The 72,089-nt window shown below is 47.8% G+C and overlaps 2 protein-coding genes and 1 long non-coding RNA gene across 3 annotated transcripts; 2 read left to right on the top strand and 1 right to left on the bottom strand.

Annotated features, from left to right (window-relative positions):
- Positions 1–4,875: 4,875 nt before the first annotated feature.
- Positions 4,876–5,837, top strand: LOC135810828 (uncharacterized). Its single transcript, XR_010552411.1, has 4 exons — positions 4,876–5,074; positions 5,160–5,300; positions 5,448–5,514; positions 5,797–5,837. It is a non-coding gene; the product is annotated as an uncharacterized LOC135810828 (long non-coding RNA).
- A 15,374-nt stretch (positions 5,838–21,211) lies between these two features.
- Positions 21,212–39,021, top strand: LOC135809685 (UBX domain-containing protein 4-like). The gene is made up of 11 exons (XM_065323094.1): positions 21,212–21,408; positions 22,997–23,096; positions 24,506–24,534; positions 24,812–24,933; positions 25,645–25,808; positions 26,202–26,256; positions 26,521–26,810; positions 27,028–27,130; positions 27,672–27,809; positions 37,941–38,209; positions 38,653–39,021. The coding sequence occupies exons 1-11, from the start codon at positions 21,327–21,329 to the stop codon at positions 38,765–38,767; spliced, it is 1,467 nt and encodes a 488-aa protein (XP_065179166.1). The 5' UTR covers positions 21,212–21,326; the 3' UTR covers positions 38,768–39,021.
- A 2,390-nt stretch (positions 39,022–41,411) lies between these two features.
- On the bottom strand, positions 41,412–69,774 carry LOC135809684 (disks large 1 tumor suppressor protein-like). The gene is made up of 21 exons (XM_065323093.1): positions 69,579–69,774; positions 69,221–69,355; positions 59,251–59,438; positions 58,739–58,858; positions 57,867–58,054; positions 57,042–57,144; positions 56,182–56,371; positions 55,663–55,799; positions 55,268–55,417; positions 54,824–54,855; positions 52,497–52,653; positions 52,102–52,204; positions 50,395–50,503; positions 49,733–49,918; positions 49,300–49,384; positions 48,838–48,949; positions 48,154–48,303; positions 44,569–44,741; positions 43,929–44,041; positions 43,455–43,546; positions 41,412–42,410 (listed from the first exon to the last, which is right to left on the bottom strand). The coding sequence occupies exons 1-21, from the start codon at positions 69,595–69,597 to the stop codon at positions 42,307–42,309; spliced, it is 2,646 nt and encodes an 881-aa protein (XP_065179165.1). The 5' UTR covers positions 69,598–69,774; the 3' UTR covers positions 41,412–42,306.
- Between the last annotated feature and the right edge of the window lie 2,315 nt (positions 69,775–72,089).

Genomic DNA, 72,089 nt, shown 5'->3' with positions numbered 1-72,089 from the left:
TCACTAAAGTGGCTTTATTATGTAAGGAATCTTTAAGATGAGATATTATTTGGTGGGCATGCCGCTGACTGGACAAAATGTTTTTGGCGAGTTTGATGCTGGTTGGTCAAATGTTTTTTGGCGGGCTCAATGCTGATTGGGCAAATGTTTGTGTCGGGCTTGATGGTGATTGGTTGATCTAGCTGACACATATTTTTAACATTTCAATCCGCCCCCGTCTCTGACTTGTATAAATACAGATGGTTGTCCTGTAGTTGAGTCATTCGTTCATCGAATACAGTGCTGATGAGTTGTTCTGCCTTCGCTTCCTGGAAGATGGATTCCCTATACGAGCGACGGGTGAGGAAGAATTCCGCTCTTCCTGCTGACCCTCCTCAAGTTGTGCTCTCTTCGAACGCAGTACCGGCTAAGCGTCGCTATGTGCCACCTGCTCCTACCAAGCTCCACAAAGAGATTGTGGTGGATGGGTTTCAGGAGGACATGCAACTGTCCTACAAGTCATCAGGTAGATCCTTCTACAAGCCTGGTTATAAGATGTACTTCCCTTCAGGAGCTCTACCAGCCTGTGGTAGTACGGCAACAGCTCGCAAAGATGCTCAAGGACAGGTTTACATCGAACTGAATGAGTCCACTGAGTTCATCATTACGAACTTGATCAAGACTTGTCCATCGCTCCGTGACACTCTCCGAAGAGGACGTGTGGAGAAGATCAAGACCAACTTCTACCCATCACGCTCGTCCTACGGTCAGTGTCGGGTGTACATCAACGGTGAAAGCAAGCTACAGTCCATTCAGAAAAAAATGAACTTCTAGCTTTTGGCCATAAATGGGTCAAACGTTGAGTTTTTTTAGAATTTTTTTCTGCAATCCCATATGGAATCCTCTTCCAATTATGTTTCTGAAGTTTTTTTTGTCCAAAAAGCAAGCCATAGCAAGAATAGGATTTCGGCCAGGTTTTGCCCCAATAGCACTGAATTGGGAAAAACCATCAAAATCCAGGCCGTTTGACCCCGCCTGCAACAGTGCATTCTGCGGTTCGAACCCCAGTTCAGGCACCCTTTTTGGACCCTTTTTCAAATTTCAAAGTTCGCAGCACTGCACTGTGTACGATGAAATCACGAAAAATCGCCAAATACGGGAGCTCGCCAGAGCCAGGACCCATTTTTTTATGAATGGACTGTAGTCCCGACCAGCTCGTTCGAACTGGATGTGGAACAAGATGTTTTCATCTACCCCGGGGCAGTCTCCCTCGACATTGACGAGCAGGCGTTGAAGGTACGTCTTACTGTTGCTCCAATCGTCTGCATCCACGTGGAGCCCAGATGTTTTCATCCTGCTCTGGACGCGCACATGACACTTTCTACCACGGAACTGAAACAGCTAACTGAGAGCTTCATATCATTATGCAGTGTCGCCGTCCAACAAGACGATCAGCTGGTAGAGAGCTTCCAATAAGTCTTTAATGAACTGCATTCTTTATCAGACAGCTGATCATTCATTCTTATCCTATCCTATTTGACTATATACTACTTCCTACTGCAATATATCATTATAGTCAAAACTTCTAGAAAACAAGTATGGGTGGTGTTGTGTCGAGTAATACATCCACGGAAGAGTGCTGCCTTGCCTCTTCTGATTCTAGCCCCCCCCCCCCCCCACTGATACTAGTAGGGTATGTGTTGCAGGATGTTAAAAGAATGGAATTGGAAAAGATGGGGCAGGGTGATTTCATGTGCGCACCATCAAGGAATGCGTCAATCATGACAAGGTTCCATCATGAATGTGAAGACTTCAAGACTCGTCATGCCTTTGACATGGACCATTTATTCGTTCCAGATTCACTTTTGTTTCACGAGTGGACATCTGCTAAAAATGTCGCAATGAAAAAAAAAATGAAAAAATAAAAAATAAAAAAAATGAAAAAATCCAAGCGCGTTTTGTATGGTCATACCTCAAAAAGAAGAAGATTAAGTTCCAGTACGAAGCTACCAAGTCCGATTTGAACAAGGTTGCGGGGCTCGAGTCTCTCAGGTGCCGGTGGCAATTCATGTTATTATTATTATATTTATTTTACTAAGGTGTTTCCCACAGACCATGTGTTTGGTTAAGCTGCACAAGCAGCGCATTACTTTATCCCTTCCACTAATTGTTATCGGCCAATCAGCATACTCTCACCACCTCACATCCAATCAGCATACCCCACGTCACACTAACGTTACACAAACTTGTCTCAAATATGCGAAAAAATGGTACTGTATCATAGCAACATCCTCCTGGATAATGAACAAAATAACGATTAAAACACAACAACCGACAACAACCGACAACAACCCACAACAACCAACAACAATCAACAACCAACAACAACAACAGCCAACAACCGACAACAACCGACAACAACCGACAACAACCAACAACAATCAACAACCAACAACAACAACAGCCAACAACCGACAACAACCGACAACAACCGACAACAACCAACAACAACCAACAGCAACCAACAATCGCCAACAACAACCAACATCAACAAACAACAACCGACAACAACCGACAACAACCGACAACAACATCCAACAACCAACAACAACCGATAACAACCAACTACAACCAACAACAACCAACAACAACAACAACCAACCAACAACCGACACCAACCGACAACAACAACCAACAACAACCAACAACAGTCAACAACAACCAACAACAACCAACAACAACCAACAACAACCAACAACAACAACCGACAACAACGGACAACAACCGACAAGAACCAAGAACAACCAACACCAACCAACAACAACACCCAACAACCGACAACAACACCCAACAACCGACAACAACCGGCAACAACAACCAACAACAGCAAACAACACCTGACAACACCTGACAACAACCGACAACAACCAACAACAACACCCAACAACACACAACAACAACAACCAACAACAACCAACAATAACCAACAACAACCGACAACAACCGACAACAACCGACAACAAACAACAACAACCGACAACAACCAACTACAACCAACAACAACAACCAGCAACCGACAACAACCGACAACAACATCCAACAACAACCAACAACAGCCAACAACAACAACCAACAACAACCAACAACCGACAACAACCAACAACAACCAACAACAACCAACAAGAACACCCAACAACCGACAACAACACCCAACAACCGACAACAACCGACAACAACAACCAACAACAGCCAACAACACCTGACAACAACCGACAACAACCAACAACAACCAACAATTACACCCAACAACAACCAACAACAACCAACAATAACCAACAACAACCAACAACAAACAACGACAACAACCGACAACAACCGACAACAACAGCCACCAACAAAATCAACAACGACGACGATAACGACGACAACAACCCACAACAACAACATCAACAACGACGACGATAACGACGACACCCACAACAGTGTCCGGTAATGTGTGGTAGAGAATGGCAGTCAGCCAGACTGAGTACAGTTGAACATGTATAATAATAATAACACATTTCGCGTAGTTGAGCACTAAATAAAGAAATTCAGTGTTTTTCCCACTTCTGTCTTGTGAGCATCATCAGCAAGGTGTAGTAGCTGCTGATACTGATTTGTCCTCGAGTGTCGAGCTGCACAGTTTCTTCCAGTCTGTCTTGTCCTCTGCTTGTTGCCGGCACCTGGAAAGGTCTTCCATGGTCTTCATGGGCACACCCAGCTTATTCAACTGAGCGAGCAGACTTGTGGCTAGTGTCAACCTTGGCCGCCCACGGGGTGCTTTGTTGCCCTTGTCCAAAGAGCCGCTCATGGCTACTTAGGGTGGCGTGTCCGTGTCCGTCTGTAGCACATGACTGGTCATTCGTAGTCGCCTACATGCAGCTGTGTCATGTATTACTACAAGAACTCAACCAAGTCCTCAGCAGTCATGGAGTAGCGGCAGGTTAGGCAAGTAGGGCTGGGGGCAGAACTGATCCACTCCTTGATACAGTGGAAGTGAAATTCATGACCACACTCCAACTTGGATAGAGGACGATCCAGGGCATCCTGACAAATCACACAACTGGACTCATGACTTATTGCTGACGAGTCTACCTTAGTAGGCACTACATTGATGTACTGCAGCTCCATGGGGTGTATTGCCTGGTCTTGATGGTGGTCACCGTAATACACCCCGTTGAGGTACCACTGATAGACACCCTCCTCCTCCTGAGAGATGAAAGCAGGTCCATCTTCCCTATGCCGAAGGTTGTATCGGTACCACTCCCGTACACGATTGTTACCTTCCCTGTATATAACCGCTGGCGCATTCTCCCTGTGGAGCCTTCCTTGGTGATACCACCGTAGAATACAGCATGTGGCGTCACAATAACTGGCTGCAGGACCGCCGGCTCTAGGCGCCGTTGAGGTAGTACTCGATGCTACCCCGTCCTATCCAAGCCCGTTCATTAACGCGATGAAGGCGACCTTCATAGCACCAGGCGGACACTCCCCTACTATCAACAAGAGCTGGTCCGTCCTCCCGATGGAGTCTACCATCGACGTGCCAAATTTCTTGCTGCGCGTTTTGATCTGCCACCTCCACAACAGTTCTTATTGGCGTCCGCCTTTCTATTAGTAAAGGACCCGTGGTGAGAGACCACGACCGGTCGTCCACGTCTACACCGAATGTATCAGCCATATCTATTTACTGAGAATAATGTAACAACTCCTCCACAAACGCTTCTACATCTGACGTCTTCTTCATCCTGGTTTTTTCCTCTTGGTGGTTTTGGATAAGAGTTGAAAAGTCCAAAAGGTCAACTGATGACCTTTGCGTTACTTGGTATGATTGGGTTTTAGCGGATGATGTCGGTATGCAGCTGGGGAGCGAATTCGACAGGAAGAAGGTAAAGGTCTTGCTTTGCGGTTCACACCTTCACTTCAGTATCATTACAGTCCAAATGGCTTTCACTTGTCACTGTAGCGTTCGAATGTCAGGGGTAATACCCCTATTCCAGCACCTGAGGCGGTGCGTCAAGCGCCGCCTCTTTCTCATCATATATTGTGACAAATGGTAAGTGTGCAGTGCTCCTAGCTCTCTCCCCCAACAAAAGAGCTCTATGACACTGTGCTTTCTGCGGTTTCTTTCGTTTTTACAGTGGAGAAAGGCTGGTGGGAGGCCCAGCCGTGGCCGCACACCTGGCGGGTGCGGCCCATCTAACCCGTTACTGGGAGGGCCGGCAGGTCGGGCTGCTGTTGCAGTTCGACTACCGGGACGCCGTGGAGCGTATTAGGACCCTGTAAGTAAGCACTGCTCTGTCTACATGTATACTTATCCCCCTCGTTATAGCGATGCTTACTTGTTTCGTATCCTCTTGTCTTTAATACCCTGCTTCCGTATTCGTGACACTAATAGTGTTTGTGTGCGCTCATGCTTGGTTTTACAGATGATGATGATGTATGAAGGTCTGGACCTGCCGTCTTCGGGATGTGCCATTTGTTTCAAAATTATTTGTAAGTACTTGTAACAGGCGTAGTGTAGTAACTGTGTGTGTAGTGTAGTAACAGTGCAGTCGTAATGTGTTTTGTGATGGTCCTGTGCAGTCGTAATGTGTTGGGCTACTGAAGTACACTGCATGAAGGGGTATGTGTGGGTGCTTCGACACATTCTCGTGCTTCCTAAACCCTAGATATGTGTATAGCACTATAACCTAGATGTGTGTGTGTGTGTGTGTGTGTGTGTGTGTGTGTGCCCGCGCATGCATGCGTGTGCGTGCATTGTGTTCTCTTCTACAGACTCATCCAAGTCCATTTAAATAAAAGTGCATTATAGTAAACAGTATTGTGTTTTGTTACAGTGAATATGTGGGGAATGGTGGATATGCCTTAGTGTGACTGGATACGTGCGGGTTGTGACTCTTTGCTGGTCACTCTGGATTCTCCAGTATAGATTCGGTGCAGTGCAGAGGGGATTTGCGGTGCGTAGCAACACTGCTTCACTGTGACACCCCTTCAATAATTGTTTTGATGCATGATACTCCGGGCGTAGCCGGTTGATTCTTACTGTATCCCGATCAAAATAGAAATATGCATCTAATGCACCTGCATGGATAGTAGGCATTTCCCAAATCGGCCGGCCGAAAAATTCGCCGAAGAAAGTGGTTTTGAAGAAATCACCCATCTTTTCGCCGAATTTTCAAATTTCGCTTGTTGAATTCGCCGAAAACCGATGTTTCAGTGCTTCAACAGAGTGTGTGTAAATGTACATGACGTAATGGGAACGGTGACTTCAAGTACTACGTTGAGCCGAGTTCTGATCTTGGGGCTCATAATATGGCCGAATTTGAACATTCTCTTAACCGATCGAAAAGCCGATTAGGCATGCTCTGCATGGGCAACTTGTCAATCAGTGCACATCTACGATGTGCAAATAAAACGAATGCACGGAACGTGAGCTTGTTTGCTGCACATCTACGAAGTGCGAATCAGGGAGTAGTATAATGACACGTGTACTAGTACACCTTGTGTTGCACTGCGTCTTTTCCACACGCATAGGACCACTGAAGGTCACACGCTCCGCGTGCGTATGCACGCATGCGCAATATGTCATTCACTGCATGCAATGCACATCTACGATGTGCAAATCAGGGGATAGTACGTATTTTACTACTCCCCGGTGCGAATGCACCGAACGTGCACAAGTGCACGTTCGCCATCTATGGCGAAAAGAACCTTAAAGGGGAAGTATACCCTAAAATCAAATTTTGACCAGTTGTAGTCTTCGGGGTGCTGAGTCGAATGGTCTTGGTCCGAGGAAGCTGAGACGCTCCCTTCCTACTTGAATCCCAATCGAACTCGCGCACTTCCACCGAAACTGGGTGACTGCGCCCTACTAGATGGGGATTTGTATGCAAAATGTCACTAAAAGCGCCATTGCGTTCTTATAAAAGCAAGGATGACCGCGATTGGCCCATATGTTGTAGTCTTTTGGACGCTGAGTCGACTGGTTTTGGTCCGAAAAGGCTGCGATGTAGCGTTCCTCCTTTATTCCCAATCGAACATGGTTGAACAAGCGGTCACGTGCTCCTGCGTACACCAGTCACCTGGTCACCGTGCCTGCAGGGTAGGCAAAGCCCGATTTTGCCAGTGAAGCTTCGATATTTTGCCGCAAAATTATGCTGGCTCATCGTCGATATTTTGCTTTCATTTTGCCAGTCCACTCGATATTTTGCTCCCTTTTTGCTCCAAAATTTGTGTCACGTGTGGGAAAACTGACCGAAAGTGGGTCACGTGTTGGCAAAATGAGAAAAAGTGAGTCACCTGTTGGTAAAACTGTGCGAAAATGAGTCACATGTTCCGTATAAGTGAAAAATCTCCCAAATTCCAGCGAACACACCGATATTTTGCTCCGTTTTGCCAGCAAATTCCCTTTCAAAATTCTTCGATATTTTGCTAGCAGAATTGCTAGCAAAATCGGGCTATGCCTACTGCAGGGTACAACTTACTAGCCTGTTTGACCTTTTTTGGGTGCACTCCTGTCACTCGAGTTGAACTCGAGTTGAACCTTGGTGTGAAATTTGTCGCCTGCTGGCGTGGTGACCAGGTGATTTGGGCACCCAGGAGCACGTGACCGCTTGTTCAACCATGTTCGATTGGGAATAAAGGAGGAACGCTGCATCGCAGCCTTTTCGGACCAAAACCAGTCGACTCAGCGTCCAAAAGACTACAACATATGGGCCAATCGCGGTCATCCGTGCTTTTATAAGAACGAAACGGCGCTTTTAGTGACATTTTGCATACAAATCCCCATCTAGTAGGGCGCAGTCACCCAGTTTCGGTGGAAGTGCGCGAGTTCGATTGGGATTCAAGTAGGAAGGGAGCGTCGCAGCTTCCTCGGACCAAGACCATTCGACTCAGCACCCAGACGACTACAACTGGTGAAAATTTGATTTTAGGGTATACTTCCCCTTTAAGAATGACATTTATGGCATGCCAGGGGTCAAAGGTCAAACTCTGGGGGATCCCGGGGCCAGACCCAGCACGACCGACACAGTGTGCCTTATTTGGACCAAAGGTCAAAGGTCAAAAAGTGTGCCAGAACCTGCCCCGCACTTACTACTCAAGAGTCCATAATCCCGTATCCCCTCTTGGCAGTCTTGCCTTGGTACGGCGTGAGTGATAACATAAGTTCAGACATGGCACGTGCTTGTTGCCAGGAGACGGCCAATGAGCGGCCAGAATAAGCAGTCAAGATCAGTCGATCTTGACCGCTTAGCCGGTCAAGAACAGCATGCAGTCGTACAGCATCGCGCCGCACATGCGCATTTACCATTTTTCGAAGTCCTTGCCTTGGGCAACATCTCCGACGAGGACTAAAAATGTGTCTCCCTTCTCCAAAATTATTATATACTCACTACTGTCTTGAACGTCTGCAGGGAGACCAGAAACGCCAACCGACCTTGCAGCCGGTCCTGTTTCTCGCGGCGAAACGTACACAAGGGAAGCAGACCTCCACAAGTACATTTTGTACCTGCCCTAAGGCTGCAGCTTCTCAGCACTCGCATTTGAACCTTACTCTGGCAATCATCTAACTCGAAGAACGGGTTTATTCCGAATCCGTCATATTACTGGTACTAACGTTACTACTGCCTTCACTGTACTTGAATACTTTCATCTCAAAACTGGAAAGTCCCGACCAAACAAATAGCTGTTTGTGATGGTCACTGCACACAATGTGACATCAACTCATTTGCCGTCAAGGCTTTCTTTCTGTTTGAATCTCTCTACTGTACGAGCTCGTACTGGGCCTTGTTGTTTGTGAGGTGGGCCTTGTCTGAAGCGCAATCCTACACAGTTGCGTCGGGCATGCCGCTCTGATCAGGCCCTCGGTCATGTGAGTGATCTTGCCCTCGGTCGCGACGCCCTCGGGGCTACGCCCCTTGGGCGTCGCGACCTCGGGCAAGATCACTCACAGACCTCGGGCCTGATCAGAGCATCATGCCCTCGCAACTGTGTAGGATTATGTATTTAATTACTGTACCAGGGCTGTTTCACTGGGATTTCAAGAGGTCCGGCCAAATGGAGTACTTGTACCAAGCTGAGAGTACATACCCCCCCCCCCCCGAAATGCACCATCTTGCCAGTACCAAGAGTACTCAATCTGCGGACAGAACTGTTTCGTCCTTCAAGTGTACCCTTCAAGAACAGTATACTGAATACTCTCTGCTCTTGCTAGTACTTGCCGGACGGGGTGCTACGGCCCTTAGACGCTGTCACCTGGTGCTGCCACAATGAAGGCGTGAAGGCAGGCGAGAAATGAGCGAGTATGCAATTATTTGTCCGACATGTATATGTAGTTCGTGACTTGACCTTTTGACCCCACATGCCATGGGGCCGGGGCCAAGGTTGCGGAATAGTTGCGAAATAGTTCGCAAAAATGAAGAAAGTTGCGAAAGTTGCGATTTCTTCCAAAACAACGAAAAGTTGCGAAAAAAGTGGCGAGCATCTTTGGTAGTTTGGCTTGGGGAACTTTGGGAAAGGGCTACAGTGAGTACAATTGTAGGCTTGTCCACAAAATGTTTTCAATTATTTCTGATTTTTGGTTGGATTTTCGCACTTTAAATTCTTTTTGAATTTATTTTGGTCTCATCAGGATTGAATTTTGGCCGTTTCTGGAGAACGACAGTGCTGTCACATCTGGAGAGTACATGTGCTGCTCAATAATCCCCAGTTTGACATGTGAAAACAGTACTTTCAAATACACACACCTTTGACCTCTGACCTTTTGACACCCATCCACCGAATTTGGAAGCACACAGCAGTACACAGACACACATGATAAGCAGTTTGCAATTTGTGGTTTTATTTATTTATTTTTTCCATTTTTTGGAAATGTTGGGTAGTAGTAGTAGTAGTAGTAGTAGAATTTATTATTTAGAAAAGCGATCCTGTCAGCTTTTCTATTATTGTGTTCACATGGCAAGAAAAACGACACCGCTATGCTACGTAAGTTTCTACGTAAGGTGCTCGGTATTTCACTTAGGCTACGTAAGTCTCTACGTAAGGTGCTCGGTATTAGATCTACCAACGGGTGGTAGCCGCGTGCTGTGCACGTGCACGGCAGACATTGTGTTGCATGCTGTGCAGTCCGTTTTCGGATGTGCATGCGCGAGGAACTTCCTTCTTTGGAACTGCTTCTTGCATGAGCTGTTTCGGATATTTCGTGTCCTGGCTTATTTCGCTTCGGCTCTGCTGAGACCTCTTTTCACGGAATATTACTCAATGACAGGTGAGTTGACCAGTTCCCTTTGATTCATTTGCTTGTGTTCACTCTTTCATTTACGAAAAGTGTGCTGATTTTGGGCGGAATGCAATAAATATTGGAAAAGCTGACAGGATCTCTTTTCTAAATTTAGCTTTTCCGCTGCCGAGGCCTCCTTTTACTGAATACTCGATGACAGGTGATCTCTGAGTTGACCGGTTTCCTTCGATTCATTTTCTTATGCTCACCCTTTCATTTACGGAAACGTGTGCTGATTTTATTCGGATTTAGATCCATTTGTATCTCTTTGCCCTTGTCTACAGTGTACGAAGAACGCGAGTTCACCTTCTTGACGGTAAGGCTTTTGTCGAAATACTCATATTCATTGTACATTGGTACGTTACAAGTAAGGCACTGGTCAGTGACATACTATCGTTGGCAGTTCCCAATCTGGAGGGAAAGGTTCAAGGACCCATTGACCGAGTTTGCAAAATAAATTCGCATATCAGGGAAAATCTCCATTGTGGAGAGGTTAAGTAAACTTGTTTGCTTCATACGAAACAAGTCAAAGGGTGCAGTCTCGTCTCGTGAAGATCTCGTACTTGTATGATTGGGTTTGTTTACTCAAGTCTGGGCTTTTGATTTATTATTTGTGAGTACCGCCGGGATTGCACTGCCCCAAATAAAGTTTCGTGCCGCCAAAGCAAGAATTACGATCTGCAATCTGTTTGTAGTACCTGCAAGAATGTGCTGTACATGTATCGTACTTTTTTTCGTTGCTGTTTCAGTTGCCGTCATGTTGCTAAAGAAACGTTCAGTAGAGAGGTTCTGCAAAACGAAAATTCGAACGAAGTTTCGCGACAGTCCTTGCGAAAATGTGTACGAATTTTTGCACGAACTTTGTGTTCTGCACATTTTCGTAGTTTGCGCGGGCCAAGTGCACGTACGCCATGACCCGATCTCACGAAATGTCCTACGACAGTTCATTTCGCGTTCCCTGCAAGTTTCGCGTCCAAAGTTGCGAAAGTTCGTGCGAAGTTTTGCACTTCATGACAATGAACGAACGTTTGTACGCATTTTCGTTTTGCAGAACCTCTCTAGTGACTCATTTGTTTCATACGAGACAAGTCAATGAGTTGGTGTGGCTTAGAATCTTTCGCTGTAGAAGAAATCTATTTGTATGTCTATTGGAGAAATAATTGTATTCACTGGTTATAAAATAGGTTAAGACAAACTCACAGAATAAATACCATTGGTAGCTTGGTGTTCGTCCTAAAGAGGATATCATTCATACTCACCAAAATATGTGTAAGATTTTATTATTATGGAGTGCCTTGTTTATCTCTCAGTACCTCCAACCATAGCCTTGCCCCTTTTATCCTCAGGATCAGTGTAGTTGTTGGAACCAGGTGTCGGACTGAGCAATGTATTTGTTTACATTTTTATACATGTTTATTGTTTCTCCTTTGCTGTGTTGTTTTAGAAAATCGTGGACTACCAGTTTGAAGTCTTTGAACGACATTGTACTTCCAAAAGTTGTATCGACATCAACAGGATTACGATTTCAGTGCAATATGATGCAGGATGACCTTATCACGATAACCCATGATTATAAACCATTATAAACACAGAATCAACAAAAACATCTGCGACACGCACCTGGTTACATTTCTCAAATAAATCTGATCGAGGGTGGGGAAATCTGAAATATCTGAAAGGCAAGACAATTTTATGACAGAGTCATGAAATTCTGCTACAGCAACATGCACAGATTGACCTCCGTATAAAAAAAGTATCACCACGGTCCACCACTACTCACATGTATCCCTGCAGAAGAACATGCTAGTGCCATTTTCTGCAAGACAAGGCTTGCACATCATTGCGTATGATACGGTGTAATTGATATGATGTGAAGGCCATCATTTACATATTGATATAAGGCATTCCATTGATTGGTGACAGAAAAAACAAAAGAAATTATAGCAATAAAAACTGCTTTATGGCAGTTTTCTAAAAAAAGTTATTGTGTTCTAGTCCATGGACCCCGTCTAAAAAGTAAGAAATTAACGAAATGTGATAGCCGAAAATTAAAATTTCACACAAAACCTCACAATAATCACATACAGAATGAAAGGCTACATGCAGAAGTAGAATAGTAGTAGTAGAATTTATTATTTTGATAGGGAAGGCCCTACAGACGTTGCCGTCTTGTTACAGGGAACCCTAAGTGCTCTTTACAGAGCGAAACAAAAACGGATAGATGCTCAACCTGACGACACGAGACAGGCAGAGAATTCCACCTATCAGCGCCAAGGAAAGAAGACCTGTAAAAAGGCCCTAGGCCTGTGGGACAGCCCTATTCAAAATTTAATAATAATAATAATAAGACCTTTTCCCCTCGTGATCCTCTTTCCTATGCATGCATGACATGCATGTTGCCAATTGTTGTGCAGTACAAGTTTAGTGTTGAAAGCAGCATTTCAAGTGTTGTGATTATTGTGAGGTTTTGTGTGAAATTTTAATTTTCGGCTATCACATTTCGTTAATTTCTTACTTTTTAGACGGGGTCCATGGACTAGAACACAATAACTTTTTTTAGAAAACTGCCATAAAGCAGTTTTTATTGCTATAATTTTGATAGGGAAGGCCCTACAGACGTTGCCGTCTTGTTACAGGGAACCCTAAGTGCTCTTTACAGAGCGGGTACGAGTACATGTACTGTAAAAACCATGGCATGGCAGCGGATCGAATTTTTTCTGCATTTTGGGGGATTTTCTGAATTTTCTTAAACATTTTGACCGTTTTTTTCGCTTTTTGAATTTCAATTTTGGACAAAATAATTCGCATGATGTGGCCACCCTAGCAGTAAGGGTGGCCACATCATGCGAATTTGCAATTCTGCCCACACTAAAGCTGGTTTTTCTCGTCTTGGCTACATAGGTTCTGATCGGTGGAATATGCTGCCTTCCACTGTTCGCTCTTGTACAGATTATCGCCCATTTGTTCGTTCATGCTTAAAGGGGAAGTTAAGGCAAAAAATAAAATTTCACCAGTTGTAGTCTTCGGGGTGCTGAGTCGAATGGTCTTGGTCCGAGGAAGCTGAGACGCTCCCTTCCTACTTGAATCCCAATCGAACTCGCGCACTTCCACCGAAACTGGGTGACTGCGCCCTACGAGATGGGGATTTGTATGCAAAATGTCACTAAAAGCGCCATTTCGTTCTTATAAAAGCACGGATGACCGCGATTGGCCCATATGTTGTAGTCTTTTGGACGCTGAGTCGACTGGTTTTGGTCCGAAAAGGCTGCGATGCAGCGTTCCTCCTTTATTCCCAATCGAACATGCTTGAACAAGCGGTCACGTGCTAGGCTCCGGCGGATTATGCTCGCGATATGGAATTATGCTTTCATGGATTCTCGCAATATGCTCACAAAATCCTCATAATTATTATACTTGGGCACGCGGGGATACATATTCACTTTGTTGTACTTCAAAAACTTATGGAGCCTCAAAGTTCGGAAAATTAGGCCTTTTTTGTACTTGCAAGTGGCCATAAGTACAACAAAATGTTACATGAGTATCCCCATATCAAGGTGTCCATGCATGCTAGAGATCAACATGGAAAAGGGAAAACATTACTTCTTCTATTCATTCGTTGACTTCGTTTGTAAAAAGATTTTTCATTGCCAAATTAGTTCGAGTTACCTTTGAAAATTATCATGTTCAACAACTGTCTTCGTAATCGTCATACTCGTCCAACCCATCTCACCCTCACCCTGCGAATAATCAGCTCATCTCTCCCGTAGCTCCACCTCTTCTTCCATCATGACCGAACATCAACTATACCTCTATTTTTTTAAATTATCAGTAGAGCAATATCAAGAGTGAATAAACTGTTTCATGATGGACTCTTGGCAATATCCATAACCTGCACAGTCATGGCTGCTAAAATCCAGCGGTCATATGAGACTTCGTAACATGCATAATGTACAAGTACGCGGAGTTTTGCGGACTACCCGTCACTATCCCGTCCGCCCCAGGATACCTCATAAAGGCCGATTCGCTCTCATCTTCTGCTACATCTACTGTATCAGTGTGAGAAAGAATTTTGAAGAAGACGAGTTCGAGCTTACAATATTGTATTGCCATGATTTCCACCCTGCTTTTCATTGAAAACTGTATCTGCATGACCTCCGAATCCTTTGCCACGCAGACCACCAGCACTGATCAGGTACATTGTTCACAATTATATAGCCTACATACTAGAACTGTGGTACAATTATGTAGTTATGCTCCTACCTCCGAAGGGATGCCAAATTATGCTCCAAATTTTCAACCACCAATTTATGCCAATAATTATGCCAGCATAATCCGCCGGTGCCTATCACGTGCTCCTGGGTGCCCAAATCACCTGGTCACCACGCCAGCAGGCGACAAATTTCACACCAAGGTTCAACTCGAGTGACAGGAGTGCATCCAAAAAAGGTCAAACAGGCTAGTAAGTTGTACCCTGCAGGCACGGTGACCAGGTGACTGGTGTACGCAGGAGCACGTGACCGCTTGTTCAACCATGTTCGATTGGGAATAAAGGAGGAACGCTGCATCGCAGCCTTTTCGGACCAAAACCAGTCGACTCAGCGTCCAAAAGACTACAACATATGGGCCAATCGCGGTCATCCGTGCTTTTATAAGAACGAAATGGCGCTTTTAGTGACATTTTGCATACAAATCCCCATCTCGTAGGGCGCAGTCACCCAGTTTCGGTGGAAGTGCGCGAGTTCGATTGGGATTCAAGTAGGAAGGGAGCGTCTCAGCTTCCTCGGACCAAGACCATTCGACTCAGCACCCCGAAGACTACAACTGGTGAAATTTTAATTTTTGCCTTAACTTCCCCTTTAACCTTTCTAGGGGCTCCCGTAAGAAGACCATAGGTCTGTGGGAAACACCCTAGTAAAATAAATAAAATAATAATAATAATAATTATTATTTTGTCCAAAATTGAAATTCAAAAAGCGAAAAAAACGGTCAAAATGTTTTAAGAAAATTCAAAAAATCCCCCAAAATGCAGAAAAAATTCGATCCGTTGTCAAGAATTTTTTGCGTCGGGTATCCCCCCCTCATGCGGGTCGTGAGAGGGTGGGAACCCCTACTGGGAGCCCTAACATGGTATCCCCAACACCCGTCCAAGAGATGGGCCGAAGAGCTGGCCGCAAGGCCAAACCGGCAAGCCCAGCGGAGAGCTTGATGCTTTCTGGGTCGGAAGCTGAGGAGCTGAGTCGCACCACCACTGTCAGGCCGATCGCCATTCCAAAATCGGCTCGCCTACCTGGCACAGACAGGCCCGTAACTGGCGTAAGTCCTAATGAATCAGTCCCTCTGGACAAAGTAATGTACCTACTAAAGACATTTGCCTCGGAGTTCCGAGAGGACTTGGCGAGAAATATGAGGGAACTGATGTCGCCTTTTGACGAGAGATTGGCTAACGTGGAAAAGAAAGTGGCAGGAGCGGAGAGCGACCTGCAGGAGCTCCGTTCCGCGAACGAGAAATTGACGACTGAAGTGGCACGGCTTGCGTCTGCTACATGCATTAGTGATTCTCCAGGCAATGGCGGGAAATCCGCCATTACTGGGCTCCGGCAGGAGGTAGACAGGCTGGCGACTAGACTGGGGGAGGTTGCACAATCCACCCCAAATATGGCACAAACTTACTTTGAGGAGCAGGCTGAGCAGATAGCACGTTCCAATAACGTAGTCCTGCGGGGAGTTCCTGAAGCTGTAGAGGAGGGTGCATTGGTGCAGACAGTTCGTGAACTGATCCCGGGCGGGGTCAGATCGTCTGACATATTTAGTGCAGAACGACTGGGGAGGCGTAACACAGCAAACGGATCCGGCACAGCTCCCAGCAAGCCCCGTCCTGTACGTGTATGCCTCTCCAAAAGTGGAAAGGAACTCCTCATGAAAAAGAAGCAAGAAGCAGTTACAGGTGGCAACCCTGTTTACGTGTCCCATGATCTCACTCGTACTGAACAATCTAAGCGAAATGACGTCTGGCCTACATTTCGGAAACTGCGACAGAATGGCATCCGATGTACTCTGCCTAGATGCGTGATCATGTTGAAGGGCAAAGCCATGACAGACGAAGAAATCGCCATGCATCTCTCAAAGACCACCTAGGGGTGCGAAAGTGGAATGGCAGCTGCTGGCATGGACTCCAGTCAATCCGATACCCCAACAACGCACTGGCATTCTAAATTAAATATTTGTCACATAAATATATGTAGTATCAGGAACAAGTTATTGTATATACAGGATTTAATTATTACTCATACATTGGACATACTATGCATTACCGAAACTTGGCTAGACACTTCAATTGCAGATTCGTTTATTGCATTGCAAGGCTACGACCACATTCGACGAGACAGAGGCGGAGGGAAAGGCGGAGGTGGTGTGCTAATATATGTTCGTAGCACTATACCGATGACGTACATGCATATCAATTTGAGTCCGTGTGACAGTGAACTAGAAGCAGTGAGTGCGCTGCTTGAATTTCGCAGCTCTGGACACGTCACTTGGCGTTTACCACTGATATGTGTTTACCGACCCCCTTCATCAGGGGTAGGATTCTGGGATATATTCACCGCCTACATAGACAACGTAACACGAAGCGTGAAGCACAGCTCATTATGCATTCTCGGCGACCTTAATGTCAATTGCTTGTCTGATCAAGCTCCCGCTCACTTCCGAAACATGTGTGCAACCCACTGTGTTCATAACGTTGTAACAGAGCCAACCAGATTCCGCTCCGATTCATGTTTGGACCCTATTTGTATCACTGGCGACCTTGTAGCTGTTGATGTCAGTGTAATGCCTGATCCAATTAGTGATCACTTTGCCGTGAAAGCTAGTCTAGACCTTGAATGCAACCTTGACAGACCAGGTCACCTCCGAGTTAGGACTAGAAAGAAACCGCTTTCCACCCTGGACTTTGATGATCTGTCTGACAGGATTGGTTCGGCCCTCACTGAGACAGGACGGCATGTCACTGCTAGCACTGGCGTTGATGAACTCGTGGATAAATGGCACGGTAGCATTGGAGGTGTCCTTGATGACCTCGATCCATATGTGGTCAAGAACATAAAGCTACACAAGAAATCGCCTAAGCCATGGATCACTCCAGAGCTACGTTTTCTATTGGCACGTCGACAGTACCTCCATCGCCGAGCATGTAAGAAAGCGAGTGACCCAGCAGCTTTAGAAGAATATCGTCGAGTTCGGCGCGAGGGAACTTTAATGAACAGGCGTCTCCGCTCCCAGTACTATCAACATCAATTCATGTCCGTCCGTAAACAGCCCAGGGGCCAATGGCAGTTACTCAATGGCCTGCTTCACAGACATACCAAGGACACTTTAGGAGGGACTGATCACATTGGTATCTCCCGCACATTTGCACAAACTGTTTCAGACCCCATTCGGACACACCTTCACTGCCCATCTGGTCCCCATCGCCAGACTTCTATGTTGGCTATCTCGCAGCCTACGGTCACCGACGTTGTAAAGATCCTTCGTAATCTCAATGCACATAAAGCTCCCGGAGCAGACGGGTTGCCTCCGATCCTTTTCAAGAAATGTCATGAAGTGATGGCAGGTTCCCTGTGTGCTCTTCTCAGGGCATCTATTGAGGAGAGTAAGTTTCCTGCGCTTTTCAAGCATGCATCCGTGAGAGCACTTTTCAAGGGCGGGGACCGCTCTGAACCGCGAAACTACCGACCTGTTTCACTTTTGCCGATCGCTAGCAAAGTCCTCGAGAAGCACGTGTACAACCAATTAAGCCTTCTTCTGAGAGAGAATCCCGACATTATTCCACCCCAGCAATTTGCATACAGACGATATCACTCGTGTGAGGAGGCCCTGGCTGTTGCAATTGATAGCTGGATGAAAGATTTGGATAATGGGAAAGTTGTTGGCGTAGTGCTCGCTGATGTCAGGAAAGCGTTTGACAGCGTCAATCACCAGTTGCTGTTGAATGAGTTATTTGATTGTGGGATTGGTGACTCGGCTCTGGCATGGTTTAAAAGCTACCTGAGTGATCGAACGCAGCAGCTCATTGCACCAGAGGGCCTGCCACGCGTGCCATGTACGCAGGGTGTTCCGCAGGGGTCTGTTTTGGGACCTATCCTATTCAGCCTCTATGTCCGTGGTCTTCCCTCATGCGTCAACAGTTCCACAGTTCTGCAGTTTGCGGATGATGTTAATATGTATGCAGCTGGTGACTCTGCTGAGGAAGTCATCGGAGCTTTGAACGGAGATCTGGCCAAGCTGTCTGTCTACCTGGAAGAGAAGCGCATGACGCTGAACCCAGCAAAGACGAAGTTCCTCCTCCTTCACAGAAAGACAACAGCAGTGTCTGGTTCCGCCAGTGTCGTCATTGACGGCGTCCATGTTCTTCGAGCGCAGTCCGCACGCTATCTTGGCATTGTCATTGACGAGCACCTGACTTTTGGGCCACAAATTGACGGTTTGATTGGGTCTGTCAACAGGAAACTCGGCGCCTACCGCATGTCAAGACATCTCTTGCCATTCCACGCACGGCGTAGCTTTTACCTTAGTGTTATTCAGTCGTCATTGGAGTATGCAAGTAGCGCATACGTCCACACCCTCAGTTCTTACTATTTCGATAAGTATGTCCGGCTATTTAACAGGTGTCTAAGAATAGTTTTTGGTTTCGATAACTTTACCAGTGCCTCTCATATTCTTAGCCTATACAATCTCTCTCACATTTCTGTCCGAGTCAATTTGAAGCTTTTTATTCTTGTATTTCGCTCTGTCCATAGCGGCACATGTAGCTCCCTCCTAAAAGAAATTTTCCATACCCGCTCCTCCAGTGCACATACTACTTCCGTCACTAGGTAGTAGTAGTAGTAGTAGTAGATTTTATTATTTTACTAGGGGAGTCCCAACAGGCGTTGCCTTTTTACTGGGAACCCTAGGTGAATTTTTACCATGTTTACATACAGAGTAAGAGACGGGGCCTGACGGCAGTCAGTGGGAAGAGCATTCCATCTGTCTGCCGCCAGGAAAGAAATAGAACGCATGCCATATTGCGTAGAAACAGGCGGAAGAACTAATGCGCGCTGTGCCTGGCCGCGCGTGCGAGCCTGGTGTCCGGGCACAGCAGCCCTAAGCTGGAACAAGGATTGGAGAAGGGGACTAGCAAGATGTGGGGTCAAGCAGCGGTACACGAAAACATAGAGTTTAAGATTTGTGCGCTGTTCAAAAGAATAGAGATGATATTTGCGGAGAACAATTTCAGTAGACATCATACGGTCAAACCCAAAAACTTTCTTCATTGCTATGTGACTGACCGTCACGATTTTATTGAACAGGGTGGCGCTGAGACAGTGCAGATAAGCGTTACTGGCATAGTCGAGAGTCGATTGCACAATGGATAAATAGAACGTCCTCTTCGCTTCAGGTGTTAGGTTTTTTCGGCCATGTCTGAAGGCGGCAATCTTGCCGAACACCGCACCGCAGACCTTCTCGACTTGCGGCTGGAAGGTGAGATGCTCGTCGATGAGTAGTCCGAGATACTTCACGGTGGCTGCAGGGGTGAGGGGCTTGCCTTTACAAACTAGGGGGATTGGTAGATGCGGCACAGGTTGGCGTGGGCGCCGAAGGACCAGGAACTGCGTCTTGTCAGGGTTCATGAGAAGTCCTTTGTCATCAAGGTAGAGCTCCAGAGCGCTAAGGTCATCCTGAAGCTTTCGCAGCATGACAGAGAGGTCCGTTCCAATGACGAAAAAGGCGATGTCATCGGCATAGAGCTGAGAAATACTGTTCCGAACAATCTGTGGAACCTTGCGGATGTAGACGCAAAAGAGGAGGGGGCCAAGGACGGACCCTTGCGGAACTCCCCTGGTGCAGGGCACAGTCCCACCACGCTCCCCATTGACCACGACTTGTTGACTTCTGGAGGACAGATAGTCCGCGAACCACTTCAGCACCGAGCCGCCTAGCCCTACGTCAGCCAGCTCGTTGACCAGTTGTTGATGCTGTACACGGTCGAAAGCCTTGCTCATATCTGCGAACAGTATCGCGCATCGCTGGCCATTGTCCAGTGCTCTTGGTCCCAAATCTCTTTTTCTCTGGCCTTGCCTTCTGCCCACACTAAAGCTGGTTTTTCTCGTCTTGGCTACATAGGTTCTGATCGGTGGAATATGCTGCCTTCCACTGTTCGCTCTTGTACAGATTATCGCCCATTTGTTCGTTCATGCTTAACCTTTCTAGGGGCTCCCGTAAGAAGACCATAGGTCTGTGGGAAACACCCTAGTAAAATAAATAAAATAATAATAATAATAATAATAATGGTTTTTACAGTACTTGTACCCAATAGTTCCTAAAAAAACAAAAAAATCCACAAACTGCTTATCATAATTATGTGTCTGTGTGCTTCCAAATTCGGGGATGGGTGTCAAAAGGGCAAAGGTCAAAGGTGTGTGTATTTGAAAGTACTGTTTTCACATGTCAAACTTGGTAATAATATTGAGCAGCACATGTACTCTCCTGATGTGACATCACTGACAGTCTGTCGTTCTCCAAAAACGGCCAAAATTCAATCCTGATGGGGCCAAAATTCCAAAAAAATTCAAAGTGCGAAAATCCAACCAAATTTCAAAAATAATTGAAAACATTTTGTGGACAAGCCTACTTGTAGCAGTGCCAGTGAGCCGGGAAGATGACTCATTCGTGACATGACTCATTCGTGACTCGTGAGGTCACATCAACACAAGGAGTCGTTCAACGACGTGTACGTGTACTTTTTACGTTCACTCTCGACCTCGGCCTCATCTCACTCATTTTTTTTTTTTCACCAAAAAAGACTTTTTTTTTTTTTTTTTTTTTTTACAACTTACAAGCTTTTTGCATTGTATTATTACATTGTAATTTGTCATTGATGTTTGACCTAGTCGTGACGAGCTGGAAGATTTGATAGCCTTTGGAAGGTACCACGGCACGTAGAGATATTTACTCTGTCGTCCCACAAACAAAATTACTGTCTGCGAGAATGAAGTGGTTTGAAGGAAGCGTAGCAGATGCCATTTCTTCTGCACAGCAGAAACGCTGCCTGTTCATCGTATTTGCAGCAGGTATTTCTTCCATTTAGATTCTGATTTATTTCCTGTGCCTTTTTGTCGTGTATGTATTGATATATCCATTATTGTACGGCTAGATAGAACAGCCTCTCGTGGGGGCAAACATAGCTCAAGAATAGAACATTATGCTACTAGTACATACGTATTAATTAATTATTTCTTATATCACGACATCATTAGACGAATTTCACCACCACAGTGACAGCACTGTGCTCTTGGACTTGGCCAACCAAGCCAGGCATCATGCATACATCACAACCACCACATCGTGCAAACATTGGTGGAAAATTGGAAATATCTTTTGCCAATGTTGACATTCACCTGCAATCGCGTAGTTTGTGAATTCTTCTTTTTTATTTTTTTACGTCAAACTCAACCCCGCCTAGCGCCTATGACTTACCGGTATGCAGGAAAGGAAGCAGGAAAAAGGTGCTAGTACATGTACATACATACCTCAAAGGACCTCCACGATTCCAAATCTTGCCAAGAGGAATCAGTCCGCAAGCAATGTATGACTCAATACAATGGTTGTTGCTTTATATACATCAGGGTTCTAGCCATGGGGGGGGGGGGGGACAGCGTCCCCTACTCTGTTTGTCCCCCACCTGTAAAAAAAGTGCAGTCGATAGTCCGTACTAGACGGTTCATAAAGGCACATTTGTCTGGGGTGAAGTCAGGTGTTCGCCCCGTACCCGTACGTTGCATTTTGCATTGCAAGACAGTTGTTTTGAAAATGGAAAAAAGGGTTACGGGGCAACTGTTTCCCTGCCCCCCCCCCCCCCCCCCCCCCCCCTACTATTTTGACCTGGCTAGAACCCTGTACATGTTGGTTGACAGCATGTAACACGGTGTCCTCCGCCTTGTTACATGCTGTCAACCAACAACATGTTTTCAACAAAACAATGTTTATCTAACCCTGTACATGTACATTGTTGGTAACGTTACTCCCTGTGTCCATGCACCTATGGTGTCGTAAAGCTGATCAGAGGCATTGACGAAACCTGACCAGTTGTCAGTGCCGGTGAGGGTCTTGCAGCACCACGGGTATTGAGCGGTGTCCGGCGAACCACACATGTGGTAGAGACTCAGTGATATGGCGGGGCGAAGTACACGTCGGCATAGGGTAGCACAACTTCAGAGGGTTTCACCAACTGTTTGGGTGTAGCGGCGTACCTCCAATTGGCCCACAGCAGAGTGAAGCTAGCTCTATGTAGCTAGGGATGCACAGTGCTGATCAATGCTCTGTTGTTGGTATTTGCTGGGCTGATGCTGGGTGGTTCATCGCTCATGTAGCGGCTTATTCCATTTCCGTTTTTCTCAAGAAAGTATCATGCACCGTTATCATGTTGTAGTGGATGGTGAATCGGTGATGGACTGCCTAATGATCGGCTATCCAAGTTGTGTGGGGAAGTTTTCTACCTTGTTTAGAATGAGCACCACCGTATGGCATTTCTGGGAAGTTGTACAGGGTTTTGAACATGGTTTTGTACATGATCCATGGACCGATGCTCATTTATCCTTTTTCCTCGTCCTACTCTATTTTTCTCTATCTATCTGTCTCCATTCTGTTCTGCATCCGTAGATGAACAACCGGCGTCTGTATCGACGCAAGAAAGCTGGGATAGTGATGCGGTGGGCTCCGTCGCAAGCAGCAGTGTTGCTTTGAAGGTTACTCCTGGCAGGTATGGCTGCTTGTGATTTGTTTTTCTGATATGAAACGTCGATGTTCCCAGCTCCAGTCCTACTCATTCTGATGAGTATTTAGCTCTCAAGGATTTCTCACCCACCATGATCAGTTGCACCATGGTTATACCCTTCTGATTTGAATATAACCAAATGTTGCTACCATCTGAATACGCCATTGATCAGTGAATCTAGGCAATCTACATGAAAATCTCCTAATCATTTTTCATGGGACGCTCAGCAGGGAAAGCCGTCTCAACAATAGAAGTTACGCAGGGAAACAAACTTATACGTCCAGAGATCCAGAGATTTCTTTCTTCTTCTTTTTTCCCACCTGATCTTTATTCTTCGCAATATCCTCTGGACGTGTGAGTTTGCTTCCCTGCCTAGCTTCTATTGTTGAGACGGCTGTCCCGGATGGGTATCTCACGAAAATCCGTTGATACGGCTGGCTTGAATAGCAGATGTTGCATCTTCTGAGCTGGTGCCATGCCAGTAGTAGCACTTACTCTCTAGCAGGATATAACAGCCTTGATGTAAATAGTGGAGCATTGGCATGCAAAGCTCACCTTATGACGCCAGATCTTCAGGAGAGCTTGCAGTTAGTACCCGTACCCCATAGTACAGCAGAACCTCTGCATGCCAGGGGGAACGAAGGGTGGCTGCATCTCACACTCGTCCCTAACTTGGATATACATGTACTGTACACCACAGCCACAATGGATATGTTGCATCGTTCTCTCCCTTTCGGCTTTGCCGAACCAAAGTCGATATCATTTGCACACACACACACAGATTAGGCGTCGAGGGTTATTTCATGACCTTTTGATGCGGTGAAGTACAGATGAAGTACAAATGTAGTTAAGCTGACCGCCACAAGACCGGGGGAAGACAGTTTTTCAAGATTTGACTGCAATTGCATGTGTGCAAGGTGCCCGGTTGAGCGACGTATCCGGTCCAGGGAGCCTCCACGGTTCTATTGTAGTTCATGTAGTACGGTACTAGAGTAGCCATCATAGCCATATGCAGAGTATTTTAGTAGCAACTACGCACATGCAGCCAATACTGTGTCGGCTATAGCAAGTACTGGGTATGCTTTCAATTCTGGAATAGAATAACTTGATGTATTGAAGCTCACCTGCAATTTGCATGAATATGATGAGGCTGTGGTACGTGACTTGTACATGTACTATCGCCATCACGTGGCACTGGGATACAGAGTGCATTATCGTCTCTGCGTGTGTGTGTGTGTGTGTGTGTGTGTGTGTGTGTGTGTGTGTGTGTGTGTGTGTGTGTGCATGCGTGCGTGCGTGGGCGCGCGCGCGCGTGTGTGTGTGTATGTGTGTGTGTGTGCTTGCGTGTGTGTATCTGTGTTTGGCTTTGTGTGTTTCTGTGTGCCCATCTGCAGTGACTCCTACACACAGTTCACTCAGATTTGTATCCTAACTTTTGCAAGAGATGGTTCTGTGCACTGTGGAGAGCCTGAATACCATCTTTATGGCAACAAATCCCCAAGAAATCAGGCTACTGTCCTGTTGGTGGCCTCCTGTTCCTTCCGTTTGTTTGTGTACTTCACTGATGTATTCAATAGTACCTCAGAGTGCAATGGAAACGAAGGTTGTGTTGTTGACTCACTCCTACACCACACGGCCTACTAGTATGTGGGGCGTGCTCTCCGTGTTGAGTTTCCTTGACTGAAATCTTCATTGTCTAGATCCCGTCACCATTGTGCCTACTTCGTACATGATCAGCCCATTGAGTGGTGGACCATTGGAAGTAGTGCAAGGCACTGCAAGCACTGATGAGCTGTTAGCAAAGCTGCAGTCTGCTCAGGAGGTGAGTGGTACAGAAGTCGTCGATTCAGGAATGATTCTCTTCCTGTTTGCTGCTAAGCTGGACAGAGCTTTGTACGCGCTGTACCGGTCCACTGTCGAATGCCTGCACTGAGTGTGTGTGTGTGTGTGTGTGCGTTGGGGCTTGACCGTGAGCACGTCCAAGACGAAGGTGATGACTCTGCTCAGGGTGGCATACATTTGGAGTCTGATGGTGTAATTGATCAGGTGGCCAGTTTTACCTATCTCGGTGGTTCTCTGGACGATAACTGCTCACTGGATGGCGAGGTAGCGGTGCGGCTGGCCATTCAGTGATTTTTGAATTGCTTGATAGCTCTTGTGCCATGTCCCTACACACACCTAAAAATACGGCATCAGTATGATTGCTCCCTGAGACTGCCATTGATGACGTGTGCCAGTTGTCTTGCAGTAGCAGCAGAACACTCTCCATGATCTCCAGTCACGTTCACATGCTCCTGCATTCTCCAGGCAGTGCTCTCGGTGTGGGTGTTTCTTCTTTCTTCCTGTTATCAGTATGAACTGCTTAGGTGATAGTAGTGTATGTGCATGTAGAGCTGACAGATGTATGTACTGTGCACTGTGTACTCCCATAAGACCATAGCCCTACTAAATATAGTACCATGCTGTAGGTGATCCGTTGGTTTTGGTCTATGTGTACAATTTGTTCCATGTTCTGTTTGCTGTCCGTCTCAAGAAACTGACCAGCGCGGGCTCAGCAATGGCTGCTAACACGGCCGGTGCTGCTCCGGCTCAAGCAAGCGCTGCTGCCACTGCGCCTGCGCCACAAACAGCATCGGGGGCAGCGGCCTCAACCACCCCTGCTGCCCAGCAGCCCTCTAACGAAGACAAGATTGCAAAGTACGTGAGTACGCTAAGTTCAGAAGTTTTTAAAGTGCTCAACATTTTGATTTAGTTATGAGGGCAAAAAGACCAGGTTAGGTGAACAGAAACTGTTGGTACAGAGAACCAGTCACCTATTGGATGCTGTGCGCTAGTGTTTGTGTGGCTATTGGAACTTCAGGCGTGAAAGACATGCACCGGAAGTTCTGGAAATTTGTGAAATTACAGTACTAGTACATGTAATTGCACTCGAGATTTCCAGCTCTTGGACAGGGAAAATAATTTCTTCCTGGATATTTGTGTGCATTTTTGTTGAGTGGAAATGAGAAAGTGCAACTAGTTAGTTCTACCCTGTTTCAGCATAGCGACTCCCAACTCATTTGTTTTGGGCTTGTTTGCACTACTTTGCAGAGCACGTGAGCTGATTGCTATGAAGCGGCAGCAGCGACAAGAAGAAGAGAAGCAGGTAGGAGACATTTATAAAAAAATTAAAGTTCATGAAGGACATTCACCAGTGTTGCAGTTTCCTCCCTGTTTCATGTTTGTGCCGCACTAGCGCCCACACACACAGACACGCATGCACGCGCGCGCGCACACACACACACACACACACACACACACACACACACACACACACACACACACACACACACACACACACATATTCTCGTATTCCTTGACACTGTGTTGAGGTCAAATGTTTTCGCATGCTTCTGTATGTTGCTTGCAGAAAGATTTGGATTCCGAACTATCTCGTCGTGAATCTGGCAAAAAGCTACAGGAATACAAAGCCCAGCAAAAGTCACGCGAAGCATCAGACCGAAGAAAGGAGATGCAGAGAGAGAAAGATGAAGCAGATAGAGCTCGCGAGGAGATCAGGAGGAAGATAGCAGAGGACAAAGCAGCCCGACGGCAGAAGCAGTCGGGATCAGCGGCAGCCTCGGCATCGAGTGAACCTGTGTCTGCTACTGCTGCTGCTGCTGCTGCTCCGTCAGTGGCACGGCCACCATCACTTCCGAGGTGAGATAGAAATTATAAACTACCCTGCCACACACGCGCGCTAGTGCACTTACATGTACTGCATCTTTCCATCCTGCAGATTCACTTCAATGTTAGGACAGTCGCAGATTTAGAACAGCTTGCGTTGATGCGTGCACTTAAACATGATTGCATGTATGTAGCCGGTACTTACGACCTCCTGGCTGTCTGTTGTTGTTCTCTGCTCTACTTCCGTCAGCGATATGGCCCGCATACAGTTCCGATTTCCCGACGGCTCATCGCTTACCGAGGACTTCTCTTCCACTACCCAGCTGAGCGTAGCACGGCAATTCGTTGCAGATGTTAGTACTACATTGTACATTTTACTTCGTGCAATTGTACAGTTGTATTCTGTTCATGAGTTGGCACTTCAATCTGAAGGAACATTGCTAGCCCTCTGTGAAGCCTCGAGTCCCCCTAATCTTGCTATTTTAGCTGTGCACCAACAGCTCACAGAGAGCCAGCATGGATTCTCACATTGGGAGTTACGCTCAGTGACACACATCATGTGCTGAATGGAACCTCAGCTCCAAAATACGAAGGGGGGGGGGGGGAGAGGAGGGGGTGGCACTACGAACGCTGAGCTGTGCCCCTTCCTGTTCTGTTCATGGGGTAGGATTTCACTTCATTTACCACCACTGCACTGTACGCAAATGCATGTACTAAATCCGAACTGGTCTAGTCTTGAAATGGAACTTATCGGTCTCACCTTTTTTTGGATAGAAATCACTTTTTTTGCATTTGCCAGTGTGGTGAGATTGTCCAGTATGTGGCTGCTAATTACGCTGCCAATTGTTTGATGACTGTCTCCATCTACTCTGCATTGCGCTCTCTGGACTATAGCGCGTGTCGGATCGCTTCCCGAACGGATTCAGTCTGTGCACGACTTACCCACGCCAGGAGTTGACATTTGAAGTGGACGACCAGACACTGCAGGAGTTGCAGTTGTCACCTCGCAGTGCCGTGCTTGTTCTGCCCAAGGTGAGGTAAACTGGAGACCGTCACAGGGAAACAGAGAACTGATTATTTATTAGTTGGAAAAGTAGAACCCCCTACACACCATAACAAAAGTTACTTGATAGGTTGACTGACCGGTTTCGTCTTGTTCCAAGAATCATCAGAGTGAGGGAAATGAGTAACGAAAAATACATTAAATAGCAATGCCAACTCACTTGACCAAAGGTATCTATAACACATGTGGACCCATTAAAGCCGCTGGGAGCCCAAAGAGGCAGAGGGGTAGGGGTAATTGACGTGTGTTCTAGAAGTGTGTCAATGCGTCAAGCTGCAAGGTGAGTGTGGCATGCAAATGTATTATGATCCGTGTTTGGAAATGCCCATATGAAGATACAATGATCTATATTTGGTGGTTTCCATTTACGGATAAGACTGGAAGTTTCAGTGAATAAATGTTTCAGTGAAAAATACCAATATGTTTTGGCAGGTTCAAGGAACCTGCAAAAGAAGAAACATTAGAATAGCAAATTGGTCTTTAATACGATAGAAAACCGATGCATCCATGTTAAAAGTAGAATTAAGCAGTCCTCTAACATTTTCATGAATGAAGAAATTATGATATGAAGTAGTGAAGGTAATGGAATTACCATGTGACTTCGATGAGGACTTCTCTTTCGGGATGGTTGGTAAAGCTTCGATATTATTGAAAACAGAAGCTAGGAAGTGTGGCGGATAGCCGCGGAGTCTAAGTCGGAACCAAAAGAGTTTACGAACAGACAGGATATCAGAGAGCAGAGTATTAGTACGATTGTAATGGAGTAATTCTGCTGTGATAAATGATCTGAAGTTTGACTTAGGATGGTTTGACTTAAACGGAATGTAGAGGTATGCATTGCGAGGTTTTTGGTATGTTTTGTACAATGAATTGCAAATATTATTCTGAGTTGATTTAAAGATTTCCAAGGCGAGAAGAATGCATTTTTCATCTGGGGTAGACCACGTCAATTGGATATCTGGAAGCTCGGAATACAAGGATTTTTTCAGGTCGTTAAAGGGGAAGTTAAGGCAAAAATAAAAATTTCACCAGTTGTAGTCTTCTGGGTGCTGAGTCGAATGGTCTTGGTCCGAGAAAGCTGAGACGCTCCCTTCCTACTTGAATCCCAATCGAACTCGCGCACTTCCACCGAAACTGGGTGACTGCGCCCTACTAGATGGGGATTTGTATGCAAAATGTCACTAAAAGCGCCATTTCGTTCTTATAAAAGCACGGATGACCGCGATTGGCCCATATGTTGTAGTCTTTTGGACGCTGAGTCGATTGGTTTTGGTCCGAAAAGGCTACGATGCAGCGTTCCTCCTTTATTCCCAATCGAACATGGTTGAACAAGCGGTCACGTGCTCCTGGATGCCCAAATCACCTGGTCACCACGCCAGCAGGCGACAACTTTCACACCAAGGTTCAACTCGAGTGACAGGACTGCACCCAAAAAAGGTCAAGCAGGCTAGTAAGTTGTACCCTGCAGGCACGGCGACCAGGTGACTGGCGTACGCAGGAGCACGTGACCGCCTTTTCAACCATGTTCGATTGGGAATAAAGAAGGAACGCTGCATCGCAGCCTTTTCGGACCAAAACCAGTCGACTCAGCGTCCAAAAGACTACAACATATGGGCCAATTGCGGTCATCCGTGCTTTTATAAGAACGAAATGGCGCTTTTAGTGACATTTTGCATACAAATCCCCATCTAGTAGGGCGCAGTCACCCAGTTTCGGTGGAAGTGCGCGAGTTCGATTGGGATTCAAGTAGGAAGGGAGCGTCTCAGCTTTCTCGGACCAAGACCATTCGACTCAGCACCCCGAAGACTACAACTGGTGAAATTTTAATTTTTGCCTTAACTTCCCCTTTAAGTGCTAACTTATCAATAATAATAGGGCTGAAACGATTATACCGAATAATCGAGTACTCGTTTGATAACTCTAACGATCGAGCAATCGTTTAGATTACCGATTACGATTATTTTGCGTGTTTTAAATTCGTGTCCAGAAAGTACTGTAAACCCTCGTTTTGTGAAGTTTGAATCAGTTTCCGCTGGGAGTATGCAGTTGCCAGGGTTATGGTTCATGTTCTGAGGTTAATTGACTTCAAAACTGCCATGTTTCGGAGCTACCCTTTCACTAATGCAGATTTGTTGGTATTATGAAGGCATAGTTTGTGGAAACAGAGTAATGTTTGCACAGAATTATGACTCTATTTGCTAACGATTATAATCGATTACTCGATCGTTAAGCTAAAGAGTAATCGATACGTGAAAATCCACGATCGTTTCAGCCCTAAATAATAAGGAATAGGTCGTCGACAAACCTGAGAAATAGCAATATTGTAGAAGGGAATAAGGCTAAGCTTTTCTTTTCATGTACCGGTATGTACACAAATGCATTTGCAGCATTTACTGCCATAGGGATCCCCATAGCCATTCCAGATTGTTGATGGTAGATTGTGTCTTGAAAAAATGAAACAGTTATTCTCAAGTACAAATTGGACTAGTTCAACAATTAAAGGGCGAAGAGGATGATTTACTTTCGAAAGGAATGAATCGATGGCAGCAATAGTATCAGTCCAGTTCATATTAGTATACAGACTTACAACATCAGCAGTAACGAGGCTGCAGGATTGTGAAAAGACAGAACTCGAAAGACGACGAGTAAGTTCACAAGTATCGACAAGAACAGTGGATGATAAGGTATTAAAGGTTTGTTTCAAATGGAAATACACAAATCGTGAGGCCGGTGATGTGCATTAGTTTATACAGGACACAATAGGACGACCTGGTATACCTGAAGCAAGTGGTTTTTGTGTGAATTTTAGGTAGTTGATAAAACTTTGCAGGTTTAACAGGAAAACAGTTAAAGAAAGCTGGTAAATCTTTTTTCTCCATGTATAAATTGGAATATTTCTTCATGATATTTTGAATTTTGCAAATATCAATTTTAAGCTTATCTGAGCTGAGAAGAGCAGTAGAGACACGGAATTTTGGTCCGTAGCTTAAGGTTAAAACTTGAGTTTCTACAGGGTTAAATATGAGTGAATACAAATTATGAACACCAGAGTTAATTACATATTAACCCTCATGCCACACAAGAGAGACGAGCCTGTGGGGTGTCGCAAGCGTTTATTCCAGCATGAATAATCATGAGCCTGTGATCGGTAATCAAGTATGACGTACATATACTCAGTATGAGGTCATGATTATAAATGAAAATGATGTACACATATCACGCATCAGAGAGGCAAGGACAGCAGAAGCGACCCGCGGGGTCCTGCGCCGTCGGAACGGCTACGTGTACTACTAGGTTGCTATGGCAGCGGAACACTAAATCTTAGTACACATGAATAGTTCAATGGTGCCGATGTGCGTGCACTATGCGGCGCCCATTGGCAGCACCCGTGCCTCCAATAAAGGTACCGAGTGGCTTGCGACACGCAGCCTCTAGTAGTGCTGTGGCATGCCTGCGGGCCTGCGAATGTACGTGCGATATGCCCCGCTGGACCAGCGGCCTGCAGCCATCAGGGCATACTCCGGTGCGCCTCGATCCGCCATGTGTGTGGCTCCCCCGGCGCGTAAGGAATGGCTGCTGATGCTTGGACCTAGCACTTTGTGTAGGACAGCATTGATATCGTTCGGCGTGAGCTGGCGACCATCCTGAAACTTGAATAGGGGTTGCTTGTCATTGCTCCATTTGCTGGACCGAACGTAAGCCTGCAGGGCTCGGACGGGACATAGTGCGGGGTCAGCGTAGCGATGCAGCGCTACCTCCCCGCCTGTTGTTAATTGAGACGTCTTTGTCCTCTGGAGCTGCAGAGAGGCCTCCTGCTGGGCTAGCCGGAGGTGTTCGCGCCTCAGCGTCTTGAGGCCGCCGGGACCGTGTGGTGACAGCGACGTGTACTCACTCACACGCAGCAGGCCGTAGAAGGCTGTCGTCAGAGCAGCCCATAGCATTAGTCTGTCTGCCGGGGAGTACAAGGTCCGATCCAAGAACTGGCGGAGAGCCTTCAGCTGGTGGACGGTGATCGCTTGGCGCTGAGGGCGTGCTGACGGATGCCTGGGAAGTGACGCTCTCTCCCTCTCCAAGCCCTTGAGCAAGGCTGTGATGCGGTTAGAGGATGTAACCCCGACCGGGCCTCCCATGCGGAGGAGGTGGTATTTGATCGCGGCCAGGTAGACTCTCAGAGTGCTGGCGCTGACTGAGTGAGACATTGCGGCAGCGAACAGCAGGACGTCGTTCTGACCTGGGTGATGTGCGTCGCGGCGCATGCGACCCATGAACTCCAGGAATGCACGCTAGCCTGGGGCGTACGTGCGCTGTGTGCCAGTGGCTACTGAGTTGGCAATCAGGTGCTCTGCTCGCGCTGAGAGAGCGGCGGCTAGCGAGCCTAGGAGGACACAAGCGCATGCAACACAAACGCACACACGCATACGCCCGCACACGCGCATGTTCCCTAAACAGGCAGGATGGTACGGCGGCCAAGCTGCGGTGTATGCGTGCTGCGCCGGGTCGCCGAACAGCGGCCCGCTTCCCGGAACGCACTGGCCCGGCGGCGTGGCTGCGGATTGTAAGCAGGGGACCCGTGGGTTATGCTAGTGGGAGATCTCCCCCCTGACCTCGGCGGGGCGTTCCGGTACTGGTTTGGCCGCGGTTCGCCCCATGCTGTGGGGCTAATGCAAATACGACCCGAGAGCCCCCCTCCCCCCAGCCCCGCGGGGTGGGAGCCTCTTAATATTGGCCTAACCCAAAGGTACTTAGCCTTGCGGGTGGACGCATGGGGGTGGCACGTAACATTGGCTTGCGTAGTCGTGGCTTGCGGCGGTATAAACGATCCTCCGGCGGGAGGTGGACATCCGGCGGGATGTTGTGCAAGCGGGGCTGGCGACCCTGGACAGACACACAGAACAACAGATAGCGGGCGGCGCAGCCTTGGTACGGCGGAGCCGTAGCTTGCAGCGGCAGTGTCTATAAGCAATTCTCCGGCGGGAGTTATATGTTCGGCGGGATGTAATGCGAGCGGGGCTAGCGACCCTGGATAGGCACACAGAACAATACTAAAAGACAGCGGGCGGCGAAGCGTTGGCTCGCGGAGCCGTTGCTTGCGGCGGTGGTGTCTGTAGGCGATCCTCCGGCGGGAGGTGGACATCCGGCGGGATGTTATGCGCGCGGCTTGCGAGCCTGGATATACACGCAGAGCACAAGACAGCGAGTAGGTCAGGCTCACGGAGCCGTGCCCCTAGTATACAGGCAAACCTACACCTGCTAGGTAGGCTTAACGCCCTCTACAATTTGCCTCGGTAGCATGGCAACACAGTGCCTGGCCCATATTTTGTTTGCGCCATGCGGGCCACGCGTGTAGCGTACATATGGAGCGCCCCCGAGTACAGCGGTCGCCGGCTTGGGGCCTGCGGGGTGTCGGCCCCCCTTCCTCCCAAAAGAAAAGGGGGGGGGGGTTCTAAGGGGCCGGATAAGCCCATTAAGCACACAGAGTGGTAAGATAGACCAAGAAGGGTTCGCCCGGCGAGGGCATGGATCATTGCCAGCGGAAATTGTAGGTGGGTTAGTAGAGTAGGGGAAACAAAACAACAAGAAAAGAGCAGAGATGCCAGATGCTGGGCTGGGGGGACTACGGACGTACGGCGAGCCCGCGCAGTGGTAGCTGGGATTGCTGGGAGCTTGAATTGGCGGCTGGAGCGCCTGGCCAGCTGCAGACGGATGCGACTATCTGTTGTCGGATTGGGCACTGGCGAGTGACGATGGGGCAGTCTCCGCGTCGGGAACCAGACGGCGGAAGCGCTGGAACTGGGCCCGGGAGAGTGCGTCTGCGATGCTGTTGTCGACGCCGGCGATGTGACGGACGAGCAGGCAGAAGTTGTGGCGAGCGGCGAATTGCATGGTGCTGCGTATCAGCGCCATGACCCCGGCGTGTCGGCATGTGCCGGACTCCCAAGCAGTGCACACTGCTGAATTATCGCAGTGCAGGAGGATCTTCTTCTGTGCCCAGTGGGGGCAGGCAATGGCGATGGGCCACATCTCTCTCCACATTATGGACGTGTACGGTGGGGTCTGCTGTGCCACTGACCATGTGCCCGCGAACCAACGGCCCTGGTAAAAGCCTCCGAAACCGCTGCCAGACGCGTCGGTGAACAATTCCAGGTCCGGGGACTTTGACCATACGGGGTCGCGTAGGAGGGCCTTTCCGTTCCATAGTGGGAGGAAATCCTGCCACCATTTGATGTCGGCGAGAGCTTCGCTGGTGAGGCGGACGGCCGCGGCAGGGCTGGTGACCGAGGAACACAGGTCGATGAGGCGGCGAATGAACGTACGACCAGCTGGCACGACCTTGGCGGCGAACGCCAGGTGGCCAACGAGGGACTGGAGTTCGTGTTTGGACGCTGATGACCGGGTGGCCCAGGCTGCTAGGAGTTGCCGCAATGTACGGAGCTTCTCGGCTGGGAGCCGCAGCTCCCCTGCCGCTGAATCAATGTTGATGCCAAGCACTGTGAGGCAGGTGGCGGGGCCAACAACTTTTGTCCGGGCCGTCTGCTGTTGGGACACCCAGTTTTGCGAAGACCTGCAGAATAGTGGCTTTGTGGGTCGCGGCCGCCGAGGACGTGACAGACTCGGCTGCTGGAGACACTGAGACGAAGTCATCCAAATGGTGCTCCAGTGCAGGGATACTGTAGTTATTACGGAGGATCCATTCTAGGGCGGTAGCCAGGCAGTTAAACAGACTGGGAGCGGAGCGTAGGCCAAATGGCAGGACAGTGTCGAAATAGTAGTTGCCCTTCCATAACATGCCGAGGAGCGGCCAGTCGTCAGGGTGCACGGGGCAGAGTCGGAACGCGTGCTTCAGGTCCACCTTTGACAGGAGGGCTCCGGGGCCCGTCCTGCGCACATGGTCTGCTATCGTGTCAATCGTAATTAGAGAGAAACGGTAGGCCTGCTTGTCAATGAACGAATTGACGCTGTTCCCATCGGGGGCGGACAGGTGCATGATGAGCCGGTGGCCGCCCGACTTCTTGGGGACCACACCTACGCCAGAGGTGCGCAGATGGACGAATGGCGGCGCGTTGAAGGGGCCAGCGGTGTGGCCGTGACTGCATTCCGTGGCCAGGTACTGGTCGACGACCTCGGGGTGTGCTGCCGCTGAAGACAAGTTCGGGCTGCGTACGGACACATCACGGGGTCCGGTGAACCCAATACGACAGCCGGCACGTAAATTGCTAATTAGAGAATGAACAAATGCAGGATTAGGGTGCGCCAGCAATTCAGTGTGTAATGCATTAATATTGATAGGGGTGTTGGGGTGTAATGCAGCAATGTTCATAGGGGTGTTAGGGGGTGGGTGAATGCAAGAAAGTGGTGCCGGGGCTGATTGCTGTTCGCTCTTATTTCTTGGCTGGACAGGCTGACACGGCGTGCGAGCCTGAGCAGAAGAGGCAGGCGTGTCGAAAGCGACATGGGCCGCTGCAGGCGCCGTGATTGTAGCGGCGGCAGATTTCGGTTGATTTAGTGCTTGTACTCTCTTTCGCCTGTTTGCCGCGAAAGGCCGAGGCGCACGCTCCGGCCAACTGCCCCACCTTCTTGCAAATGCTGCAATTGGGGAGGGCCTGTCCCGTGAAACACGTCGCGAAAAGCTCCGTGTCGAGCTCCGCCAGGGATCGGCTTGGGTCCTTTGACAGGGCCTGGCGTGCCCGCGTGTCATAGTCCACGACTGCCGAGAAGCGGTACTTCCCGGCTGCATCAGTGCAGCGGCGCAGGGAGTTTGATCGCGGATGGCGATCAGGCTAAAAATAGACCATGCCTCGGTCCACGTGGCAAGGTTCTCAGTTTTCCCTTTTGGTGCACTTGTCACCGAAAGTGCCCCTTCCTCGTCTATGCGGAACCTCTTAGGGGCTGGCTCCCCGGTAGAAATAGATTTGGGCGGGAGCAGTATTGCCAGATCTATATACTCGATTCGTCTGATCCGATCGACTGTCTCCAACGAGACGTGCGAAATGCAGGAGGGGTAACCCATGTTCGTATGGTGCATTAATTGATCAGCACACATACCGTCTTCTTGGTGCTCCGTGCCGTTCTCCGGTGCGTTGCCGCTGAGGGCTGCTGCCACGCTGGCTGCCACGATCTGCTGGATAGACTCCATTTGTGCCTGCGAGAAAGCCATGGTGGGTGTAAAGACTATCGCTGAGAGCGGAAGCTTAGAAGAAGACAATTTCAAACAATTTCTGCGGCGGGCAGGCACAACAAACAACTGGTGAATGTCTTTACTTGTTCCTGCCTTGCGAGGGTGGCCTTGGGTGAGCTTGCACCCAAGGCGGATAGGTGACTTATACGGCATGTCGTACGCGCGTCGCGGTTGCGAATGCTTGCGTGGGGCCCCACGCGGGAGCCCGGCAGTGCGTACGACTTTAGCGGAGCTCGTATGAGACTTAGCCGGTTTTGGCGTGTCCGCGGACGGCATCTCCATGCGGGAGATGCGGCTCTGTGACATGTAGGTTAACTACGGTTTGCGCAACGCAAACCAACATTTTGAAATGATCGGAAAAACGTAAGTGCCAAATATAATTATTTCAAACGAAGATTTAAGATAGTTTTTCGGATTTCTTCAGGCAGTTGCTTTGGTTGATGGCTTCTTGAGAGCCTGTTTCAAGCTGCCTTGGCGTTTCAAGTTTTTTGGTTTGTTTTTGGTTGGTGTTTTATTCGGAGACTTGGGCTTGTTGGATTTCGAAGCGTTTGCAACAGCACGTTTGACAAGTAGACCAATTTCCTCAGTTGTAGGTGGGAGAGTTGCTACGTCAGTGACAACAGTTATAGGTGCATTGGAAGTCTTGATTCTATCAGAGATTGCAGCGTCAAGTTTCTTGGCAATGGCGTTTGCACTTTTTGTAGCAAGGACAAACAAACTCGTGCTTCCACTAGAGGTGCAAGGTGGCAGGCTACATCATCAGCTTTCAGACATTCAACAAGATGTTCAAGATCATTAGCTGCATCCTGTTCGAGTTTGGTGGTCTTGTCCAGTTTGGATTGTGCATTCTCCCGTTGTTTTCAAGATAGTTGGTACACTCAATGTTTGTAGACTCAGCTGACAGTTTCACATATTTCTTTGAGAGGAAGGTGGGAAACTCATTCTTAGCTAGCTTATCAGAGATTGCTGGTATCTTCTGTGCAGTGGCGTCTATGCTCTTTCTGCTCGTACACATTCGATTAATACATTTCCTGACTAACCTCTCTAGGTTGGGTGCGGGCAGAGGGTTGCAGGCCCGAGAGTGTAGAGTCGGATCAATTGACGGCGGAGGTGGTGGAGGAGGAGGTGGCGGGAGAGTCTGGGATGATGCGGCAGCAGTTGACGGGTCAGCAGCTGGAACGACTGGCAAATCGGCTTGAGCGGTGAAACAGTCATCATCATTTTCCCTCTCTATTCTTCTTTTAGAAGAGGGTGGGCATTGAAAAATGCTGTGGGCAGCTACTCTAGTTGGGGCTGCCTCAACAGTGCTCATTGTGGAGGTGTGGGAGGTCTGAGGTTGATACACTAGTTGGAAAAGTAGAACCCCCTACACACCATAACAAAAGTTACTCGATAGGTTGACTGACCGGTTTCATCTTGTTTCAAGAATCATCAGAGTGAGGGAAATGAGTAACCTGTCGGGTTGACATCGCGAAGCAAGCTTGGCTAGTCTTCGCTTAGGCCAAGTGGAATGAAGAATGAGGACACAACAGAGAACTACTCACACACAATCCCAGCAGAATGATGTGTTGTTGACAACGGACTTTCCATGCCAGTCTTTCGATTGGAATTCTTTTCTGCAGAGCCAGCCATGCGCATTATAGTTTTCTCATCTGGTGATTTTTATGACCGTCTTCCAGTTCATCCCAGGATCTCCCTCCCGGTGCACAGCCAGCAACCTATTTCGGGAATGTACAGGCTTTATTAGCTCCTATGGTATTATCCCCAGGATTGCGAATTTTATGTTGTCTGCCGCTTGGTATCAATCCCTAGGCACTGTAGTTATTTTAAGTTCATCCCTGTCCTGCTACTGGTAGTTTTTGTTGTTGAAAGTTGCCATGCGACCTTGCATGCTTTGTGTTTCTGTGAACTGTGTTTCCTGCAGACGACCGGAAAGCAGCGCAGAGGTGGTTCAGGTGCTGGTGCTGCCACGGCACTGTCTCCCGACTCTGGCGTGTGGAAGATCATCATGATCCCGCTGCTACTGCTGCAGGCCATCTGGCAGTGGCTTACCGGGTCGGCTGCATCTTCCTCTTCGCCGTCCACACCCGCGCCATCAGGCAGCCAAGCGGCGTCACAGCCCATGCCGCAGGCATCATCGTCCGGTGATGCGGCTGAAGCACGGCAACGGCGAGGGAGAGGACCTGAGACAGGGTAGGCGAATCATATTTTCACCTGCATACTAGACTACCGGTATTTACTAGTAGTACTTGATGTGCACACGTACATTGCGAGGGGCTGCAGTATTGTTTATGTACACTTGTGTGTCATTGAACAGGAGATGAACAGACCGACAAGAGTAAGTCCATGCACGACTACATGTTTAGAACGGGGCTTTTGCACGCATGAGACTCACTGTACTTGTTCAGGCACAGGAAACTAGGGTCGAAACTAGGGTCGGATATCACTTGCCCCAGTTGAACGTATGGACGTCTGACTAAAATGTATTTCCATCCAAGTCCTATGGTCAGTATGGAGTAAGGCAAGAGAGTGTTCGTGTCCGCCATGGCATGCAGCGGGTGCACCAAGGTGAAAGAACCAGCACAGAGTCTAAACAGCGGTGTCTGTTGGCACTTTACTTCTTGTACTTTGCTCAGGTCTTCATTTGGCGTTTCGAAAGAGGGTCGAGTAAACCGCTTCAAACCGAATGACGGTGGGGATGAGGACGATGACATGGGAACATGGAATGGAAACTCAACGCAACAACAGTAACTCTACAAATTCTAACTTCCATAAACAACTTGCTCACAAAACACACGTTTATAAAATTGCCTTGCTTTTGCCTTCTTTTTTCTTTTTCCGCTGATGCCCGCACTATGCTGTCGAAACTGCTACCAGAACTGCCTATTGTCTTATTATGTTCTTACTTTTCAAACGGGTACAAGCAATTATTTGTACATGTCACACAGTTCAGTTGTGAGGACATTCTTGAGTCAGGAGTGCACTATGGATACCACTCGCCACGACTCTCCTTTGCACTGGACTGTTGATGGTCATCCCTCAAAAGGGAGTCAGTACATGTAGTGTTGAAACTCAATCAGAAAGGCTGAACAACATTGCCTAACTTCCTGAATAGTTTTCCACAAAGTTGAGGATTTCAAAGTATTGGGAGCAGCTCATAAATTCGCATTTTTTTCTTAACGTAACGCATTTCAAAACGGGGTGGGGGGGGGGGGGTAACGCCCTTTTCGAATAGAAAAATGACAGTTCGCACATTTTCTGGAAGTGTACAATACTGACGTCTACTACAGTCAGACCTCGCTTATCCGGATCCCTCGCCATCCGGAAGAAAATCGCTGGTTACCGATGTGCAGCATATGTTATGTATACAACATAACCGGACCTCGCGATCCGCATACCGGTGCATGATTTTGTGTACAGACTGGTTAAAATGTGTACAAAAAGCTTCGTCGTATCCGGTTGCATGTGGCTTGCAGAAGCTAGAATCAGGGAGTTGTACAGGCAAATGAGGTCCTTGACTTGCTGGGTACATGTGGACAGCACTCAGTTGCATGCACTTGTCATCTTTCTCGCTTGTTCTACATACTGTGCACCCTAGTTGTACTGCATAGGACCCATCTACATGTATGTACGATGTCACTGCTTTTGACATGCCACATGCATATACAGTATGTGTGTTCAGTTATCCGGTTCCCTCGCCTATCCGGATATTTTTGTGGAAAACAGATGTGTGCGGTTAAGCGAGGTCTGACTGTACTGTGCTGTGCATGTGCTAGATCGCTTCAGCAAATGAGTGTGTTTAGGCGTGGAGCCGGCCGTGGACCTACCTGTGTTTGCAGATCAGCTAACCCTAGCTGCACTGCATGCGTGCAGGCTACTCAGAGGTGTCAAAATGTCACACCAGGCCAGCCTGATCAAACCGTGTACATGGTGTACTAGTACCTGGCCAGCTTTTACAGCAGTACAATACTACATGACATTGTACAGCTGTTATCAGAAAACATGCGATAAGACTTTCGAATAGAGGGGGGGGGGGGGGGGGTAAAGTCTATTCGAAATGCGTTACGTTTGCAAATAAAATGCGAACAAACTTTTGAGATGCTCCCTAAAGCCTATGACACATTTTCTGTGGTCAAGAAAATGCATGGAGCAACTGCCATGAAAACCTTGTAAAACCACACCACGGCTTCTGGGCATACATTTGTTTGGCCTTTTATTTCCTTGACTGGTCACCATGTTCACATGCACTTGTAGACCATGATGCACTGGTCACCATGTTCACATGCACTTGTAGACCATGATGCACTGGTCACCATGTTCACATGCACTTGTAGACGATGATTGACTGGTCACCATGGTCACGTGCACTTGTAGACCATGATGCACTGGTCACCATGGTCACATGCACTTGTAGACCATGATGCACTGGTCACCATGGTCACATGCACTTGTAGACCATGATGCACTGGTCACCATGGTCACATGCACTTGTAGACCATGATGCACTGGTCACCATGGTCACATGCACTTGTAGACCATGATGCACTGGTCACCATGTTCACATGCACTTGTAGACCATGATGCACTGGTCACCATGGTCACATGCACTTGTAGACCATGATGCACTGGTCACCATGGTCACATGCACTTGTAGACCATGATGCAACACCGTTACAGGGACAAGGTTGGAAAGTGATGTACAGTCAGACCACTTCGCTTATCCGGTCCTCGCTTATCCGGATCCCTCGCCATCCGGAAGAAAATCGTTGGTTACCGATTTACAGCATACGTGATGCATCCAACATAAACGGTGTTCGGTTATCCGGTTCCCTCGCCTATCCGGATATTTTTGTGGAAAGCAGATGTGTGCGGTTATGCGAGGTCTGACTGTAACTCTGTTCCACAGACAAGGCTGTCAAACATTTAAACAGCCTGGCGCCATGGCAACATGCGCGTGCACACACACACACATTATGTGTTGCTCACTGCCAAAACTGGTCACGTGGGTCTCCCCGGGAGAGGGGAGAGAGACTCAAAAGGAATCTTGGAAAGATGACTCAATTAGCTATTGAACCACCCAACAGCCAACACCCCCTAAAATCCCCAAAACTCTAGGTGGACTTGAAAATGATCCCACTTATGGGCTCACCACACCTCAATAAGTGGGTGAGGACAAGGTGCACACACACACACACACACACACACACACACACACACACACACACACACACACACACACACACACACACACACACATACTTGTACACACACACACACACACACACACACACACACACACACACACACACACACACACACACACACACACACCACACTCACCTCACATACACAGTGCGCGCATGCACACTGTCCCGTCTTCCGGAGGAGAACTATCTCAACCACGGAAAACACGAATGACCTATAGTGCCGTACATACACACCAGGGTCACACATGTTGACAAGTCAGCAGAAGCAAGCATAGCCAGCAATGCCCAACACTAACACTTGTGTCGCAGACAAATTATTCAGAGTGTGCCTCACACCATTAAACAAGGGTGCACGTCTATACAACAAAAAACAAGTTGAGAACAAATTTCAGGAGCAAAACAAGGTGTTCTCGATATATGAAACATGCCAGTGTGCACAAAACAAAACAGCAAGGCAGGAAAACAAGAACGAAAAGTAGATCAAAAACATATACAGCAGAGCCGAGCTTGACCTGAGGTATTTGTCAACAACTAATGCACACCACCCCAGGTTGTGTATCCTAGGGCAGAAAATAGACAGTACAACACAAGCATGTGTGCTCGATGTGAAGTAAGACAGTGACTGGGCCGTTGAGTAACAAGAATCCTGGGTGTTGCAGCTTCATGGGATCGTATAAAGAGATGTGTGTGTGTGTGTGTGTGTGTGTGTGTGTGTGTGTGTGTGTGTGTGTGTGTGTGTGTGTGTGTGTGTGTGTGCACGTGTGTGATCGCTAACTTTGCTCTCAGCCGTGTTTGCAGTAATCTAAACGAAAAAAATGACGATCGGGGGGACTGGTCAGGGAAAATGCAGGGCTCTCTACTCTAGCTGTGTTTGTCCTCTGAGCGGTGACCCTGCACGCATCATGCATGTCTCCACCCAGTCTTCTCACACCAAATGAGATGCATGTGGTGCTAGTGCTGCTCAGAAAGTCGTCGATGGCAGATAAAGCTCCGGTGGGAAGCAGGTCATAGTGTTGTTTGAATTAAATTTGACTTCAGCATAATGGCATAGCCTCAGTTACAATGCTGTTCGAGATGCCATCTTTATCGCTCGCGCGTCGGCACCCATATCCTGTTGTTTCCATGCTGGCGGACAACTCGCTTGACATTGGCGTACATGTCTTCGGGCGAGCCAGGCTCAACGATGGCTGCAAAGATCAAGCAACATTTGCACACACGCACGCACGTGCACACACGCACACACATGCACGCGCGCGCGCACACACACACGAATGTCAGTCCATGCAGCACATATTTACTCCATACCACCCCGTCCCCGGCTGGGTACGATCCGCAGCATCACAGCCATCGCCCATCGTACTGAGCTTCCCCTGCCACTCGTATTCTTGTCTCAGGATAGCAAGCACCCCAGTGGATCAATGCAATGCACAAAGTGGAACATGTTCATGTAATTTCCTCAATAAAGCGTCACGACGTATCTATCTTAGCCAAGCCATTCTCCAAAAAGCTGGCCTGCATACTGTTGCCATTATGCGTTTTTCGTGGGTGTGTGGGTGTATTTTCATCACACCAGCGTCTTGAATGTGACTAGACACTTTCCAGATACTCGTAAACGTGATGCTCATAATAGCAACCGAAAGTTCCTCTCCTTATTATATGGGTCGCTTATAAATAATAATGCCCGATCGGCAGCTCATCATCAGCCCACTACAGCAATCCATCCCATCCAGCAGCCTTATGCCCGAGACCAGTGTCACGAACGGACATAAACGAGGGAAAATAAGGGGGTCTAAAATACTATTACTACTGCACTCCAGGGCAGTTCAACGGTGGCTGTGATCACAGTCCCTCGTCTCCGTCGTGAGAACATCAAAAACTCATCATATCAAGTGCTATTATCGAAAACACTGTAACGAGAAGAAGGTCTAACCGGACACAACTTCCATACCAAAAAACAGAAAACTAGACCAAGAAGAAAAACTGTTCTCCGCTCTAAAAACACGGTAAACGATTATGACGTAAGGCGTCCAAAAGGAGCGAGAGTTTGAACTCCCGTTTGAACTTACAACAGATATGGCTGTAACTAAGTCACGTAAGAGATAGTAGGGGTCAAAGCATGCATACGCGAAATGTGTACAATAATGCACGACGTGGGAAAAGTGGGAAGTAGTAAGTTCATGACTGCGCAGTCATGACAACCAGCACGGTCTGCAGCTTCCGAGCTCTCTCACCTGTGAAGTATTCAGCAAACTCCTCGCCGAGTTTCAGTGCTCTCTCGTATGTCTTCTGGGCTTGCTCTGGCTTAATCCGACGGGCTTGGTTGCTGTCAGGGCAACATAGCACACGGAGGGTTGATACAGACATTGCAATGCAAAACTTTCATAGGTGGCATGGAAGCACAACCCAACAGCTCCTACCATAGCACTATTGTACACGCGTGTACGTCTTTCTGCTGGAAACGCACATGCAGAACCACTGTGAACGGGTGAAGGAAATTTCCAAAGGACTTCCCCTCATCCTCGTTTCTCTGCCTTATTAATGCTTCCACATGAATTGGCTGACACATGGGGACTTCTCCCGTCAGATCGTTATCGGGCACAAGGAGGAAGAAGACGCCAATACCATGCATTTTCCAGTGGATGTGCACAGGTTAATTAGTGTGTGCTTTCGGGTGAAAATTGTTGGAGACTTCAAACAAAACTCACAGAATAGCATCGGCAGATCCTGGCTTGAGGAAGATGGCGATTGGTTGTAGCGAGGCAACTTGCAGTCGCCGAATGGCATAGCCACTCACATCCAGTACACAGTGCTTTTGCTCCTATGCACATCAGTCAAGAAACACAAGGTACAGAGCACCACTGATCATAAGTTTGAGCAGTTGAAACGGGAAAAAGTCTGACAAAATTGTTTTGGCCACCACCACCACCGCCAGAATTCGAACCAGGGACCCTTGCTTTTGGCCAGCAAAGCTCTACCACTAAGCTATGGTCCAGGGAACACTTGCTTTACAATCACCACTGCAGGTGCAGAGTACTATGCCCCGTGTCCGCCCTCTGTTCACTGAATCGACTCGAGATCTTGTATTCCACGATTAAGGATGCACTGCACTGTCTAGACTCTCGGCAAAACCTGGCTGTTTTAGACATCTCTAAGAGACTTTCCCCACTGAAACCTTCCGTTTTACACCGTCCTACTTCACTGTAGTCCCGTGGGCTTTATTCAGAACACCGGTCAAAAAATGGCCATACCACTAGCAGTAGGTTCACAACGTGCGTGCAACAGAATGCTGATGGTTTTGCACACAAACCGAGGGAGAGCACACCACCGCGTGCGACGTGGACTTACGTTGATGGCAACTTCCTTCACGGCCGCCACACTAGTACCGTACAGGTTATCATTGTACTGGCCGGCTTCGATGAACAAATGGTTCTGAATATCGCGCTCCATCTGCTCCCGAGATTCAACAAAATGGTAGTCGCGTCCATCCACTTCGTAATCTCTCCGGTTTCTAGTCGTATCTGCAAGTACAATTTATAGAAAACACAAAGACCTCTCAGGAATGACTCTGATGGAGAGCCAAGGATGGTTTTAGGCCATCATTTTTTATATCTATGTTTCGCGTCGTCCGCACGCATACGTTTTGATTTTTTTCGGAAATAAATAAAAAAAACACGAACATGCACAGTGAGTGTACGATCGCGCAAGTCATCACTCAGTGTGGACTGGTTGCATACGGCAAAGCTGGGATTCAGAAATGGCCTCGATGCCGGCGTTGGTAAATCGTTTGTTCGGCATCTGCGAGCAATATTCTATGAGCTTATACCAGACCGCATCGATCGCCTCAAGCTGGGAGGATGCGTCGTTCCTGAGCTCTTTGCACCGCCGCAGTCTGAGTACATGTACCAATAATCCAGGAAGCATGGGCACGAACGGTTGCCTCCTCTGTCCAAAGTAAATATTTACTCATGCTGATAACCCAGATTTTGTGCTTCGATGTACGATTTTTCTTTCGAATGTACACCATGCACGAGCTATTGTGCTATGTACCGTGCTATACACCTCTGATGAGCCTTTTTTCTTTTCAACTTTTTTATTTTTTTCACCTGACGCGAAACATAGATATAAAAAATTATGGCCTTATAGGAAAGAAAAAGGACCAGGGAACTGCAAGTTACGCTATAGTATACTGTCCACTAACACCACCAGTTACTTTACAACCAGGTCATGCTGTAGAACTTCAGTACCAGTCAGGGGTTATGATTTCCAGATAAAACCAATGTGGGTGTTCTGTTCACCCGATGAATGCAACTCTCTATACATGTGCTCTCGCGCTGCCAACTTGCCTCGTCACCAGAAGGTGGGTTAGGTCGAAGGCACTGAGTACACTGAGGAATGCATGCCTGGTATGTGATCCTGATAGCACACTGCAGCGGAGAGTATGATCAGCCATTGCTGGTAGCGACGGGGAAGTGACACGTTGTGTGTCCACATTATATAAAGGGTGTGATAGCTTTTTTCCACAAAGACTGCACATTTATGCATGCTACTGTCGCGTGTGTGATCTTCGGACGTGGCAAACATTGTTGTGCACATATGCGCTCATTTGCAGCCAATAGTTGGCTCTCGTTCCGCAACGTGTGCTGCTCAGCCACATCATCTTGTGCACAACTTGATACTTGGTCCGCGTCAGCGATATTGTCGCTTATCTTTCAGCTTTGTTTATATGTCGCCAAAGCTTACTTGTCAGCCCATTTCATCGCAATTTTGGTTAGCAAGTTAGGTTACTAGTACTTGAAAGGTCTAGCTAGAGTTCGAGTGGATTTCGAGAGCGACGGGTGGGTGATTCTGATTGATACAGCGCCGTATCAAAATAGATTATCTTGTTACGCTGTGCAGGCAAGAGCAGCGCAAGCCACAAGAAAGTAATAGGTTACTCGGAATCAGCTCCATTTTGCGGAACGGCCGAGACCGCTCACCTCAGGGATCGCTCGTCAAGCTGAGATCGCAGCTCCCTTACCTCCAGCTCAACGCTCGGAGTATCCAGCGCATCGTGGAGATTTGCAAGTACTGTACGCGTCGTCGTCGTCGTTGTTCTAAATAAAATATTTCAAAGAACGGCGTCTGATTCGAACCACACAGGCTGTCGTGCCGCCCATGCGAAGTCCTATAGAGAAGGCGACCGTCACGATCGACTTGTCTTTAGAAAATAGCCAGGCAGCGGAGAGGAAGAGAGATGAGCTTGCAAAAGCAATAGAGTCGATCCCGAGCAAAAATGTTTGTCACCAGCGCCCAGAGCAGCGACGAGGAGAACCAAAAAAAAGTAGGAACCCTTCCTTGGACCATAAATTCCTCACAGCTAGTTGTCATTCTATACCTTACCGTCCATCGTACCAAGTTTTATCACTTCAAGTGCACGCGTTCATGTCCAAAGGCTAAGTTCAAATTGTCGAAAGATAAGCGACAATATTGCTGACGCGGACCAAGTAGTATCAGCTTTCAGACACACACATACATGACACTCTCACACACACACACGCGCGCACACGCACACACATACACACACACACATACATGTACTTGGTCCGCCCAGTTAAAATTGGCGCTTATCTTCACACTTGTCTCAGGAAAGAAATACTAATATTTGAAGCAAGCCACGATCACAAAGCGCTATATACATGATTATTTACATGTCAGTAAGCAACTCAGTCGAAAATTCAAGCAAGTTACACATCCTCGCCACTATCGTCGCTGGAGGAAGAGCTCAAAACGTACGATCCGGACAGCTGCTGCACGGGTCGTTTCATAGCTTGTTCCACTTCTCCTTGTCTCGAATCACGCTCAAAGACAGTGCGTGCCTGTCACCTTCCCATCAGAAGCTGAGTGAGACTGCCCGCATGTTGACTGTAAGTGTTATCCCCGTTCGTCGCAATAATGCGACTTTGTTTGAGACAAAAAGGCAACGCCATATCAGTGTCCTTTTTTTCAAATCGCCTCTTGCGCTTGTCGTACTTGCTGATCAGCACCCGTACCCACGCGAGCCGCTGGTGCTTGTACATGCAGCGCAGTGATAGCTTCCGCTTGATGGAGCACCTGTGCGTACTGCACCTACAACGCCGTGCACCAGGCTTTTTGGCTAGTTTCCTGAAAGTCCTTTGCACGAGTGTTTCTCTCAGGACTTGGTGTTTCCTTTGATTAGCTCCTTTGCCCTGTCCTCTGTGAGCTTCAAAGTGTGTCCGCCGGATTGGTCTCACTTACTGGAGACATCGACATGAGCTGCAGTTTCTTCGTCAGCGATTTGCTGGTGATAGCCCTTCACTAGGCGCTGTACTGTGCAAGCACTGAAATTCAAGCTCGCGAAGCGCTTTTTCAGCTTTTCTAAACCTCCCCGGGGTAAACAATCCTTGCCATCAGACAGCTGGAAGTAGACAGAAACTGTATTCTCCATCGCTCTGAAATGCGAACATCCTGACCTATTTTACGGACTCGAGCGGAGGTTGCAGTGTTTTCTTGCGCTGACGGAAGTGTTCGTCGGCGGCAGCTCCGTCAAAAAGACTCAAACGAACCGATCGCAACTTCTGTGATGGTTTGTGCTGCCATGTCGTCGGATGCAATGGTCGATGGTCATGTTCGGATGGTGAATCGGTGGTTCCATGCCGTGTGGCACAGGCAGAACACCAAAAAACCAAGTGAGAAGATAAGTGCCAATTTTAGCTGGGCGGACCAAGTAGAAAATTGAACTGCTGGGGCTAATGACTGGCTTCGAGACTGAGAATAAGTACGTCGTGAAGAATTCATTAGGCCAACAGGTGTATTACACCAAAGAAGTTTCGGACTGTGCTACGCGTCAGTGCTGCAGACCCAACCGTCTGTTTCAGATGCAGATCACCGACAACGCCAGCAAAGAAGTGATGAGGCACATGTACTACTTACGGGGCACACAGCTGCCAAACTTCTCCGGGAATTCCTGAATAAGGTCATCGTTAATGCGGTCCTTGAGCGGGCCGAGAATAACGATGGGCCGCTTGTAGTTGATCTCCTCCATCCGCACATCTTCATAGCTAAGTACAGGCTCCTCACCATCTACAATACCCACACGATAAAATCAGAAACATGCAAGTTAGGGGAGCCAAAAGAATTTCTTAGAAGTCACATAACAGCCATCCTAACCTCATAACTTATGCTCAAATATTATTGTAAATGTAAGTCAGTGTTGTTGCTGCTACTGCTGCTGCTGTTGTTGCTGTTGTTGCTGTTGTTGTCGTCATGACGTTGTCATAGATTTTATTTAATATCGCAAATCAAACAGCCAACGCCCTTGTGCGTCCAAGGACAGGATGCCAAAGAATGACCAGGCTGGGGCACTGTCAAAGAAGAATAGGTAACTGGTTTAAAAAAGAGCTTTCCAGCACAGAACGGTTCACCTTCTTTGGCACGCTACCTCACCACTGGAGAAATACAGACATAGGAAATGCTACGACACAACTGTTCATAGACTTGAACTCACTGTGCAGCGACAACACACGGCTTCCTTCCAATTGCCAGGATGTGATTCTCAGACGCAAGATCACAAAAGAGACAATATACAGCACGCAAGCTAGATGAAAAGCTACATACCTCCTTCGGCCTTCTTGTTTTCTTTTTCCTGCTTCTTGAAGAACGGCAGACGCTTGGAGAAGATGAAGCTTCTCTTTCGCTTGACACCACTTCCACTGGATGGTGCAGGGTCCTAAACGAACCAACCAACATGATACCAGAACTTAGATGTTACAGAGAACGCGGACAGGAGTTTGTAGTTGTGAAAGAAGATTGGACCAGTGAGTCATTCAGCTGGCTATCCACTACGTGACAGATGTACAATGGAGCGCAGGGTCTAGGGGTGCATATTATACAACACAATTCTAACGTGGTAACGTACATTCACGCAGAGGCGTTGCAAGCGGAAACCAACAAATGAGAAGCTGTGCACACTACAACAATATTGCTACTGATTTACAAGGCCCATGCGTCCCCTCTCGAATTGAAAGGGTGAAAGACTTAGAGTGCACCTCCGATGTACCTACTAGTACATGGACTTACTGTTTTGTCGTCACCGGCAGTTGATGACCCGCCACCACCGCGGAACTTCTTGCCCTTGTTCTTCTGGCGCTCTTTCTTCTCAACCCTGCAACATGGAGTAAGAAAGTCATGTCCGCTGATCAGCTATCCCCCAACAGTAGCAGCAAGTAGTTCTTACTGTATTTCTAACAGGTACCCACTCCGCCTCATAATTCCCCAGAGTACATGCACGCAAGTAGTCAATGTATCGCAGGTATAGTATGGCGAAAATACCGGATGGTGAGTACATACGACCTACGCGGGCATGGGCTTATACGCTGACACCAAAATTGTGCTATTGAAAAGTACCAAGGAAGTGAGACGTACAACTCTGTCTGTAGCTCGGCGAGCAGATAGACATTGGCCTGTCTACATGCACATCAGACATTTGCTCACAGCAAGACAGTTTCATCACCTCTTTCGGCTTGGAACGGCTCCAGTCTGTCCTTCGGGCTCTCCCGTCTCGGGGTTGACGCGCCTAGCCGTCCACCATTCACCCTCTCCGGCATTGAGCAAGTAGAGGATATCACCGTGGCGGAAGCTGAGTCCTTCCCCTTGTCCACACCCAATGTCTACATTCTTATCATAGTCAAACAAGGCCCTGTGCAGACAAACACACACACACACACACACACACACACACACACACAACCGCAGGCATGAGTGAAGGAGCGGTGCACAGAAGCGCAGAAGTGGGTGGAGAAGAATAACACCGCCATCAACATCAAACAAACTCTTCCTAGATTACAAGCAGGGGATTGAGTGCACTGGCAAAGATCTCAGCAAGTCCCTGTTTCACTCCAAGACAACAGTGGCTGTGTTCGATTATGCACTTGAATCGATTCATGAATCGATTCGCATGCATTCAAGTCGTTCGATTTTTATGTTATGAGCCGTGGAATCGATTCAGAACCCATTCACTCTATTCACATGGGGTGATGTGAATAGCGCGAATCGATTCGTGAATCGATTCGCGTGCATAATCGAACACACTCACTGTCACAGCAAGTTGTGCAAAAGTACCAGCTTTGAATGCTCTAAGACCTGCTACTTGGACACCAGCAGCCCTGATCTCACCGGACATGAGAGCTACGCTGCTTCGTAGGAGAAGTGCGTGCTGCACCAGCTGCATTCTGCGATGCCTTCTCCCTGAGCTCCTGGAGGCGCTGCTCAAATCGTCCGTACTCTGAACAAGGCAATAGCATTAATTTACACCAGCAGTACACCCGTCGAATTTATTAATTTTTTATTTTTAGCAGCACAGCAGTACAAACCAGAATCATCAGAGCCAAGATGGTGTTTCATGTCCAAAGGCAAGTCACTAGTAATGCTGGCAGGTGAAATTCATTCACTGACACATTAGCTGCACCCCCGAGCCAAGCAGTCCTTGACGCCCTGCAGCTCGTCAGGCGAAATAGCACGTCATAGTACATTTGAGATCAGCGGGAAGAAGATGACGAAGTCCACTAATTTAGTATCTGTGCACACGAATCTGCTGTGTGTGTGACTCTGTGTGTCAGCTATGATAACATCTTCTGTGGTTCCATGCCTAGCATGTACGTCTGAACCATCCTGCAAAGTTTGAATGACGTAGGTTGAGCGATAGCTCCGCGAAACATACTTTTTGAAATTCTCTTCATAGTATATCTTCCACCATTGAAATTTCGAATTTCTTCAAAAAAAGTGCTGAGAGGGGTGGCTTGCAACCTCGATATGGCTTGTTCCAGGCATGCTTTGGAGCCATCTTCTGTTGAAGTAGTGGCGGGGATCTGCCCTGCAACTGCTACAACAACAAATGATTCGATCTAAGAAAGGGTGAGACCGCGAATCTCGGTTGAATATTGAGTATTTCAAGCCTTTTCACGACGAAGATGGAGTTCTTTTTGGAGATGGACGTCGCGGCAAAGGACATGGTGTCCGACTTCTGGCGTCTGATGAAGCCAGGGATCATTTGTACAGTCAGGTCGGCAGCCTAACCGTCGGTAAGCTTGTGTTTGGATCCCGTTCTGCTCGATGTGGTAGATCACAAACAATTTGATATCGCACAAATTGATCTCAGCATTGTGCGTACGGTATTTTATATTCAGAAAATCCCAAAGTGTCTCTGTGTGGCCGTCCTATGCCACGAGAAACTCCAATCAGGCTGCTATGTCCTTTGCCCTCCTGATTGAATGTCCACTTCGTTTGAACAACGAACACAACAATCGAGGACGGCTTTGCAATGAAAAATACAGCTATACTGGAGCTGAAAAAAGAAAGAAAAAAACGTGCTCAGGATGAGAATTGAGTACACCCATACAGGTGAAACGCAAATTTTTGTGAAAAATGGGTGTCGCCGACTGACCAGTAATTTCGCCTGACGGTGCAACCCAGGTCAGGTCAAGTGTCCACCATGCTATTCGCTGCATGCACAGTTCCCTCAATCGTAGGGTCAGATCCTTCTGGTCCGGCAGCACTCTACATCACTGGACATACACTGTATTACAGGGGAGTAGCTTAGGAGAAAGTCCTTCCACTTTCCTCCCGGCATTGTCTTGAATGCTTGGTATTGAAAGAAGGGCAAGTCAATTTGGCGGGAAAAGCCTAGCTAAAGTGTAGCAAACAGCTACCTTTCTTGTTAAAAAAAGGTTCGACCCAAAATTGAATTCAGTGATAGTCACAAGTGTACTGCCAGCCATCAGTCTCACTTTACCAGTCACTCAGGTCCAACACTGACAGGATTCCATAGCAAGACATCATAGCTATTATTAGAATCCCATGGAGGTGAACACCGATTGACCTCACCTTCGGGGCGATACGCCACGACCAGGCCCACTGTTTTACCACTGCCCTTCAATGCCTGAGCTGCCGACTCGTGACTAGCATCTGTGAGATTTGTGCTGTTCACCTGCAGAGCAACACATATGCATGTTGGGCGAACAATGCACAATGAGTGGCATTGATTATTAGTAGCTGTACACTTGTAACGCTAACGTTACTTTTCGGTAGGTAGTCATCGATCCATCAAACCGGCCAATTTCGAGACGATCAAGGGGGATACGAGAAATGCATGTAATGATGCACATGCTCACACGTACAGGGTCACTTCACACATGACCAGACAGGGAAGCCATGTTGGCTCCAATTCTCCACACGAGCAGTATATTCACAAGTAGCCTGCCTACTCAAACTGTACCTACCTCCAGAATTTGATCTCCTCTCTTCAGCTGCCCACTCAGGTCCGCCACGCCACCAGCCAGAATGAAGCTGATGTAGATTCCTTCGCCTCCTTCTCCGCCTACAATATTGAATCCTAGGCCCTTGTCTCCCTTCTGTAGCGTAACCTTGCGGGCGTCGCTGAAGAAAAAAAACAAGCATCAGACAACAAACATACTAAGTGCAATTCTTATCTCAGGAATTGAGAAGAGATCCGGGCAGGCCCGAAGCACATAACATACATTTGAACTAGAGGGATTGCCATAATGTCTGACAGTGACCTAGCCAAAGCTGGCTTTGGCCGGCTGCAGTCACCCACTTGAGGTCACACATGTAGACTGTAGTGCACTGCACGAGTACAACCCCCATATCCTAGTACAGTGCAGTACAGTACTGCAGTACAGTACAGTACGTAGCACTGGCTACTCAAGCTCAAATGCACTTGAGTATGCACTTGAGTACGTCAGTAAAACAGTTGGGGGGGGGGGGGGGGAGATGTCCTATCTAGGACATCGCACTCTGAATGAGTCTGATTGGTTACCTGTCCCAGAGTTGTCATGGAAGCGTCTGTCATGGAAGCGTCGGTCGCGCACACGCGATGAAAAGAAGTGCTGCATGAGCATTTCTGAATGTATGTGGAGGATGCACAATCGTAATGGCGATGGATTTCTTTCCGAATTGGTCAAGTTGGAGGGAATAGGCGGAGAATATCAGACATTGGCGGGGATTGAGGTAGAGTAAATTCGATTCGCCATCGAATACCCGACCGAACGGCCGTTTTCGTTTGGGGATTTCACGTGGGGTTTCTCGTAGCCACGCGGCGCTTCTTTGGAAACGATTGGTTCTACTTTTGAATGTTTTGCCTTTGGAATGTTTCTTTGCGCCCAGTGCGTTCATTTCGCCCCAAACCTGGCCATGCAGAGGAGGAAGACGAGGCAGCAGGCGCTAGGCCCGTAAATTACTGCCTGGAAGATATTATTTGGCCAAAGCTTGCTGTTGGCGTTTTTGATTTCTTGGATACGACAGCTCTTGGCTAAAACTGGACCTTGGACGGTCTTTCTTGGATATCAACCCAGGACGTGGTGGTCATGGACGTATCGCCATCGCTTTCAGCCAGATCGTTCTGCTGCCTGAAACCAATGGCGAAAGTAAAAACTTTATCGCAGCAGCAGCTACTGCTCTGCTGAAAGTGCGAACACAAATTGCTTCGCCAATCCTCTTGTGCACTTGCAATTTTCAATGCGACCAAAACGATTCGCTTGCCAGTTCCTTTGTCCAGGCGTACTCCACAACGAGGAAAACAAAATTCGTGAAGGCAAGAGGCAAAATACGAATCTCGACTCGCTTGAGGCAAGCCGCCAGGAGAACGACAACTATTACTTTTGAGACGAAAGGCCTTCGTCGCGTTTGTTTTGAGTGCGACATGTTCATCTTCCTCGGACGCGACACAAAGTTTTGAGTCGCGTGTCACGATTACTATGGGAACAGCATAGTATGTATGCTGGGGCATGCTGGGTTCCGTGATGTCCTATCTAGGACATCTCCAGGACTGGTAAAATGTAACAGGTCGGGTCATGGTTCCGAGCTGCTTCCGGTGGTGTACATAGCTGTGACACTGACAGCTACAGACTCTGGACTGTCATATCGTGGGCCATTCGTGGCTAGGCTGGGTCTTGTCAGATGACCAATGTACACTGCAGACATGACGTTGGTGAACACATGATCCATGCTCATGTAGCTGTTTGCTTCTTTTTTCATATTTTGTTAATTTACCTATAATCACATTGTCACAACTGCCTGATGAATGTCCATAACTGGACGAAGCGAAATGAGATGCAAGCTGCAATGAAAGATTTGTAGTGGTGTGTGTGTGTCTGTGTGGATATGTGACTGATGGCGGGGGTCTGGGGGCTGTGCCCCCAGAACGATGCATTTTCACTAGAACGTTGGCCGGCTGGCATAAAATCCTGGCTAGACCTCTGTGTCACATGTTGTTATAAATAAAATAAAATAAAAAGGAAGAAAAAAGACGGGGCAGTCTCTTGGAGGATTTCTCCACGATATCGAGAGTTGTGTGTGGCCATACGATTGTCCGCAGATTGGGTGATTGTCAATACAGTCATGTAGATGATGCATTGTGTAGCATGCTCAACATCAGTAACGTAGGTACTGTGTGGACACTAAAACTTTATATTCCCTCAGGTGGAATGAAACATTCGGAGAAGAGCACTGGGCAATCAGGCAGTCATACCGAAGCTTTTCACGTTACTGTTGACATTACCAGATGCTGCCGCATACATGATGTACATACCTTGGATGTCCCGGTGAGCCAGGCTGACGAGCCTGCACGAGCAACAAGTAAAGTGAGTGAACTTGTGTAAGAGTAGGTAGCAAAACAAACCCCAAACTAACAACATTCATTATTTTCTTCTACAGGTCTACCCTCATTAGTACGACATTGGTTACAAGACCAACGTCAATAGTAGACAACGATCCAAAATCCCCTGACGCCTGAAGTGCGTACATACAAGTCCGGATAGTACTTAAAGTAGATACTACTCGAATATAAGACAAAGAATTTGAAACCCCCGGGGTTGTCTACCAAAGAGGGCAGACCTCCACAGTGGCCGGAACGCATTACCTTTCTGCTACCAATGATTCGCCTTCGGACTCGTTATCTTATGCTGGGCAATACATTTATATACGTGCATTCACTTCTACACTCTACTGCTCATGTTCAAGTGAGGCTACTTACAGGAGATGCAACACCTGGAGAAGAAGGGGTGACAAAGTTGAGCGGATCCCCGTCGGGCTTTTCCACGGTTAGATACGTCGTGCCGGACGCTCTCTGAAGAGATTGAACGGCCTCGGCATGAGTGACGTCGTGAAGGGCAGTGTCGTTCACCTGGCAAACAACACACATTCACCACACAGCACAAGTAGTAAATCCTTTGTCCTAGTACCATCATGACTGCTACTAGTACCATCATGACTGCTACTAGTACCATCATGACTGCTACTAGTACCGGTATGTGGGACTAGCGTTACTCTTGGTTATACAAGTAGTCCGAGTTGAGGAAAACGCCAGACAACGCTTAAATACAGGACAACCACTCGGGTAGATGACATCTCCACCGAAATGCATTTTACCTTAAGCAGCTTGTCATTGGCCAGCAAAGAGCCTTCAACCTCCGCAACACCACCGGGAATAACCTTTGTAACGTAGATGCCATTGTCACCCTCCACATGCTGATTTCCAATACCGCCAGCAATGCTGAAACCGAGACCTGAAGCACAAATGAAGATCATAGCCAATCGTACACGCACCCATCATCTGACAGGGCATTTTGAACTTGCAAATTAATGTGTTGCACGTCATAGTGGCGCATGCAGACCACAAATATGCAGGACAAGGTGGGGGGGGGGGGGGGGGGCTGCTGCAGATCACGTTCCTGGTAACCTCCAACACATCAATGCCATGCATTCAGAAGCAAGTCGAGGTGTGCAGCTTGATCGTGCAGGCTGAGCGAACACTACAAGCACGCACCACTCAGCTGCGAATCTGTTGCTATCAACACTTCGCCCTTGTTCTCACATCCCCGCCGATCCCTGTCCTGAACGATTCACATATCCATCTGATAGTCACACACGCATATCACAGTCTCTTACCTCTGGAGCCCTTCTCCAGGACGATCACCTTCACCCGTGAGGGTGGTGTCTGTCGTCCAGGCGACATGACAGGCACAGGACTAACTCCCGCAGGAGATTTCTGTTCGGGCGAGGAAACGACGGCCACCGCAACATGGTCAGGAGAATCGTGGCCAGGTGAAGCTACTCCGCCACGCGGCCTCCGGATGCGCTGTCGACACACACACACACACACACACACACACACACACACACACACACACACACACACACACACACACACACACACACACATACACACACGATACACACACGATACACACACATGATGATATAAGGAAAAACCGTACTTTCTCTGATAAGGGTATGCCTCTACTAAGGACACACCTCCACTACGGGCACATGGCATACATGTACATATGCATACAGAAAAGAGAAGTACGGCAGTCTCTGATAAAAGTACACCTGGAAGGGCGGCAGTTTCTGATAAAAGTACACCTGTCTTGTTCGATAGAAAACTTACAAGTTTCAAGTACTGTACACATATGGCCACATACATGTACTTATTAGAGGGAATGTAGTACATGAAGAAGGCTAGAGTATCCTTGGTGAAATGGCCAAACACATGCACACATTGAAGTTCATGCAGAAATGTGTGTAGGCACATGACATAGTATCAAACCAAGCCACTTGATTACATAGAACTGCTTATGCAAGTAGGCACACATACCCACAACTCCTCCTCCCCCCCCCCCCCCCCTTCCGGCTCATAGAAACGCCCCTCTATAGCTATCCAGTCAATCCTTCAATGAACCTTATTCAATCAAATGCATGCATACACACAGCAGCCGCACATGATTCAGACCAGAGTTGACACTTACCAGTACGACAGTGTTGGTTGAATCCTTCAGTGCCTGTACAGCGTCAGAATGTTTCACTAGTTCCAGCACGGTGTCGTTCACTTGCAAAATAATGTCATCGGCTCTGCACCGCCACCAACACAACCATGCATGCATGTCACACAGTGAGCGAACATGAGAACAAATACACACACACATATACACACACGTTCACACACACACACACGTTCACACACACACACACGTTCACACACACACACACACGTTCACACACACACACACACACGCACACACACACACACACGTTCACACACACACGTTCACACACACACACACACACACGTTCACACACACGTTCACACACGCACGCACGCACGCACGCACGCACGCACGCACGCACGCACGCACGCACGCACGCACGCACACACACACACACACACACACACACACACACACACACACACACACACACACAATGCTATCTACTCTGATGGCAACAGCAGACTACAGTTGCACAGCACTTATGCAGATACTTTTGGTTAGGGACCGAGAAAAATGTGTCCGGGTATCCGGATTGTCTGGATAATTGACTCTGTAAACGCAAATGGTAATTTCCATACCCCCCCCCCCCCCCCCAACACACACACACACACACACACACACACACACACACCACCTAAATGTTTAAAAAAAATTAAATAGACAACATTTAGATGACCGGGCTGAAACTAGCCAAAGGTAGCCCAATCCAACCACAGTTCATTGACTAGACAACTCCCGTGCTGGAGAAACGAGCCAAGAACAGATGCATCATCACTCACTCTTAGAAACTATGTGATTCCTCACCTAAGACGGCCATCCTCCTTTGCGACGCCGTTCGGCAAGACCTTGGTACAGTACACCCGATTGTCATTCGGCCTGTGTTGGTTGTCGATTCCACCAGCAATACTGAATCCCAGACCCTTGCCCGGCTTCTTGTTCAGAACGATGACCGTTTCCTCAAACTCTTCCTCGACCGGCGATGATGGCTGAACCTGGATAGTAGCGCCGACAACACAAGAGAGGACATATTTTAATAGCAGCTCGGGTGCTGCTAAACAATACCTGTAAGTACTGTCTTGGACAACTGTAAGCTATGGAATACAACGAGAAAGCCAATCTAACACTTCAACGGGTGAAATTTCTTCATTAGTACAACAGCTCGAGTTGTTTTTATATCTAAGGTTGTTCCCGCAAGGTTGCACTTTTACATGCAACAGACAGGCAGCCTTCGTAGTTGCAAAAGTAGATGCGTGAAAGCAGGGAGTAAAAACAAAGTTTGTACGTTTGTACGACGGCCTGGTGAGAGTACGATACCAGGTAAATGCAGGAAAGTTGCCTTTGACAGGGTCTGCACCCTGCCGGAAAGGATAGGGCAGCTTTTCAGGCTTCCCGCCAGATATTGGTAGTTGTCTTGGAAACCTCTATATCCAAACGTGCCCTATAAGCCAATCTGTGCCTAGTGTGAATAGGCACTAACACACAATCTCATGTTAACGTACGGATTTGGGGTAATCGTAAAATTCGATACTCGGTAATACACACTGAAGTAACATGTTGAACTTTCACGGTACCCTGAGTAGGAGACTTGGGGATCTGGTTAGACATGCTCAATGGTGTTAGGGGTACAGACAGTCACGAATGCAGTCAGTCTGACACGCATCGTGCACTTCACATACTTCTGTGACTTGGAAGTCAGCTGGGTCGGCTCTGTCTGCATGCTCGATGGATTGCTTCCGTACCTGTGCCGGCTCATCTTCCTCCGTGGCAGGAGGCGGTGGAACAGGAGGAGCATCGTCCTGAAGCATGGCAAGGCGAAAGTGACACAACAACGAAGAGCAACATCAGATGTATGAGTTAGCCACGACTCATGAGAGCAATAAAGGAGAGACTTTTTTTCATACATTTTTCCATTTAAAATGTGTTGCGTTCCTGTGTTTCCTTCCTGTTCTCACATTTTTTTTAGCTCGAATAAAGATATGTCAAGTAAAGGAGAGAAAGTACTTATAACTCAATGTACATCACCTGTAACTGGCACTGGGTAAAAGACAATGACCAATTACCAATGCCGGTGCTTACACAGTGCAGCAGTGTTCAACAACAGCAGCAGCACCGCTGCCTTGGGTGTTGAAACACGTAGTGGACTGGGAATGCATCAATGCACGCAATAAGCTCAAGGTTCCACTCTTACTTCTCTGCCGTTGGTCAAGGCAGCCGAGTCAGCTGTGCTGGTGCTGCCCGACGAACTCTTGTTGCGATCACTGCCGGGCATGGGTGACTGTTTCTCCCACCGCATGGCCATGGCCAACGCCTCTTGCGTCTTCGTCCTGGACGCTTTGTCATCGTCCATAAGTGTGGCATCGTAAAAGTCTTGGATGTCTACACACAACACAATGCAGGACCAGCATGTATACAATCATATACATGTCAAAGCCAGTACTCACAAAAAGCATGGAAAATGGGAAAAAGGTGTCACGGTTGACACACACACCTGCCCAACTGTTGATTACATATGGGCCTCAACCAGCGAAAACAGCCCTTAGGGTCAACATTTTCAAAATTCCTTTTTGGTTAGAAATTTGTTGAATCATATCTACTGAAGGACCTCAGCCAAGAAAAAGTTCAATATTCCGATTCTAAACGGGTGTATACACCAATATACAAGATGTACTCCAAATTGGTGCAATGTATGTATACGATGTATGTGTACAATGAATATTCATCATTCGAAGGTGAGTGGGCAGCTTGAATACTTTTGAAATAGTGCAGTAAGCAGCTATAATGACAAAGAATAGCTGATGAGTGCGGAGAAATGATCGACATATTCGCAGCTGCATCCTGCGTGGAGTCGTTCCGCAATCTCGTCTTCCATTTCTTCCTCCGCAGCTGAAGACACGACGTCGCTGCCGTCACTAGCCCCAGACTCAGAATTTATCTCAGGTGACGACTCCTCATCTTCCGACTCTGACGAGTCATCGGCCACCTTGAGCCGCATCGCAGCAGGAGATGACGGCTGCGATTCCGCCTCGCTGTCGACATGCGGATGTCGGAACCAAAGAACGTCTCATCCTTATTCTGAACTTCAGCGGCTACTTCAGCATCCACTCCCGGATCCCCACCAGGCTCGAGCTAGCTGTAGACAATGACTGCCGTGTGTGCGCTGCGAACAGCTCTGGCGTCCGCATCCATCGCAGCAAGATCAAGGAACACTGGAGTCGCCACTCGACACCACTTCATCTAACTTCAAAATAAATTACTTCAAGCAAGGAGTTCAAGAAGTCGTCGCGCTGTTCGCAGCGCGATCAAAACAATTGTTGAACGTCACAAATCAACCTTTTTCTCGAAAAAATTACGAAATCTCTAAGGGTCGTTTTCGCTGATTGCGGCTCAGATACAGACTTATTATTATTATTATGTGCTTGTTCGCGTAGACATCAGCATGGCCTGCAGCTGCATTAATGGGCATGCAAATCATGCAAACCAGCCAAAAATGTTCGCATAAGCCACTTCGAATAGATACAAAAGACCATATACAGACTTACTGGGGCGATTACATGTACAGACTTGCTGGGGTGGGGTGTGGTACAAAACAACAGCAGCAAGTAGGCGTGTACGCATACCGTGATTTTTCGAGGTTCAGGCACCTGCCCATTGCTTATCTGTTTACTCAATCAATCAGGGGGGCCCTTGCAAACAATTGAATAAGCCACGACGGTAAGAGAGAACAGAGAATACAAAAGTGGTTGAAACATGTTTTGAGTCTGCGTATTCGAGTCCCTGCAAATGTGTCAGCCCGGATGATCACACATGACTGAGTTCCGTGAGTCTGTACAGAAATTGGATCGGAAAATGTCCACGGACACATCTGAAAATATGCGTGCATCGAGCATGGCATCATAGGCATGACGTCAATAAGTCGAAACTCTGTCGGGCGACATGGCGGCACTATGAGCGGGACACTCCTGAGAGCTGTACGTTCTCGGGTGCTGTGTACTCTCGGAGCTATGCGCTCTTGGGTGCTGTGCACTCTTGGATGCTATGTGCTTTCTGAGCTACAGCCGTCGCCAGAAAAATCCGGCCAATGCTGAGACCATGGATACCGTCAGTGGTACGGTACACATTTACGGCGTGTGTGTGTGGCATGGTACTTCATAGCATGTGAGTATGTCCCTGACAGCTAGCATAGCATTGGTCGGATTTTTCGTCAGGCAGTCGGCGACACGCATTTTTCACAAAATTAAATTATTTGCATTTCACCTGCTGGGAGAGTATGCGTGTACTCGAGTCTCATCCCGAGCACGTTTTTTTCTTCGTTTTTTCAGCTCCAGTATAGCTGTATTTTTCATTGCAAAGCCGTCCTCGATTGTTGTGTTCGTTGTTCAAACGAAGTGGACATTCAATCATATAGGCAGAGGACATGGGAGCCTGATTGGAGTTTCTCGTGGCATAGGACGGCCACACAGAGACACTTTGGGATTTTCTGAATATAAAATACCGTACGCACGATGCTGAGATCAATTTGTGCGATACCAAATTGTTTGTGATCTACCACATCGAGCAGAAGGGGATCCAACCACAAGCTTACCGACGGTTAGGCTGCCAATCTGACTGGACAAATGATCCCTGGCTTCACCAGACGCCAGAAGTCGGACACCATGTCCTTTGCCGCGACGTCCATCTCCAAAAAGAACTCCATCTTCGTCGTGAAAAGGCTTGAAATACTCAATATTCAACCGAGATTCGCGAACTCGCGCTTTCTCGGATCGATTAAATTCCTGTTGGAACAGTTGCAGGGCAGCTTTCCGCCACTGTTTCAACAGGCGGTGGCTCCAAAGCATGCCTGGAACAAGCCATATCGAGGTTGCAAGCCACCCCTCTCAGCAAAAAATTCGAAGAAATTCGAAATTTCAATGGTGGAAGATATACTATGAAGAGAATTTCAAAAAGTATGTTTCGCGGAGCGATCGCTCCACCTACGTCATTCAAACTTTGCAGGATGGTTCAGACGTACATGCTAGGCATGGAACCACAGGAGATGATATCATAGCTGACACACAGAGTCACACACACAGCAGATTCGTGTGCACAGATACTAAATTAGTGGACGTCGTCATATTCTTCCCGCTGATCTCAAATGTCCTATGACGTGCTATTTCGCCTGACGTGGCAAAGACTGTACATGTACTCTTGGAGCTCTTGGTAGTGGATAGAGCCATCAATGAGAAATAGTAGCTCTGGGCTCTTCCATCTATAAAAATACAGTTGGAATATTCTAATGTGACAACCATTGCTTTTAATAATTGGCTATGGGTAGTGACCATCATCAACCAATAGACCCACTGAGAACCACGCAAACAAAGCTCAATGGACTGGTGCCCTCTGGGCTCAAGGTTATCTTTATGAGACCAAGGACCCTTCCCCAGCCTGTGGCGCAGGGCAGTGCAAATATAGCGTGGGTGATGTCATATGTGAGATAATGGCACGACACTGCTGAGGATAGCTTTGAGAATACAATGTAATGGTCTTTAGCCAGCCCTGAGCAGACCCCCACACCCATCCATTGCATTTCACCTGGCAAGGCTTGGTCACAAATTGGTGTTGGCTTTCTTGATAAAGGCTTGCATATCTGTACTTCATGACATAGAACAACCCTCCTATCATGATTCATAGCACATTCATTCCCCATCAGGCAGAAGACTTGAGATAGATCCTGGATCCTGGATCAAGACATCTGAACAATTTGAAATACACCCTGTGACGTGAATGTTGACTGTCCTAGTAAGTGGATCAGGGAGGTACTATGCTAATGTAGTAATGACCGTATGATCGCCACACACAGAGCGGACAGACGAAGTACTATAGAGGTTATGCGAAAGGATCACGTGCAGGCGGCGTGTAGGCGGCCAAAGCGGCCGCGCTCCGCAGGGGTGGCAAAAGAGATGAAAAGTTCAAAAGAAGTACATGTGCCTGGAATAATTTCACGAAGGAAATTTCCTGTATCGCTGCTACGTTCCTCTTCTGTTCTTTACAAAGGACTATTGTACGAACGCTGAATCAGTGGCCATGACTTCTCCCAAGTTTTCAAAAGTGTATGACGAGTTAGATGACTCCAGCAAATGCCGGTACCGTGAAAAGCTCGAGCGCGTTGCACCAGACTCGAGTGATCCTTACCTGCCCAGAAGTATTTTTTTAGGGGAAGATAAATTTCCACTTGTGGACTATCCCGATATTTACAATTTCTTGGTCAACGCGCCCAGCCCCTACACCAAGGAGCAGCTCAAGGCCTACAAGAGCTTGGAAGGCTACAAATACCTTGTCAGTGGCTGGGTCGGCGATGTTCGTGCGTTTCCAGCGTCTGAATCTGACACATGTGACAGCAAGTTTGTCATCGCCAAAGTCCGCCATTCCCAGTCAGTTTCCGGCACCCATCTGCAACCCTGGATTGCTGCGCAAAACGACGGTAGCGTGATTTGTGCACACTGCACCTGCATGGCTGGTCTTGGTGAGTCTTGTTCTCACGTTGCTGCACTGTTGTTCAGCCTGTATTCTAGAACGCAGCTGATTCAGAACACAGGAAGCACTTCATTGCCGTGCCAATGGTCAACTCCTTCAATGAAGGAGGTGGAGTATGCCAGGATTCGTGACATAAACTTCACTGCACCCGACACTAAACAGCATGGGAGCAAGCGCCGTAGGTCGGAGGAGAAGGTCCCTGCTGATATTAAGCAACCCTCCAGTGCTGAGCTGGGTGAACTATATGGAAATTTATGTCAAGCCGGTAAACCGTCATTACTCTCCCTTGTTCCCGGGTTCTGCGATAGGTACGTACCTTCCAAGCCCGAGGGATATCCACCCATTTTGGATTTATTGTACGAACCAGACATGCTGGATGCTAGTTTTGGGGACCTGCTCGTTCGTTGCGAGGCAGTATTTCCAGCGGTCTGTGTTTCAGAGGAGGAAGCACGCGCTGTGGAACAGGCTACGCGGAACCAGGCCGATTCCAAGGCCTGGTTTGAATTTCGCGCCGGCCGGATCACAGCTTCAAAGTTGAAGTCTGCTGTTCGCACGGATATTAGCCAGCCCTCTGCGTCCTTAGTCCGCTCTGTGTGTTACCCTGAGGCACACAAGTTTCGTAGCAAAGCCACACAATGGGGATGTGATCACGAGCAGAAGGCAATTGACAACTATAGTGAACATGCCAGTGCAACACATCAGAAGGTTGAAGTACTGCCCAGTGGCTTTGTAATTCATCCGGACTATCCATATCTTGGCGCTACTCCCGACTCCCTTGTGCAGTGCTCCTGCTGTGGCAACGGCGTGGTGGAAGTGAAGTGCCCGTACGGGTGCCGAGACAGTAGCCTGCATGATGCTGCCGATTCAGGGAAGTTCTGTCTAGTAAAGTCCGGCGGAGCACTCCATCTTAAGCAAGACCACATGTACTACTACCAAGTACAGCTACAGATGCTGGTGTGTAAGGTGCAGTACTGTGACTTTGTTGTGTGGAATGAAGGTCAGCTGTTTGTGGAGCGTATCTGTGCAGACACAGATTTCATCCGTGAAGCGGTAGCAGGTGCCAAGAAATTCTTCCAGTGTGCTGTTCTCCCAGAGCTTGTTGGGAAATGGTTCACTAAGACGTTCTCCACTCTTCCTGCCGATGCGTCTTCAGCGGCTACATCAGCCTCGGAACCACTTGGTGCTGCCAGTACAACATCTACTGCGGATCAAGAACGCCCTCCGGAGTTTTGCTACTGCAAGTCTGTGAAGGCTGGCGAGGTACTGCGATGTTCCAACAACGATTGCAGTATTCGTTTGTTCCACATGGCTTGTTTGCAGCTGAAGAGTAAGCCAAAGCGCAAGAACTGGACCTGCCCGGAGTGTCGCAAGATTAAATCTGCCACTAAATAATGATATGCATGTACAATTACAGTGGTAGCGACTTCGGCGACAAGTTTATAGGAATGTTGGTCGCTAAGCACAATGTTCGTCAGCCTACTCAAGCTCAACTGCATGAGGGGTGAATTCCCCGAAACACTGTGTATTGAGCAGGGAGTGGTGCTTTCTTGCAGGTTTGCCGGAAGGAGGGCTCGAGGGACTTCTTCTCTGCTCTAGATGGCAGTTGTGAGTCAGTCAAGTGTCTGGATGGAAGTCGTGAGTTTGTCAAGTTTCTAAATGGCAGTCGTGAGTCAGTCAAATGTCCAGTCAAGGCGGCAGGAAAGCTCGACCTCTAGTATGGGGTGCAACCAACTTTCCATGTACATAGTCATTTTTGTCGTAGCATTTGTAAATCCAAGTCTCAAGCATTTGAGAAGTGATTATATTCATGGAGCCTGCTATTCTGGTATTTCTAGAGTTGCATTTTCAACTTGTTCTGCTGTGCCTTCCACGGTACTTGCTGTTGCACTTGCCACGTGTGTGCATACAATCGGTGGCTGGGCTTTCACAACGATTTCCGTTACCTTTCTTGTATTTCTTTGCTTGCATGTATCTCTGAAGGACCATAATGCTGATTCGTATTTGTGGGTCCCAGGACATGCGTGAAGACCACTCACTGCTTATGCATGTGAGCAGAGGAACTCCATCATTACACATCAAACACTTCGCTCTTTACGTCTCTTCCGGGTGATGTTGGCATAAGTTGAGTTGTTCTTTGGTGCTGGGCATACTACATCTGATGGTACATCGCACACTACCCAGCACCCTAAGTTGGGTTTCAGGGCTATTCATATTATATTGTGTTGTCCCTATTTGGACCACGAGTCATTATATTGATGCAACAAGAAACGCAGGCATGTCGTGAGTGATGATAGAAGCCATTATTATTACTATTATTGTAAGTCTGTTGGTGTTGCCATGACCAAGCAAGCTTGGCTAGCCAGACAAAAGAAACTAGAAACAAGCGAGGTCAATGAGGTGAACACATGCGCATGCAACTGCAGAATAGGTAAAACAGAAATATAATTGCCGGTATATCCAGACAGTCCAAAAAGCACAAGGGGTTAATAATATAGCAATCATTACAGCTGACAAAGCGGCATGATGTAATTTACTCGAAAGGTACGACGGACTCACAACAGTTGCACAGAGCACAGCAGACGGTGACAACCTTGTCAATGAATGCACATGATGTAGCTTTATCGTCATGCATGAGGAAAGCAATGGGCAAAGTGCCAGAGAGGATCGTGTATTTCTGGCGAAGCATTCCAATCACTCGCTCCACATGGATACGGACGCGTGACACTTGTCGAGCACTGTCCAATTTCAGCCTGGAGAGTTGCTTCTTCCCCTTCGTAAATGGGGGCATCACCAACTCTGCGCAGAACATGCCAACGCTGTCTTCAACAGTGAAACCACGGTCAGCCAGCACCTGGTCACCCGGATTTAGGTGACTAAGCAGACCGCAGTGCTCTGTGATGAACTTGTCTGAGGCTCTCCCGCCCCATGCATGCGAAATAAATGTAATGACACCTTGTGGCGCTACGCCAATCAAAAACTTTGCAGTGTTATGGCTTTTATAGTGAGAGTACGTTTGAGCTCTTGCCATCAGATCAGAAGGTCGTTCACAAAAAACTTCAAAGCAGTCAATAATGACAGCACAGCCCGGGAAATGCTTACGAAATTCAAGTGGCAGAGTTTTGCGTAGTTCGTCTCTTTCCGGCCATTTGACAAGTGGTCCCAGCATCACATGCATCACCCGGATCCAGCGCTGGAAAATCCGGCACACGGTCGACTGGTGAATGCCGAATCTGTACGCCAAGTCTTGGTCCCGACAATTCAGCCGAAGCTTCATGAGAACAATCAAGAACTGCTGGAAGAGAGAGAGCGTGTGGCGGTGGTGCTGTGGAACTCTCTTCCTCACGTGTTCAAATATGCCCATCATGGTCCCAAAAGACTGCAAACCAGTGTAGAAGAGCACCTTCGCGTTGTCTTTCTCAAACGACTCGATTGACAAGGTGTCACCTTGTCCTGGAGCGTGTGGCATCCGTTTGCTTTCCAGGACCAAACAGTTGTTTGTCTCCTCCAGCCGCGTCAAGTGCTCCATATCCATGTCAGTCTGCGATGAGACACTGGAGACTGCTACAGGATCAGACTCTACCTCTGCACCATAGGCACCAGGCAAATCTGCCATTGCCTCTGTGAAGTCATTCCCGGAGGCGTCCACTTTCACTGGTGTCTGCGTCTTGCTCTCCTCGAACGTCAGCTTCCGCTTCGCTCGGCGTTCATATGCCACCAAATCCCTCTCCGCTTTACGCTTTACAGGAGTCCTGACATGTTCAAAAAGTTTCGGAACGTAAGCGGGAGATAGTGGATCGTTGCTCTTCTCTGCGCCTACGAAATGGTCTGAACAGATCCTGCTACTGTCAGTTGGCTTCCAATTCTCTCGTCTCATAGCCGCAACCCATAGTTTGCGCCGCTCGTCCGCTACAGGAAACTTGTAAAACTTCACAGCCGTTCCAGGATCGGCACGATTGCTACATCCGACGGCTGCACAACTCTTCGGCATGTTGAAGGCTAAAAACTTCAGCAAGCGAGACACCAGCGGAAATCAAAATAAAAGTGAGGAACGATATGTCGACAACCAACAACAAATTTTACTTTTCCTCTCAAAGACTAGTAAAAAATAGTTCAAGCAGAAACGACTTCATTTTGCCACCCCTGCCACTCGCAGCCGCCTTGGCGCTCCTCGTGACGTCATTCGCATAACCTCTATAGTAATGCTCTAGTCTGGCGTTGGAAGTCACTACAATCATGTACTGTAGTGCCTTGGTGGTGACAGCACCACAACTGTAACGACGTAGAGACTGCATGAGTACGGTCTACATTAATCATAATCACTGAAGATCCCGTGCCACCCACCCATGCATAACTACTTTAGTAGTAATAATAGTACTAGCTGCCACGAGGACAACTGAGAGATCCTTGTCTCAAGTAATTTTTCGAATGGCATGCACCAAGGAGCTATCACTCCGAGTACTATTCGATGCGGGAACAAAACCATGTGGATGTTTCTTATCGACACCAGTTCGCAATGGTCATGGTGTGTGCAGCTCGTTGGCGACTCTGCAGGTGCGATAGTGGAGAGAAGACGGCAGGATTGTCAAGGCCAGTGGAAACGAAACGCAGCGATGCACATCATTACTCGATGTGTGCTTCACTGGGCCCGACCGAAAACACGACCTGCCCTGGCCGGGCTGCAGTCAGCACAACCTCTAACTCGAAGCGAATGCCAGTAGCATTGGCTGTGCCGTTGGCAGTAATGCGAGAGTGACACGCCATACCCTCGACTAGGCGGATTAGTTATAATCTGCGTGCCTGTACGCCGGCCCGATATCGCTCTCGAGCGGTTTCTATTGGCTTCAATACCTAAACCTCGACCAGAAATACCAGTGCCAAGTCGCAGCAAGGCAACGCAACACATCGATAGATTGTTCAAGCATTCGTACGACACACTGTGTCCATTAGAACGACAGAATAGTGATATCGATGTGGAGTACGCAACACAGGCACTCGATACAACCACACTCACAGTGGTGAAACACCTAGAGCGAACTCTACAATCATACTGTTCGTCAACGCTCCAAGCAGACACAGGACCCATGAAATGAATGGCAAACCGAAAAGCAGCCACCCAACGATGCAACGTTTCGTGGACAGAAATACTTATCGCAGGAAAGCGAACGACCGGTGACAGGGAAAGTTCACTAGGCCCAGGCATGCAACGGTTGCGGCGTGCATCACATTATTAGTCATACAGAACTAACAACATCACGCGGCCACAGAGATTTTTCCTCAATCTCCTCGAAACTATTTCCTCCGCTTTCTCACGAATGCACTGTGCGGAAAGAACTGCTTCCGGACAGAGCCAGTGCAATGCACTCTGCCAGGTGTATCATACATACGTTCAACGACGCAGCACACCGGGAGACTGTAACAAGACATAGGGTTACAACAACGCCACAGCAACTCACACACAACGCTCATAGTTATTTCCACCATATCAGCAAGGGCCATAGGTACTAGGTACATACCGAAACAAGACGGGGGTGGCAACGACCTAGCGCGCCCAGCAGATTCGCTGTTGCGCCACACTGTGCGCTACAAATGACTAGGTAGTGGGCATGTAGGTTTGTGACACTAGCGTTAGGTAAAAGCCAGTAACCTACCTAGCAGTGCTTGGAAGAGGCGACTGCGAAAGATTCGGATGATTCTCTCAATGGCCGTTCGCAAAGGCTTGTCGTTGGAATCCTTGAGCTGCGCATGGTACTCCTCCAACAGCTCCAAAGCGCGATGCGCATCGGCTATTTGGCCAAATAAACGCACACATAAGTGGTCAAAACAGAAGCACACGCACACAGGCACAGTGTCACAGAGCAAGCACACGTGCAGTCAAATAATTCGAGCAAGTTGCGATAGGTACAGCGTCCCTGAACAACCTCTTCCGCTGCTTTCAAACTCTGCAAGAGTGCAGGACTGGAGTTGGCTGTTTCAGCCTAAATGTAAGAGAGCAGTCACTGCACTCACCGTTTTTTCGTGGTGGCATGGCGCTGGACAACGCAAGCCGCGCAAACGCTCCAGACGTCTACTGCTCGCTCTTCCTTCGTTCCTTCCTTCCGCAGCTCGACTACTGAACAGATGAAAACGTCTGCAAACAAAAAATTATTTCACTAGCGCCGTCGATCTCGATGCACGCACATGTGCAAGCAAGCGGTACCGTTCTGACGGTTTGAAAACGAATCGGTTTTGGACTTCACGGTTGTAGTGTGTGTAGTCTGTAGCATGCAGTGACCAGTATACTGGTATGTAGTGCACAGTCTGTGCAGTGTAGACTGTAGTGTCTTGTTCGCAGTGCCAGTGTCAGTAGTGATGCCCATCCAAACTATGCTATTATGGACTCGTAGGTCTAGATCAGATGTACGGGCTCTCTACTCGATCTACTCTCTACTCTAGACTAGAGTGTAGAGAGTACTAGACTCTACAGTCTAGTCTGAGTCTAGACTAGAGAGTACTGAGTAGGAGAGAGTAGAGTTTTGTAGTCTACAATGTAGACTACAAAACTCTACTCTCTCCTACTCTATGCCAGGCTCAACGATGACTCTTTCACTAGTTTCAGAGTCTTTGCTACTGCAACGTCATTGCTGATAATGCTATGACAGAGAGTCTGTGTTACTAGTCCGGGAGCTGAAATCTGTAGGATGCTTTTTATTTTCGGGGTATGCCACTTCAGAGGGAGGACTTGAAACTTCGCACAGAGGTAGGCAAGGGTCTCTAGAGGACGATTTGAGAACTTGGCCGTCCCGAAGCTGTGCAGCAATGCCGGTGCAAGGAGGTTTGTTCGCTCGTCGAACACTATTTCGTTGCCGTGATTTCACAGTTTTTGCGCCATTCAGCGCTTGAAAAATGGGGAAATCAGCGGGTTTCGCTGACGTAACCAGACATTTTCATGCGAATGACTCAATTGTGCTAGATTTTCAAGAGAAACACAAAGAAACACGAAGCGAAACGCAAAGTCACACCGTCGATGAAGCATTTTTCATTCTGTTTGTATAATTGTGTCGTTCTGAGTTCTGAAGACAAACATACAGTAGCTGGTTCGTCGTCGGAGGACATGACTGGTGTTCCTGAGATTGTCGTGCGTAACGGCTAAATGACTTGCCACTTGACCCTGATGTCGACAGGCAGGTCTCGTAGGAACTGTCCGTCTCCATCGAGGTGACTCTTGATTGTTTTTACCAATAGTGTTTTGTAGATTGATCCTCACTACAAACAAGAGTACTCCTGCTACAAACGATTTCATGCTAGTCAATGAGCGGACTGACAACGTGTGTTAAAGGTGGTAAGGTACACACCATGGCAGCTGCCTTGAACGGAATCTTTGATTATACCAGTGAACGTAGAAATGCATGACTTATCTTGAATAACGTCTCTTTGAATCATTGTTTTGTTGAAGTTTCGGATGCTGCACAATGACATGCGCGTACGTGGAAGCATTCACATTGTAGAAGATCATGGGATGATTATTTCCCTACTTCACTCAGTCCTTTGTGTGGTAAATTGAGTAGTAGTAGACGTAGTATATTAATTTTAGGAATTTCCGCAAACGCAATCAGTAAATGTGGCGGTAACATGTAGAATATAATCATTTTAAAACTACAGCTACGGTGCATCATATTTATGTGAACAAAGGCTGAATGCAGATATGTAAACAGTGTCTTGGACGCGATATGCATCGGCACCGCATACATCCAGGCAAGACGATGTAGCGCAATATCTGTGTTGAACGGTTTTTGATCCCTTCATCATGGAGAACAGTATCCATTCTTCATCCGGTTTGCGATCCTCTGCTCTGTGCTGCCAACGACGTCCACTTGTTGCTCACATGTGTAGTGCTGCTGAGCGGGTTGCAACATTCGGACATGCATCGGCGAGTACCGTAAAAGTCCGTAATAAGGCCCTGGGCGGAAGCGTTAGCGACGGTCCAGAACATGGGCGCTAATGATTGGGTTGTCACATTCGGACATGCACCAGCAAGTATAGTACAGGGTTGGGGTGACCCGTTGCACTAGAAGCATCCAGTGCTGTAACCTTTGCGATGTTTGCAGCTATGCAGAGCAGTTATCTCCTGGGTTCCGACTGCTGCTCCGTGGAGATGATAGTAGGGCACTAGACAGCGGCTTTGTAAATTGCCATTCTGGAATGCTACCTCAGAGCAGCCGATGATGGTGACGTTCTTGCACAGCATGTTGTTGGTACCACAATCACAGCAAGTTCACTGGTGATGATTAACTTCTGGCCGCGTGTTGCATGTTTCTGAGATTCGTAGATAATGACGCGCGCGTGCATGAGTGTGTGTGTTTATATGTATGTATGCATGTGAGCATCGGCATGTGCGCATCCATGTGTGTGTGTGCGGGCGCGCGCGTGTGTCGTGCACATGTACACGTGTATGAGCGTGTGTGTGTGAGCATTTGCATGTGCGCATCCACCTGTGTGTGCGCGCACGCGTGTGTCGTGCACATGTACATGTGTATGCGT

The sequence above is a fragment of the Sycon ciliatum genome, chromosome 2 (genome assembly GCF_964019385.1).
Source record: "Sycon ciliatum chromosome 2, ocSycCili1.1, whole genome shotgun sequence".
NCBI lineage: Eukaryota > Metazoa > Porifera > Calcarea > Leucosolenida > Sycettidae > Sycon > Sycon ciliatum.
Note: the sequence above shows the minus strand (reverse complement) of the source record. Positions and strands in the feature narration are given on the sequence as shown.

Bases quoted from the DNA above. Each gene is read 5' to 3' on its own strand.
- LOC135809685 (XM_065323094.1), top strand. From the start codon at position 21,327: ATGAAGTGGTTTGAAGGAAGCGTAGCAGATGCCATTTCTTCTGCACAG. The intron at 26,257-26,520 runs GTAGGAGACATT...TGTTGCTTGCAG, and splicing joins GACAAGAAGAAGAGAAGCAG to AAAGATTTGGATTCCGAACT. The intron at 27,131-27,671 runs GTTAGTACTACA...TCTGGACTATAG, and splicing joins CACGGCAATTCGTTGCAGAT to CGCGTGTCGGATCGCTTCCC.
- LOC135809684 (XM_065323093.1), bottom strand. The intron at 56,372-57,041 runs GTAAGTGTCAAC...GTGTGTCGACAG, and splicing joins CAACCAACACTGTCGTACTG to CGCATCCGGAGGCCGCGTGG. The intron at 54,856-55,267 runs GTAAGTAGCCTC...TTGCTCGTGCAG, and splicing joins CTCCAGGTGTTGCATCTCCT to GCTCGTCAGCCTGGCTCACC.